This window comes from Myodes glareolus, chromosome 2 (genome assembly GCF_982192425.1).
Source record: "Myodes glareolus chromosome 2, mMyoGla1.1, whole genome shotgun sequence".
Taxonomy (NCBI): domain Eukaryota; kingdom Metazoa; phylum Chordata; class Mammalia; order Rodentia; family Cricetidae; genus Myodes; species Myodes glareolus.
The window spans coordinates 70,656,934-70,727,982 of NC_142027.1; the positions used below are offsets into that span (position 1 = coordinate 70,656,934).

A 71,049-nucleotide genomic window follows, 5' to 3' on the forward strand; every position below is an offset into this window, starting at 1 on the left:
CCACCACCACCACCACCACTCTAGTGCTTTGTGATTAGGTTTCAAAATACGGAACTGGAGGGGACACGGAGACCCTAGCGACATCTCATCTCGTCTTAACAGTGATCACCACTGTGGATATGTTGTAATTCCAGCATCCGGGGAGGCTGAAGCAGGAGGTCTTTGAGTTTGGAGGCCCACCTGGAGACTACACCGTGAGCTCCAGGCTAGTCTGGGTCACGAGGCAAAATCCTGCCTCAAAAGGAACTAAAAAGTGAGGTGACAATCGTGCTGTGCTTTAAACGAACTTACCGAAGCCAGAAAAGACATTTTGAAAATATTCTAATGGTTTGCTTTAGAGAAAAACATTTGTTTACCTAATTGTGTGGCACTGCGGCTGAATGGGAGCGGCACGCTCCCAAATTAACCCCTCCCTGGCTGGTCTAGAGGCTGGGTGGCACAAGGCTTGCCCTTGACAGTTTCAGCAGAGATAGGAGGAAGCAGAGGCGATCTGGGCTCCCTCGGTCCCCTCCCCACCTTTCGGTATTGCACCTTTTGAACCAGTGACCTCGCGCCTCGGAGTTCCCCCGCCCGTCCCCCACCACCACCACGAGCGCTTGGCAGCGCCGGAGTATTGTAGGGCTTGGCAACCGGGGTGACCGCGCCAAGGGACCGGGTACTGGCGGGGTTCTCCTTTGTGCGGCGGCTGTGCGCGGCTCCACCGCTAGGGGGCGGCCTGCGGCCCGCAGATCCCGACAATAGGCGAGGCTGGGGAGCCGCGCGGTCCCGGAACTTTCCCGGGGTCGGCGGGACGCTCGGCAGTGCCATGGAGGAGGGGGTTGGCGCCGCGTCCCCGCTCTGGAACTGGGACTATCTGGACCGCTGCTTCGCCCACCGCCGTGTCTGCATCTCCTTCGGCTTGTGGATCTGCGCCGCCTGCTGCTGGATCGCCGCCCACGCGCTGTAATGGGGCTGGGACCCGCGCGAGGGGTGGCGGGCCACCCGCGGGGGAGATTGGGCGCCGCTTGCCTCGGCTCCTCTAGGACACCTAGGGGAAGGGGCGCGAAGGGGGCTGTTCAGGAGGCAGCTCAAGTCCGGGGTCAGATCTGACATCGCTCTATGGACTGAAGTGCAGTGCTTTCTGAATTCCGAGCACGGGAAGCTGGGCTGTGAACCGGTGGCAGGAGCCTGGGTGGTGCAGTGGATGCGGCTTGGATTGGCTTCTGTTGTCAGCCTTTCCCTACTGGCTGGCGGGGAGCGAGGGCAAGGTGTGAGCCTTTAGGCCTCCTGTGAATAATGAGGATATGCCTCATAGACTGGATGCGAGTATTAAATGAGGTACGGCAGGCGAAAGACTTAGTAAGTGCTCATTAAACACCATTACCGCTCTGAATCTGCCACCCACCCTTAGAGACTCTAGTAAGCCTCCCTTTGTTTTCTAGTTTTAATGTATCCAAAGCTGGAAAGAGGTGTGGCGGTGGCGATCTGACTCCGGCCACAGTTTTTGCTTTTGTCTTCCTTGAAGTGGTTTGACCAGGTAGTCCCTGTCCCCTGGGTTCTGAGCGTGAAGCCAGCCTGCCCCTAACGCGGAAATCCAGAGGTAGTTTCCAGGGTGGTGCCACCCAAGTATACCCAGGCAGGAGGGAGAGGGTATGTTATCCTTCTGTCCCCACTTCTGTCACCAGCTCACCTTTGCTCTCAGGTGACTACCTCTCAGACTTTCCATGGTGGTTCACGGAGTCTGCAGCCCCACCGCCTAGTGGTTGGAGTCCAGGAAAGACACTCCGGGCCTGGGTGTATTTCTTCATCCTGCCCGCCCCAGTCCCTAAAGCAGGTTCTGTTATCACCCTTTCGGATGAGGAACCTACTTACTGAGAGGGCAATGGTCCTGCCTGTCACACAGGCAGGCTTCAGGGATTGAGTTCTCTGAGTCGAGGGTGCAAAGGAAGAGGATGCGGCATACACCATCTCCTTTGTCACGGCACTGTCTCCTTTGTTCCTCAGCCACCCTGTGCCGCCGACACGGTTGGGCACGCTTGCCCCTGGAAACAGGGCTTCCAGAGGTTAAGCAATGTGCCGAGAATGCCTGACTGTACCGTCTTGAGAACAAGCTTCTAACTTTCACCCTGCCTCGGCTAGACACGGCCCTCTGTTCTTAGGACTCCACCACTCCTGAACCCCTCTCCATGCGTCTGTCTACAGAGAAAGGGTCTTCCGTGATGTGGTGTGTGGGCTAAGTTAAGGTCAGTCCAGGCGTCCTGGCCCCTGAGAGCTTGGAGGACATGCCTGAGAGCAGGGCAAAGGCCCTAGTAAGAAGCCAGAGGCCTGCTGTCTGTTCACATCAGCGCTCTAGGCTGCGCCTTCTCCTCTGTCCAACACAAAGATTGAAATAAAGTATTGCTAATTTGAGTCCAAACCTCTTACTTGACTCTTCACTCCTAGGCCGTGGGTTGGTGTTACTAGCCCAGAGCTTGGATGTATAGCTAGTAATAACACTCTGAGCTTCAGGCTTGGTGCTGAAGACCCAGAAATGTTTAGGGTGTTGGGTAACAGCCTTCATTCTGTAACTATATTCCTTGGGGCCAATGCTCAGACCCTAATCAGTGGAATAAACACCAACCACTCTGTCTGAGTGAATGAAGCCAGAGCTGCTCCCAGCCCATTTCTCTATAAAATAAAATAAAGTAAAATAAAATAAAAACCAGCAGAGAGACATCTGAACCTCCGTGTGATGGAGATGGCATTGATGATCCTGCCAGAGAAGTTTTGGCCTCTGCCAGTCTGCCCTGTCCTCTATATGGCCCAGGTGTGAGGAAGGTGGGGGGAGGGCTAAAGGGAGAAAAGCCAGCCATTTGGAGAGCTAGGGCGAGGGGCCCAGAGCACCGCGTTGCCACCCTGTTTTGTTTTCCCAGCCTTATGAATATGCACAAATTGCTCAGCTGGCAGAGCCTGCCACCCACTGCACAGATGGACTGGATAGATTTCACTCTAACTTCAAAGAAGCAAATTGCCTTTTAAATTTAGGCAATTACTGCTATAGTTAGCTGTGGCGTGTGTGTGTGTGTGTGTGTGTGTATTAGGGGTGACTTTTAGAACCTGTTTCCCTTTCAGGAAATAAAACCCAACAGCTAGCTTGGGGTGGGGGGCGTCGGTCCGTTGACACAGCCTGATTTGGAGGAGTCCCATATCTTTTCTTAAAGATAAGACCTACTACGTAGTACAAGCTGGCCTCGAACTCGAAACCCCCTGCCTCTGTTTCCCAAGTGCCAGGACCACAGGTCCTGAGGCTTGGAAGAATCTGAGCTACATGCCCCTTGTCCAGCTGGTCCCCTGCTTCTGTAGAAGAGGACAGTAGCTCTACAATGGGAGTTCCAGTTTCCCGGCATGGCCTCGTGGTTCTCCTTCTGGTCTTTTCTTCCCCACCTGTAGACTGAATCCAGAAACATATGATACCCCGGAGCATGGCGGGGAGCTGGTGCTTCATAGGACAGAGGCCATAGCTGCCTTTTCTAAGGTGTCCTCTCTGTCCCTCTCGCCCCAGGATTCTCTACCTGAGATGCACAAAAAAATGTGGCCGGGACCAGTCAACACTGTGTGCTGCCTTCTGCCTCCTGACCAGTCTGTGTGATACGGTGGGGGCCATTCTGGCCAGACAGCTCACGATCCAGGTATGTCCAGCACAAGCGCGGCTTCTGCTTCTCTGTGGCAGCCACACAAACCTGTCTTTCCCCTCAACCTGCAGAGTAGTTTCCTCTGGGAACCTGTGTCTTGTCTTTTCTGTTTTCTCAAGCCCCCTCTCTCTCTCCCTTCGTGTTCACATGGCTCATCATCACCTCCCTCAAGCATTTGTTCAAAATCACCTTTTAAAGCAAAGCTTCCACTGGGCAGCGGTGGCACACACCTTTAATCCCAGCACTCTGGAGGCAGAGGCAGGTGGATCTCTGAGTTTGAGGCCAGCCTGGTCTACAAGAGCTAGTTCCAGGACAGGCTCCAAAGCTACAGAGAAACCCTGTCTCAAAAAAACAAAAATAAATAAATAAAATAGATGGATAGATAGATAGATAGATAGATAGATAGATAGATAGATAGATAGATAGAGCAAAGCTTCCTGGGGCTGCAGCGATGTTCCCGTGGGTAAGAGCACACAGTGCTCTTCCAGAGGACTAGAGTTTGGTCCCCAGTACCTGTGCCAGGTAACCTATACCCGTGTGAACTCCAGATCCAGGGCATCCCATGGCTCCTAGTGTGCCTGTACACATGGGGCATTCGCACACAAACACACATAAAACATAAAGTCAAAGAAGGCGTCCCCTGTTTAGAATTGCAGCACATCTCTCCCACAGGTGCTCCAGACTCCCTTCTCCTGCTGTGCTTTCTCAGCTTGCATGTCTTAGTTAGCTTCCAATTGCTGCGACAAAAGGCCATGACCCAGGCCGTATGTGAATGAAAGCATTTAATGGGGCTTATGGTTTTAGAAGATGTAGGGCTCATGATAGCAGTGTAGAGGCATGATGGAATGAACATCTGAGAGCTCACATCTTAATCTTCAAGTAGAAGACAGAGACCCTGGGAAGGGCATCAGTCTTTTGAGCCCCCGCCCAGTGACACACCTCCTCTAACAAGGCCACACCTCCCAATCCTTCCCAAACAGTTCCACCAACTGGGGACCAGGGATTTGAACATAGGAGTCTGTAGAGGTCGCTCTCATTCCAGCCAGCACAATGAGCTGCCGTCACCAGAACAGGGGCTTGCTCACTGCTGTATTGTCACTGTACACAGCTCATAGTGGATGTTCAACCAGTTCTCATTATCACTACTGTCAGCAGGGCAGCCGAGTCCTTCCCCAAGCGGCAATGTAGGACTTGGCACAGGGAAAAGCAGTTTCTACTTTCCCCAAAGTGTAGGACCGCAGATAAAGGGTTCTAGCCCTAAACACATATCCCAAGGAATATTTCTTTTGAGCCCCACTTCAAGGAACTCGGATTTGACCTTTGTGGCCACCCAGGCAGGGATAAAGAAGGGCAGCCTAGTGGTTAGGACACTGGCTTGGAGGTTTGAGCTGCTGAGGACAGTGCCTTGCTGGCTTTGGACCAGACTCCCTTTCCCATTGGCTTGTGGGATAGAATGAGGTTCTGCTTATATCCAAAAGGGATGGATGGCTGGGGTTTGTTAAATATATTTAAGAGCATCTTAGCGCTAAGGTTCCCTTGTGTGTTAATTCATATAGTCCCAAAATTGTTCAAAGTTATGGGTCCTGAAATCATTCACCTGCTACAGATGTGGAAACTGAGGCACAGAGAAGCTTCTGTAAGGCCACCCTTTAATGCATACCCGGGCCGGGATTCCAAAGCCACAACATACACTCTGTCCACTGGTGATGCTCTTGTCTCTGGTACTGTTAATTTTCTCTAAGTCCTGGTCCAAATACTTGCCATGAATTGTCTCCAGAAATCTACATGGCAGTCATTGAGGGAGGTCTGGTTGCACACCGATTTTACAGATGGGAAAACTGAGGCTCAGAGAGTTTCCATGTCTGGTATATAGCTCCACAGCAAAAGCTACCCATGCCACAGACATGCCCCAGTGTAACCCATGTGGTGGAGGAGATCCCAGGATGGCGGTGCTATGGTGTCTGCAGGATGACTCTGGATCACCCAGACTCCGTCTCCATTTGCTTCCAGGTGTTCACTGGAGCCTACCTAGCAGTTGTCGACTTTGGGAACTTTATATCCATCCTCTTCCCAGTCTGTGGATCCAAATCCAAGTCGAAGTCTGGTGAGTGTGCACAGGCACGCAGCCCTCCCTTCCGCCTTCATTCTCCTTCTGTTTGTCCATTCGCTCAATACCCGTTCCTTGCCACACCCTGAGCCAGACAGAGGAACGAGGTCCCTGACCTCGGCCAGGTAAGAAAGGTGGGACCCTAAACAGTCACTGTAGCTGGCGCCTAGGGGAGAGAATCATGGGAAAGCAGGTGACACCAGGACTAGTGGCAGGCACAGGCAAGCAGACCACAATAGATCAAGGCCAGGAGCAGTGATGGTGGTTTCAGGGGACGGTGTGCATGTCTGGCTGACCAAGACAAGCCACACAGTTTCTGGAAATGAATGACAAAAACAGGCAGGGATCACCTTGGCAAGAGAAAGGCTGGCAGAACCGAGATGGGGTGAACAGCCTTGAGTACCTAGGACTGGGGTTCCTGAGAAGAGAGCGGTGATCTTAGACTCTTGTCCAAAGGCAGGAGGGTCACATTGTGGGTCAACCCAGCCCATGTAGCTCAGAAGAAAAATATTCTTTAAAATGCCCAGAGGAGAGTGGGTCGCATGTTCCACAATGTCCTCTTTTGTTGTTTCTCCTGCTCAGAGGAGGTGGCTTGACACACAGCTTCTTACTCACCTGTGACAGAGTGGTTGGGACATGGCCACTGGGGTGCTGTTCTAGGAGGGGTGTGATTTTAGGGACATGGTCACTGGGATGCTGTGCTAGGAGAGGTGTGACCATAGTGACATGGTCACTGGGATGCTGTTCTAGGACGGGTGTGACTGTAGGGACATGGTCACTGGGATGCTGTTCTAGGACAGGTGTGATTGTAGAGATGTGGTTACTGGGATGCTGTGCTAGGAGAGGTGTGACCATAGGGACATGGTCACTGGGATGCTGTTCTAGGAGAGGTGTGACTGTAGGGACGTGGTCACTGGGATGCTGTTCTAGGAGGGGTGTGACTGTAGGGATGTGGTCACTGGGATGCTGTTCTAGGAGGGGTGTGACTGTAGGGACGTGGTCACTGGGATGCTGTTCTAGGAGGGGTGTGACTGTAGGGACGTGGTCACTGGGATGCTGTGCTAGGAGAGGTGTGACCATAGGGACATGGTCACTGGGATGCTGTTCTAGGAGGGGTGTGACTGTAGGGACGTGGTCACTGGGATGCTGTGCTAGGAGAGGTGTGACCATAGGGACATGGTCACTGGGATGCTGTTCTAGGAGAGGTGTGACCATAGGGACATGGTCACTGGGATGCTGTGCTAGGAGAGGTGCGACTGTCTGCATGGATACCAGCATTCAAAGATTCCTTCTGAGGAAGACAAGCAGTAGGCACTGTGGGTGAAGACAGTTTCTGGAAGAGAACCTGACCCCAGGCTTTGAAGGGGGTCACGATCTGCCATAGCAAGACACAGGACCGGCGGCAGAGTCTACCCCAGCTCCTCCCACACCAGGCATCTGGTGAATTCTATGGTCCAGGAGCATTGTGATGGGTGACAGGGTTCTGGTGTTTCCTACAGGTCGGAGCAGCAGAGAGAGGAAGAGAAGAAGGCATCTGAGAGCCAGTGTGTTTGCCCTGGCTCTGCCTCTGTGCCTGGGTCCAGGCTGGGCAATCTGGGCTGCTGTCCCCAAAGTTTCAGCCCCAGTCCGAGGACCACAGCGGAGGCTGCTGGGAAGCCTGCTTCAGGTAAGGCTGAGCATAGGAAGATGGGGTGGAACAGGTCACTTCCCTCCTTGTGCATCTACTTGGTGCCCCGGGAGAGGGTGAGGGCTCTTGTCATTAGAAGGATGGACCTTCTAAAAGCAGAAGATATCATATTGGGTTTGTTACCACTTGAGGCATAGATACAGTCTCTACACATCCATTCTTGCAGGAAAACCTGGAAGTCTTTGGCTACCTGCTGGGTGGCATTGCTGTCTTTGGCTCCTGGGCATCCCGGATCCCACCATTCTCCAATATCGTGAGACTGGGGTGGGGGCTGGGGTTCTGCTGCATGTGACCAGTCTCGGGGCATCGGGAGATCCTGGGGGTGTGATGTCGTCCCTGTGTGGGACACACTTGTGCTTACGTTTTTCTGAGGAGCTAGAGTGTGGCGGCAGTGGGGTGTGTATGTGTGTCCTTGTACGTAGGTGTGTGTGTGTGTGTGTGCATGTGCACATGGGTCCATGTGCATAGGTGGGTGTGTGCGCGCATGCACATGTGTCCATGTGTGTAGTGTGTGTGTGCACATGCATGTGTGTCCGTGTGCGTAGGTGTGTGTGCACATGTATGTGGGTCCATGTGCGTAGGGGCTGTGTGTGTGCATGCATGTGTGTCCGTGTGCGTAGGTGTGTGTGCACATGTATGTGGGTCCATGTGCGTAGGGGCTGTGTGTGTGCATGCATGTGTGTCCATGTGCGTAGGTGTGTGTGTACGTGCATGTGTGTCTGTGTGCGTATGTGTGTGTGTGTACATCATGTGTGTCCATGTGCGTAAGTGTGTGTGCACATGTGTCTGTGTGCATAGGGTGTGTGTGTGTGTGTGTACACACGCACGTGCGCACGCACGCACATGTGTCCGTGTGCTTTGGTGTGTGTCTGAAGGGCCCTGGCTGAACAGTGGAGTCCTGGGACCTACAGAAACCTTCTAGGAAGTCTGAGTTGCTTCTCCCTACTTCCTGTAGCCAAGGAAAGTTGAGCAGGAAAAGGTCACAGGGCTGGTACAGATTAGAGTCTCACAAGAACACAAGGAAGGCACGGAAGTGCAACACAGCATTGGCAGAATTTCCAAACGTCTGGGCTGTGGGAAGATTTACCGGCCAGGCCTGTTGAGGCCAAATGGGATTTGTCTTTGGGGAGCTTTCAGTCCTGTGGAGACTCAGATGGGACAGTGAGGGGTCTCCCTGCTCTCCAAGCAGTGGAAACAGTGTTTGGTTTGGGAAAGAGGCGAAGGCCCCTGTGCTGACTGAGTGCGGGTATTAACCATTACAGTTTAGTGGTTCGCAAAGACAAGAGGGGCCGGCGGAGGCAGACACTGAGTAGCGGCTGTCTGTCCATGCCTGAGTGAGCTTTGGGACTGCTTTAGAAACCACCCTCCAGGTTTTCTTTGTGGAAGATCCTGCTGTCGCGTTCCTGCCTCCGTGGCAGGACCAGTGTGGGCCCTGACACCCGGACATGAAATGGGCCTGTCGTTTGGCCTGAGAGAGTCATTTTGCCGGGAGTGCCATGCTTTAGTCCAGAAGAGCAGGGTGTGGGAGGCAGGCGGTTTGGAACTGTGTGCATTGAGTCCAGCTGTGCTTCGAGGCCTTGGAGTCCGGGAGTCCTGGCTCCAGAGCTTCCCAGACTGACCACAGCTGCCTGTGGGAGTCTCCAGGAAGGGAGTGGGCCATCACACGGTAGGGAGGCCTTCAAGGAAACAAGGGCAGTATCATGACTACCCTAGGACCTGCAGTGGGGAGGGTCAGGCTGGGACCTAACAGACCATTATTGGCTCTGAGAAACACCAGGGTGTTGTGGGAAGGAACCATGCAAAAAGGCGTCATTACACGTAGGCTGTGGGGCCAGAGACCAGAGCCACCCTCACACCCGGGAACTCCACAGACGCGTGCTTGACTGGGCCTCTCTATTCACTGGCCTTCCGCAGATGGCAGCCAGAAGAGAAGCTGGGAAGAGAACTGGCTGAGATATAGCCTTTGTGCCCTCCTGGCAATTTCTGTTTGTCTGTGCAGTGCTGAGCTTTTGACCCAGGACCCGACATGTTCTAGGCAATCGCTCTACCACCGAGCTACATCCCAGCTCATCTGAGCATTCTTTGGGGGATTTAAAACAAAAATGAGAGAAAAGTCAGCCAAAATCCACCTTTCTCCTGAAATTTGTTCCATCCCTTAGCCAACACGTAAATAGCTCTAAATACTGTCACCTAACAAGGAAATCAGCATAGATATAAACTTTAATATATTTGCAGTTTAGTATGTAGTCTTTTGTATGCGTGTATAAACGTATATGTAAAGTGACTTTTTTTAAAGATTTATTTATTTATTTATTTATTATACGTACAGTATTCTGTCTGCAAGTATGCCTGTAGACCAGAAGAGGGCACCAGATCTCATTGTAGATAGTTGTGAGCCTTCATGTGGTTGCTGGGAACTGGACTCAAGACCTTTGGATAAACAGCCAGTGCTCTTAACCTCTAAGCCACCTCTCCAGCCCTAAAGTGACTTTTTAAGTGTTTATTTATCTGGGGGTTGGAGGTTTGGCACATGTGTACCCTGGCTCAGGTGTTATGAGCCCAGAACAGCTTGCCGGAGTGGCTTCTTTCTTCCTACGATGTGGGTTCCAGGGATCCAACCTAAGCTGTCAGCAGTGGGTGTCTTTACCTGCTGAGTCACTGGCTCTAAAGCAACTGTATGCCTACCGAGACTCCTTAAATAAATGCTGCATATGTCCCTGTTTGGTGAGCCAATATCTCCACTGTTCGTTCTCCCAGAATGTCCCCTTGGCTTCACAACTTTCAGAATGTCATCTCTCATTCCCTTTGATCCCCGTTTGGTGTGGTTCCCCAGGGGACAAGCTGGGCCGTGGCTCTGTTATAACTCGGGTTCCCTCATTTTCCTCAGCCGGCATTCCCACGTTCCCTCCCACTGGCAGGAGCTGAGCGTTGAAATGGGAGTGTCGCTGGTCTGCCCCCAGGAGCACTCCGAATGCGTAAAGTCTTGCATTCCTCCACATCCGAGGGACTTGCCTGGTGTGACGCGGTCCAGAAGAGAACCAGTGCCCCATAGGGTGGAAACAGTAAGGAAGGTTTCCAGGGTTAAGATGAAGCCAGATTCTGAGGAATGAGTAGGAGTTGGTCAGGCGAAGGCAGCAGCTTGGAAAGTAGCTAGATGCTAACAGGTAGAGCGTCCTTTGTGAGCAGCCGCTTGTAGAGGGCTCGCCATCTGCTGTCGAGAACTGGGGTCTCAGGATCCAGTGTCCTCCTGCCCAGTCCCTCCTCTCTCTGCAGTGTCGGGGGAAGTCATTCTCCTACATTCACCTGTGGACTCGGTTCCTGTCAGCTCTGGCTGGCCTCCTCTACGCCTCGGCCATCGTGGCCCACGATCGGCACCCTGAGTACCTCCTCCAGGCCACACCCTGGTTCCTGATTTCCCTGGGCCGAGCTGCGCTGGACCTTGCTGTATCCACCCAGGACTCATGGCTGTGGAGGGTGGGTTGCCTGCAGCCAGCGGCCTTGTCCTACCTCCCACCTGCCATGCCCTCTTTCGGCCTTGCTGGGTAGCATGCTGGCCCAGCAGTCCAGTGATTTGTCGCCTGAAACAGGCAGACACCACTGCAGTGACCTTGACGTTCAAGGGCTCTCCCAGTTCAAAGACAATCAATCCTCTCTTGCCCAGAGCCCTCCAAAATAGCATGGGAAGCGGGAAAGCTCTGAGTCTTGGAGTCAAAGGCCACAGCTCCAGGCTCAGTTCTGCTTCATCCTAAACATCTCTCAGGGATCCTGCCCTCTCGGAGAAGGAGCCTGTTTCTCCTCTCCTGGTCTGCTCATTATGCTCTCTGCGCTGTTCTCTCCTGCGGCCGCAGAAATCAGAGGTGACAAATGCCGCCTTCAGCCGGTGACTGCTGAGCCCACTCGGCTCCTGGGGCCCCAGGGGTGCTGCGTGATGTGCTGTCACCCAGGTGACCTTGCGTGAGTGTTTTCAAGGGCAAGGGAAGCTGAGTTGGTGTTGGAGGTGCTGACAGCCTCTGAACAGGATCCTGCCGTGGTGACCGCGGGAGAGTGTAAATTACCCAGAAGTCCAAGATCAAAGCAGGCCACTCTTAAGCAGGCCCCGTCCCTTCTGACCTGTGACCTCCAGAATTCTTTAGCTGAAGCTTTATGTTGTTTTTCCTTTATGAGACAAGTTCTTGGTACGTAGCTAAGGCTAGCCTTGAACTCAGATCCTCCGGCTTCAGCCTTGGAAGTGCTGCAACCGGCAGGTGTCGCCACATCTGGCATTGCCTCCAGCGGCTGCCCGTCTACAGCGGCTGTCTGTCTACAGCCTGCCTTCTTTCCCATATTGTATCTCTACATGTCTTCCCTCTTCCCCCCCCCCCCCCCCCGAGACAGGGTTTCTCTGTAGCTTTGGTGCCTGTCCTGGAACTAGCTCTTGTAGACCAGGCTAGTCTTGAACTCACAGAGATCCACCCGTCTCTGCCTCCCAAGAGCTGGGATTAAAGGAGTGCTCCACCACCGCCCGGCATTTCTTCCCTTCTAAGGACTCCAGGCATCCTTGTAGGTCCACTTTGGCTGTCCTCTCAAATAAGCCTATGTTTTCATATAGACCACATGTGTCTTCCCCCACCATGTGTGCTATCACTGTAAGGCATGCCCTGAGGAAAGATGTTTTTCCAAATGTTTCTGTGTCGCAAGCCTTTAGCAGGGAACCAAAAGATAGAGAAAAACTGATCAGGCTCTGACTTCAAGATGTGCTCTGTCTGCCTGGGGCAGGATGGTTTCAGGGAGGGACCAGGGCAGGCTGCTGGGGGCAGCAGGGTGTGACATTCTCCACCTCCACTTCAGTCTACCTTGACTTCCGCATCTCAGATCATCTTTCTGTCCTGTGTGATCAAGAGCAAGATGAGGCGAGCCTTCGGGTTTGCTGCTGAAGCCAGAGAGGGCCCCGACACACAAGCCCTTTTGACGTGCGCAGAGAAAGAAGACAATCAGGAGGCCGGGCTTGAAGACAAGGTCTCTCTGGGTAGAAATGGTTGGCTGGCTGGGTACACAGAGGCGAGAAGTACTGGGAACCTGGGAGCAGGGACCATCCACCAGTCCTGGAACTAGCTCTTGTAGACCAGGCTGGCCTCGAACTCACAGAGATCTGCCTGCCTCTGCCTCCCGAGTCCTGAGATTTAAAGCATGTGCCGCCACCACCTGGCTCCATGCTAGGTCTTTAAGAAAAGCTACCTTTTATGTTCAAAGCTCACCCGATCCTGAACGCAATGGGATCCTCCATTTTCCCAGGTCTTTTGTGACACAAGACATTCATTCCTGCAGCTGTGTAGCTGGGTCATCAAAGAGCCCCTTTGTGTTATTCGGTAATCCACATACTGCCTGCGTCAGTGTCTTGATTTTAGAACAGGGTGGGCTTTCCCACTCTTTACCCATAAAAGCGCCTTCACGAATGTTCGTTCCCGCCCCTCTGTGCATCTGAAACAGTGGTGCTGTTTCTGGAAAGCGGGTCCAGGGCACAAGGACTCATTTGTCTCTGAGGCCACTGCAGTTTAAATGTCCCTGGTGGAGGCTGGCTTGGCTACATGCTCATCTGGGGAAGTGTTGCTTGTGATGATGCCCAACGTTTATGCTATAATTTACCACGAGTGAGAATCGATATATCTAAGGCAAGTGTTTGTCTCCTTAGTGTATGAAGTTTAAGATAAACAGCTCCCCTTTACTAATTTTGAGGGACTAAAGGGATGTCTTGTGAATGGAGGTTTCTCTCCCACCCGCCAATTCCTGAGGCTTAATATTAATTACAAACTGGCCTTTTTAAAGCTCCGGCTTATTACTAGGTAGCTCTTACATTTAAATTAAGCCGTTTCCATTAATCTGTGTATCACTACATGCCCCGTGGCTTACCGGTAATGCTCTGGCATGTTGTTCCTTGGGTGACTCCAGGGATTCTCCCCAACCCCACCTTCTTTTTCTCCCTGTATCTCTGCTTGGATTTCCTGCCTGGCTCTATTCTGCCTGGCTATTGGTCAAATCAGCTTCTTTATTAACCAGTGGTAATAAGACATATTCACAGCACACAGAAGGGCATCCCACATCAGTCTCACCTGCTGCATGGCTCCTCAGCACTTTGGGTCCCTTTTACAGAGCACGGACATGAAGGAGGCTGGGATCCCTTTACCGAAAGGACTAGGAAATGGGGAAAGAGGGGGTGAGTGAAAATTAAAAAAATACTCCCCAGGACATTCTAGACTCAACAATGTAGCGTGAGCTAACAAAATAGAAGGTGCTGGTATGTGTATAACAAAGAGCTAGGGGGGTGTTTGGGCTCTGAGTTTGCAGGAGGGCGCAGGGGGCACTTATTTCCTTCATTCTGGCAACTGTGGTAAGGTTGTTCCTCTCCAGGGAGCTCACAGTACAGAGGTCTGTGTGACTTCGAGCAGACAAGGAGAACCCTTGGGTATCTGCCATGGTCCTTGTAGGTGTGGCCAACATTTGGACATTATCACCCACTGTTGTCATCCACAGAGTTCACACCTGACAGCCAGGCAGTGGTGGCGCACGCCTTTAATCCCAGCACTTGTGAGGCAGAGGTAGGCAGTTCTCTGTGAGTTCGATGCCAGTCTGGTCTACAAGAGCTAGTTCCAGGACAGGCTCCAAAGCCACAGAGAAACCCTGTCTCGAAAGACAAAAACAAAAACTAAAACAAAACAAAAACAAAAAAATCATGCCTGAGAATCACACAATCAAGTTACAAAAAAACAAAAATAAATCTAACAGTGTTTAAAGTAAGGCTATGATCTTGGGTCATACTATGTTCATTCATAGTTTTGTGGCTGGCGAACTGCGGATTAGACATACCTGCTGACAGTCAAAGTTCTCAGAGTGTGGGCTCTGGGCCAGATGTCCCTACTCTAAACCCAAGGTGGCCTCTAGCAAGCTTTCCCAAGGTCGCATCAGGTCAGAACCACTGCTCTGAACCAGACTGTACTCAGTACCTGCTGTGGTGGCTCCCGGATTCTGAGCACACAAAGATCTCCAGGAAGCAGCTTTTTTCCTGAGACAGGTTTTCACTGTGCATGCCTCGCCGGCCTACAACCTGCTATGTGGATCAGGCTGGCCTCGAACTCACAGAGATTCACCTGCCCCTGCCTCCTGGGTTCAGAATCAAAGGCATGCACCACCACGTCTGGCCCTTTTGAATAAAATGAGGCCATCATTTTAGAAGGTACCTCCTGGCTTTACAATTTCTCTATGTTACCTCTCTGTTTCTGTTTCCAAGAACTCAGATTGGGTGCCTCTCACCAGCCTGGCACACTGCAAGCCCCTGCGGACAATGACAGCCATCAGTCGCTACATGGAGCTGACCATTGAGCCTGTGCAGCAGGTGAGTGGTGCTGAGTATCCAGGTGGAGCGAAGAGAGCAGCCCTGGAGGGCTTCCTGGGGGAGGGGGCGCTTCAGCTGCAGGGATCCATTTAGAGTTCTCCAGACTTGCAGAGGAGGGGAGCCCACGGGAGGAGAAGTCCTTTTCCCTCTGCTCCCTTGGGCACCACGGCTGAGGACTGGAAATCGCACAGATGAAAGAGAAAGAAACCTATTTGTCACCTCTACACAGGTGTTTACAAAGGAAAATGTGGCTCAAGGAAGTCTCAGATGGTTGAGGCTTCTAACCCGTCTCAAGCTCAGGAAAAAAGGCCTAGGGCCTAGGGTTGTGGGGTCAGCAGGAGAGTTAGGAAAGGAGAGGGAAGGGGAGTGTGAAACTCAGGGTTGTCTTCTTGTGTGGTGAGAGTCTCAGGTGGCAGACAGCAGCTGTGCCTGGAAGTAGCTAACCTGGGGCGGGGGCGGGGGGCGGGAATGGATGTTTCCTTTATGAACATGAATGGCTATACAGAAAGGAAAATGTCTAGTCGGCCTCTTTTTAAGACTGCAGTTTTTATTTACTTAAATGGTTTTTCATTGTATCTATCCATCACAGATGGCACCTTATTACCCAAAGATATTTTCACACCAGTGCACACTGTATGTATGTTGATGCATGTTATATGTATGCATGTTCCCCACTCGTGCATTAGTACTTGATACATTGCTGAGACAAAGACAAACAACTTCGGGCTGGAGAGATGGCTCAGAGGGTAAGAGCACTGACTGCTCTTCCAGTGGTTCTGAGTTCAATTCCCAGCAGCCACATGGTGGCTCACAACCATCTGTAATGAGATCTGGTGCCCTCTTCTGGCGTGCAGTCATATATGCAGGCAGAACACTATATACATAATAAATATATACTAAAAAATAAAAAAGAGATAAACAACCCCCAGGGAGATGGGGGGTGACTTGGGCTCACAGTTCCAGGTTACAATCCACTGTCGCAGTGCGATTGAGGCGACTGGTCACATGGCATCCACAGGCAGGAAACAAGAAGGAATGGGTGCTGTGTGCAGATTCAGGACCCAGTCCCGGGATTAGTGCTGTTGCTCCTAGGATGGATCTTCCCAATAACTGACTTGCTCTCCACATGCTCACCAAGGGGCTGGTATCCAGGCGGCTCTAGGTCCATGTCAAGCTGACACTCAATATTAGCCGTCACGCCAGCCCTGCTTCCAGACTCTTCTTTCGGCCTCCTCCGCCTCCCCATTCCCATTAGTTCACCTTGTCTTCCTGGGCAGTGTCTTAGTTAGGGTTTCTGTTGCTGTGGAGAGACACCATGACCACAGCAACTTTTACAAATGAAAAGATTTAACTGGGTAGCTTATAGTTTCTGAGGTTCATTCCATTATCACCGTGGTGGGATGTGGCTGTGTGCAGGCAGACATAGTGGTGGAGAAGGAGCTGAGAGTTCTACATCTTGGTCCAAAGGCAACAAGAGTCTCTGTCTTGACTGTTTAAGATCTCAAAGCCCTCTTCTACAGTGACACACTGCTTCCAACAATGCTACCCCTATTCCACAAGGCCACACCTCCTGATAGTGCCACCCCCTGTGGACCAAGCATTTAAACACGAGTCTCTAAGGGCCATGCCCATCAAACCACCACAGTCAGTTTTACTTCTATGCCCGTGTCGTAGACACTTACATAACCGTGTCTGATATAAAATAAGGAACCACACATGAGAGAGCATGTAATAATTTACCTTCCTAAGACTGATTTAATTATCTTAGTGTGACTCTCTGGAGTCGAATCTATTGTCCTGCAAATAACCTGGCAGTATTTTTTCTTTACACCCATTCCATTACGTATGTAAGCTACACTGTCTTTATTCTTCCGTTGGATACCTGGGTTGGTTCCAACTGCTCATAGTGTCGCAGTAAGCACCGGTATGTGGGTGTCTCTGCGACGCCTTGACTAGGAGAGGTCCCTCAGGCTCATACCGGAGTGCTAGCAGGGCCCTGTGCTACATCTGTGTTTAGTCTTGTGAGACTTCGCCACACTCAGTTCCCAATGGCTCGTCTCGTTTATATTGCCACCAGTAAATGTGGAAGGATCCCTCTGTCTGTGTCTCTCTGTCCTTCTCTCTCTCTCTCTCTCTCTCTCTCTCTCTCTCTCTCTCTGTGTGTGTGTGTGTCTGTGTGTGTCTGTGTGTATCTGTGTGTGTGTGTCTGTGTGTGTGTCTGTGTGTGTGTGTCTGTGTGTGTCTGTGTGTGTGTGTGTGTCTGTGTGTGTCTGTGTGTGTGTGTGTCTGTGTGTGTGTGTTTCTGTGTGTGTCTGTGTGTGTGTGTCTGTGTGTGTGTGTCTGTGTGTGTGTGTATGTGTCTGTGTGTGTCTGTGTGTGTGTGTCTGTGTGTGTGTGTGTGTCTGTGTGTGTGTGTCTGTGTCTGTGTGTGTGTGTGTCTGTGTGTGTGTCTGTGTGTGTGTCTGTGTGTGTGTCTGTGTAGGCCAGAAGAGGACTTTGGAACTGGAGTTCCGGGCAGTTGTGAGCCATGTGATGTGAGGAGGGGCTGGGATCTGAACTCGGGTCCTCCAGAAGGCAGCATGTGCTCTCAGCCCCTGAATCACCTCCCCAGACCTGTTGCTTGTTTTCTTAGTGACTGCCATTCTGACTGGGGTGAGATACAATTTCAATGTGTTTTTAAATTAAGAATTCTCTTATGGATAGTGAGGTTGAATACTTTTTTGTATGTTTATTGATCACTTATATTTCATCTTTTGTGGACTGTACATTTCATTAGAATATTTATTGATGGAGTTGATTGGTTCCTTTTTGTTTAGTTTTTTTTAGTTCTTTGTATATGCTTTGTATAATGCTGGATGTATAGATTGTCAGCATTATTATTATATAGTCCAGAAAGTAATGTCCATTGGCAAAGATTTTTCTCCCCTCCAGTAGGCTGTCTCTTTATTTGATGAACTATTTCCAATGCAGTTCAAAAGCTTTTTAATTTCATAAGGTTCCATTTATCAACAAACACCTCAGCGACTGAAATCCTAGTCAGAATATCCGTGCCTATGCATGTATCCTAAAGTCTCTACCCACTTTTCCTCTAATGATTTCAGAGTTTTAGGTCTTATATTAAGCCCCAGCACCAGGGCGTTTTACCCAGCCTCTTCCACCTCTGTCCACCAGAGGGCGAGAAGGGCCGAGGCCATGCGGACCAACAGCTCCACCACCTTAGGGAGGTTTGAACCCCTCGTTCATCTGTTGATTTGGGTGTACATCTGTCCCCCCCACCCCCGGAGATTATAGGAATTATTCTGTTGCCTAGGACCCAGCCGCTTCCCCGCTCTACCCACAGGTTATTATTTCAGCTCCCTTCTTCCGAGGGCAGCAGGGTGAGCCCTACCTGTGTTGCAGGGCCGCGTAGAGAGCAGGGCCGTCGGTCCCGTGCGGACTCTCTCCACCTGGCGCACTGAGTCCTCCTAGGACTGAGGCCTCATTATCGGGGCCAGAGCATTTCCATCGGGTCCCATTGTCATGGCTGAGATCACCACCCTCGTCTACTGGCTGGGAAATGAGACCCAAAGAGGACAGATTTCCTTTGGGAGGTGACACAGCCTTTCAGAAAGCTCTGGTGGAGGCTGCGGGTGCGGCCGTGTGGTTGTGTCGCGGTCACGCACACAGTATAATACAGGAGTCAGTTCTGCCCTTTCCACCATGTGGGTTCTGGGGGGTGGGGATCAAGCTCCGGTCACCAGGCTTGTTGGTAAGCACCTTTGCCAGCTGAGTCACGTTCCCAGACCAATGTACAGTCCAAGCTAGCCTTGAACTCATAATCCTCCTGCCGCTTCCTCTTCAGTAGATCCTACCAGCCAGGCCTCTCCTTTTCGTTACTTTTGTTCCAAGAGTCCATCCTAAACCCGTCTGTCCTGGAACTCGCCATGCAACTGAGTATTGCCTGAAACTCCTGGGCTTCTTGCCTCCCTCCTACGTGCTGGGATTAAGGACACGTACCCTACCCTGGCCAAAACCAGGAATGTTGCATGGCTCTGAACGTCCTGCAGGTGAAGCTTTTCTGCTCGCTAAGGAGACTGTCTTCCCCAGGCCCTGTGCTCTGCGGAGAACAGAGAGGGGTTAGGGAGGCTGAAGATAGGTGACAGATAGATAGATCCCAATTCTCCCACCAGTCCCTCACATACTGCTCTGGTGTGAGCTGAGAAAGCCTCAGTGGAATGTGTTTTATCTGTCCGGGTTACAAACGGACACCCCCTTTCATCTGGAAATTCCTAGCGATTCTCTGAGTCCCCGGAAATCTTAAAGGTCTGCCTGTGATCGTTATTTTTCTATTGCTTCGAGGAAACGCCGTGACCAAGGCAACTTACAGAATAAAGGGTGTTATCTGAGCTTCCGGTTCTAGAGAGAAGGCGTCCAGAATGGTGAGGGGGGCAGCCACGGCAGCTGTAACTGGCCACCGGAAACGGGAGCTCAGCTCATCCCTGGAACTGCAGACACGAAGCAGAGAGAACTATCAGTGGCACGAATCTAAAGTATCAAACGTATCCCCACTGGTGTACTTCCTCCAACAACTCCCCACCTCCTAAACTGCCCAGACTGTCACCAACTAGGGACCTGGTATTCAAAAGCCTGAGGCTACAGGGGCCACTGCCCTGGTGTGACTTACTGTATGTAGTCAGCACGGACTGGAAAAGCAAGAAAATTCAAAGCCCTGAGGGCTCATCAGTAAGGGACTGGTTCAGAGGACTCCAAAAATCTAAACTACTGCTGTCTGCGGGATGAGGGTCCGGGGACCCTGCGGCACACATATTCCTACCTTGGGAACCCCGAAGTGTATGCTCGCTTTGAACGCTGAGAGGTGGAGTAAATCAGGTGTCCCCACCCACCCTTTCCTTGGCTCCTTGCAGGCTGGCTGTGGTGCCACCAGACTACCGGGTGACGGACAGACGAGCACTGGAGATGCCGCCTTGCAGGAGCCGCCCTCATACCCTCCCATTCAGGTCATCCAGGCCAGAGTGTCTTCCAGCAGCTCCTCCGAGGTCTCCTCCATCAATTCCGACCTGGAGGTACAGGGCCTGCCGGGTGGGCGGGTCCGCGGGTGTGCCATCTACCAACCTTTGCTGGGGCCTCCTTCAGATTGACATGCTTTCTAACCCTGCCTTCTTAACCTTGAAGCTGCTAATCATGAATGGAGATCTGCATGGCTCCCACGGGCTAAGGAGAAGCCTCTCAAACTGGGACGGGCTACTCCATGATTGGGCTGGTCAAGGGAATACTGAATGTCGGGGTCCATTTCTCCTAGATGCATATCCAGGTCCTTCCAACAGAAAAAAAAGCAAGGGTAATCTCTTAAAAGCCTCCATGGTTTAGGATGGATGGCTTAGGCTGTAACCCCAGAGCTCAGGCAGTTGAGGCATGAGGATCATGAGTTCGAATCTAGCCTGAGCTACATATGAACCTGTTAGAAGGAAAGGAAAGAGGGAAAGAGAAAGGAAGGCAAGAAGGTTAGTACCAGTGTTTCCCCAGCCATCTGACCAGAGGAATGGGAACCCATGATGCTGGTGCTGACCCCACGGGCAGGACCTATGGGAAGCGGCGTGCCTAGCCTCTATTTCACTTTGTGTCTAAACGGGATTCATGTCACACCAGGGATGCAGAGAGGTGCGGCTCCCACATGTCCTGTCACCGTGAATTCTGGTTCTGCAGTTTCCAACCACATTCAACAAGGGGGTTCCATTCGTCTAAGGCCAGAGGAGAGCAAGGACGGCACAGGGGTCACGTGTATGTTGAAGAGGGTTGCTGTCTAGCATTTTTGGTGGAGGAATGACTGAATTTTGCGTCCTAGCCTTTTAGGTGTTAGATGCCCCTTTGTGGGGGTGATGGCAGTCAGCAGGAAGCATGCTGAGTCGTGGGTTGGGTTGGGTTTGATTTTTAATGCCCTTGTTTGGCAAAATAATCATAATTTGCTCAGAATCTGAAAATTAGTCAGACTTATGCTGTACCCTGAAATCCAAAACTCAAGACCTTCTGGCTGTGGGGTAAACCAGCTTCCTTAGTGTGATATTCCAGCCCTTTCTAGCCTGTGCATGACGCTGTCTCTGGTCGTAACTAGCGTTCTGTCCCGGCCGCTCTGTTCCCTGTCCCAGACCTCTGGACCGTTCTTCCTGGGTTCCCCTAGCCCCATTTCCATGGGTCAGAATTCTATCCAGCGGCCTGCTTCTGTAAACTGTTACCCCAGGACCAGTGGCTCCCTCCACCAGCTGCCCAGAGCCCATTTTCCTGCTCACCTCCATAGGTGGCCACGGCCTGATGAGTGTGGGTGTCACTCGGTCCCTCACTTCTAGAACAGCTGGTGGCTGAGAGCTGAGTTGTGTCCCATTGGGGCCATATTCCTAAACTGAGTCTGGTAATGATTGTGACACCGAGAAGCCTGGAGCTGGCAGTCTTCACAGAGGCCTGTGGCAGAAGGGACTACAGAGTGAGCCCAGGGCAGAACAGGGACAGGAGGGCCCACGGGGGAGTAGGAAAATACTCTGGGGAAATGAGGGCACCTCTCCCGGTCCCACAAAAGCACTTGTCATCCGTCTTGGACATTGCTGGAGCCTGCCCTTGTCACTGGTCCGGGCCATTCCTCTGCCCCTTCTTTCCCTCCTTTACAGTCTCACAGTCTTTAGAAGTCCATTGTTTAAAAGCAGGCACATCCTTGCTGTGTTGGCGTCTCATGCCCGTAATCCCAACACTCAGGCAACTAAAGCTGGAGGACCACTGAAGGTTCGAGACCAGCCTGGACTACACAGGGAGACTCTGACTCAGCACAAGCCAGGAAGTGAAATATATGTTAATTCTTCGAGTCCACACTAAGCAAGTGGCTCTGGCTGTGTCTGCCCACGTTAAATGATTAATTTGTAAATCGGGTGGTAGTGGCAAACATCTTCAATCCCAGCACTCGGGGGGCAGAAGCAGGTGGATTTCTGTGAGTTCCAGGCCAGCCTGGTCTACAGAGTGAGTTTCGGGACAGCCAGGACTTACACAGAGAAACTCTGTCTCTCGAAAAACAAAGAAACAAACAAAATTCCCATCCTTTCTATTTCCCCATTGCTTTGTTTATTGCTGGGGAATGAACCCACGGTCTTGAGCAGCCTACAGGAGCGCTCTGCTGTTGAGCCATTTTCAGACCTGTGTCTTCTAAAAGCTCATTCCGTACTCGTGACTACGCTGCTCTAAATGAGTATGGCCCCCATAGGTTCATAGATTTAAATGCTTGCTTCCCCGTTGGTAGCACTATTTGGGAAGGGCTAAGAGTGTGACCTTGTTGGGGGAAGTGTGTCACTGGTGTGGGCTTGTGTCTCTCTCTGCCTCATGCTTGTGTCTCAAGATGTGGGCTCTCAGCTACTGTTCCAGCACCGTGCCAGCCTGTCTGTGTGATGAGATGCCGCGTAATACACATTTGGGGGGGGGGGCAGAAAATTTGGAGAGCATAAAGAGAGTAAAGAAGAAAATTAAAATCAAGCGCCTGGCTCACTAACCAACGGTCACCTCCTCCATGCCGTTGGTTTGGGGAGCCGCGTTCCTTAAAGAGCCTGGTTTGTTGGCCAATAAGTGAGATCAGAAAGGCATCTGTTAGCAGATGATGTAACCGTGTACTTCACCTCGGCTGCTGGTCAGTCACTCAGTAAATATTTTCTGAGCGTGGGCATTTGAAGGAAAAATACACGAGGTCAGAGGAACTGGCCTGAACCTGCCCACAGGCAGGCCACTACAGTGCCTCTTGGCCACAGTGACTCAGATCTTCTACACATGCCCTCAGATGGAAGCAGGGGTCAGAGTCAGGCCTCACCTCTCTCTTCCCTAAGCTGGCATCATTCACATACTCGATGGCATGCACGTCGGACATTCAGGGCAGCTCTCCTCCCTCTTGGGATGCCTCTGCCCCTGCCCTGCCCCTCGTTTCTGAATGCTACTGTGTGTCCTTCCCCCATCTCCCTGGCTTGAATCTGTCAATGATCACTCAGGCTTCGGTTCGATCCCATTTAATGCAATCTAAGAGAATCATACCTATTTGTCTCTCTCTGGCCAATGTGAAAACGTGAACCCTGCCAAGTCTGGTACCATCTTACATCCCTGGCCTTGGGGACAGTCACTTCTCCCCAAATATAGGAGGAAGAAGTTAGACAGATGGTCTCCAAGAGTGTACCACAGTTCCCACAGTCTGTACCTTAGACCTAGAAGGTGACCTTATTTCCTCAACGCTTTTAGCACCCACTTCATCCTCAGGAATAGAAGAAATAATACCACCTGCTCTGTAGATAAGCTAGCACATGCTTCTTGGTTTCAGAAACACGAGAAAGCATGCTTTAGGAAGCTTGTGAATTGAAACACTGTGTGCTGTGGTCACAGGATCATGGCCCTGAAAATCAGTCGAGAATACATGGAGCCAGGTGTGGCACCTGGAGGTCTAGTCCTTGGGAGCCGGGCGCTGGTTGAGTGACGCGTCGAGATCCTGTCCCAAAGGATAAAGACTGTGACATGTTTATTGTGTATAAAAGGGAAAAGATTTCGCACAGTTTGATCTTACTACAGTGTACATAGAATACACATATGGCAACATCATACGTACAGCATGACTGTGATAATTGTTCTCAGAAGGTTATTCAATAACTGTTCAGAGAGAAAATCTCCCAAGGGTAGGATATAGACCACGCTTGCATGCACATGTGGCTCTGTGTGTGTGTGTACTTTTAAACATTATTTCTGTTTTTATGTGTATGAACATTTTCCTTCACGTGTCTTTGTACCACATGCATGCAGCGCCTGAAGAGGCCAGTAGAGGGCACGGTATCCCCTGGAGTTAACACCATGTTGGTGTTGGGAATCAAACCTGGGTCTTCTAGAAGAGGTGTTGTTATGTTACTCTTAACTGCTGAGCCATCTTTCCAGTCCCTGGTGTGTATATATTTTGAGGAGTCTTGAAGACTTCAGATCCTCCTACTTCACCTCCCAGTGCCAGCTGAGATGTTTTGTTTTGTTTTATTTTTTTCTGTGAGAAAAAAAGCATCTTTTTATTTTCTTTTGCTGTTATTCTTGAAATAGGGGAAAGTTCTAAAACATTTTATTTATTGTTAGTCTTTATTTATTGTTAGTTATTGTTAGGAGAGACTTCTGTTACAAAGATTTGAGTTAACTGGGCTTAGGATGTTGTCATCATTGACTTAGAATGATAATTTATAAGTCAGGTGTGGTGTTGCATGCTTGTAATCCCAGTACTACAGGCAGAGGCGTGGGGGGTGCCTGTTTGAGGTTAGTTTGATCTACATTATTACCCTGTCTTAAAAACAAACAAACAAAAAAAACCCCACTAACCACTCCTTCCAGCAGAGGGCGCTCTTCTTAAATCTTGTGCTGTCCCTGGCGTTGGCTGCTCTGAATGACTTTCAAGGTTTCCCTGCCACCCAGCTGGAAGATCCAAGCCTACTTATTGGTTTGCTTGGCTTTAAATAAACTTTTTATTCTGAAATAATTTTGGATGTACAGATTTTTTTCAAAATTAGTACAAATTTCTCGTTCGCCCTTTTTCACCCAGCTGTCTCTGTTAGCGTCTTACACAACACGCTACATTTAGCAAAGCTAAGAAATGAACTCAGTGCGTTTCTACCAGCTGGAGCCCAGGCTCTGCTTGAATCTCGGCAGTTTCCCACCGGCTGGATTTTGTCCAGGACAACAACAGCACTCTGAGATGTTTCTTAAAGAACCGAGCACACGTTAACTGTAACACCGCAAACGACCGTTTACATTTTGTGGGGATGTCTGTATTTTTCTAAGGAAGAGTAAAACGCTTTTGAATTTGACTTCTCTTCTCATTCCCATCATACTTTAAAGTCAAGGAGCTTTCTCGGCGCCTGCTTTATGTCAGTTTAGTAGTCTGTACCTCTTCAAATGCATGTTTTCCACTTGCTTCCCTGAGAAGGATGTCATTTAAAGATGGGTGGAGCTGAGGTCCTCATCCCAGAAGCCCTGCCTCGCTGGGCAGCGTCTGTGCTATTGATTTGTCTCTGAATGTTTCCTCTCCACTTAGGGATAAAAAAAGGTGATCGTTGGCCGGGAGGAGGCAGGGAGGATAGGAAGGGACAAGGAAGAGCAACAATGATATATATATATACTCCGGCTTAGAAAGGAAGGTGCCTGCTAGCCAGTCATAGTGATACATGCCTGTAATCCCAGCACTGGGGAGGCTGAGGCAGGAGGATGACATGTTTCATGCCAGCCTCTACTACACGCTGAGAGCCAGTTACACAAAACTGACTAATTGATTGGAAATAAAAAGACGAATGGCAGCGAGAGGTGCAGATCTGGGAGCGTTCATGCACAGGCCGGGTTTGGTGTGTCACCTAACATCCCAGCTCTTGAGGCTGCCGCATGTTCAAGCCGGCCCGAGCTATACTATGAGACCTAATCTCATTGAGAAAAAGAAAAGAAAAGAAAACAAAACAAAACAAAACTCAGTTTTAGCATGCGTGATGCCCTGTGTTTCAGGATAGGTACCCCCTCTCTGCAAAACAAGATGATTGCTGAGGATTCTTCACAGAGGTTAGCTGGGACTACATGGAGATTGTATTAGGTTTAGGCATGACATTGGAATAAGGATTTTTCTATGGAAGCATTTTAAGTTATTTGTAAATAAAAAAATGATGTATTTTAAGATACCAAATTAGAAGACAGGGGAGCAGGCTGTCTCACTGGCATTCATTATTCTTTCGCTTTTGGGTATGGCTAAAAGCCCTATCATTAAAGCATTTAACATGTAAAGAGTTGGACAAGCCAGGTCTGTCATTGCATACTGGTGATTCAGCATTTGGGAGGTGAAGGGAGGCTAGCCTCAGCTATGCAGTGAGTTTGAGGCCAGCCTCACCTACAAGAGACCCTGTCTTAAAAAACAAAAACGAAGCAAAAGACTTGAACAGTAGAAGTTTTGTTTCTTACGTCTATCGCCTGCGGGGTTGTCGACTCAACACCCACAGATAGCCTGCAAGCATAGATTCCTAGCACTGGGGTCAGAAATACAGGCCTTTGGGAACCGAATGGCTGCGGGACGAGGCAGACAGTCTGCACTTGCTCCTCCAGGATCCTGAGTCAGGCATATTTGAGGTTTGCAGTAGAACCGGTCATGCAACAAATGCCAAGTAAAGGAATGTGTAAGCTGCTTGGCAAACCCCATAGGTGGAGATTCTATTTATGCCTCTTTCTTAAGAGGTTTATGAGTTTGCATTGGATCATCTCTGCTATGTGGTTAATAAATAGAAGATTTACTGTTATTATTACTATTATTAGAACCGCCACCACTACCACCCATAATTTCTAATTATAGTCATTGTGAAGTGTCTGGGAGTTGTTTCTTCCAGAACCCCAGCCCTGCATAACCATGGTGGGCTTGTTTTATTTGATCATTTAACTAACTTACTAAATTAATTACCCTGCTAATAGCGACTGCCTTCCTGCTTGCTGGAACCTTGTCTTTCCCCCATCCCAACCCTGCAGTCATCCAACGCTCTGACTCCCAGCTCTGAGCACAGGGGCTGACTCTGGGCTCTGCTCTGTGGCCCAGGCTGGGATCTGTTCAACACTCTGTCTCTCTTTTTATTCTACAGCAGAAGTATTGGGAAGCACTAAACTTGGAGCAGGTATGGACAAGTACTTGGTCTCCTTCGGGAGGGACTCCCTCTTGGAGGGAGGACATGATAGTTTTTAATTTTTTTTTTAAATGGGGGGGGGGGGCTGTGGGCTGGAGATGCAGTTCAAAAGAGGGCCTGCCAGGTACAGCCTACTCCCAGCACTGCAAAGTGAATGCGTAAGAAATAAAAAGCTCACGAGGAAAGTCTGGCGACCCGTAGGGTTCGGGGACTCTCTTTATAAGGTCTTTTCTGCACTGGAAGTATTCAGAACCAATTGCCTCAACTTGGGAAGAACTCAGTATAACCCAGTGAGGAAACCCAGTCTGTCGGGGTCTGTGAACTGTGGAGTAGCTGCAGGAGGTCACGTGTGGTCTTTGGGGTGTGGCTGCAGCAGTTATGAGAAACAGCCTCACGCCACACGTTGGCCGTTGTCTTTCTGAGACTGCATGCAGCTGGCTGTCTCTTCGCTTGCAATAACAGATAAGCATGTTTGGTGACAGCTACCTGTGCCTGTCATCGCCCAGAACTGTTTGTGACACAAATTCATGGGCTGCTTTTTTTTAATTTTCCTTTTCCTTTTTTTTTTTGTCTTTTGTTTCATTTTTTTGAGACATTTTTGAGACATTTCTGTAGTCCTGGCTACCCTGGAACTCACCAGGCTGGCCTCGATCTCACAGAGCTCCACCTCTCTCTGACTCCCGAGTGCTAGGATTAAAGAAGTGTGCCACCACTGTCCCAGCTTTAAACCTTCTTCCTAATTTTTTTTTTTTTATTGCTCAAAGCAGCTCAACACATTGTCCTACAGAAGGCAGACTCTAAATGCCTTCTAAGATGTAATCACATTAAAGGGCTTACCTGTTCAGAGCACCAGACTTTCTATTCACGGGCAGGTGAGTCCATCAAGGTTCGCAAGAACAACTTAAGCAGTATTCAGAGTTGGAACGACGGCATTCAAACATCTAGGAAGCAATGCAGTAACTTGTTAAGATGTTAACTCGTAAGTCTCAGCCCACCAACCGTGACTACAGAGCCCGTGGCATCCGTTCAATGAATCCTGGGGCATTGCCAGTCCAGAGCGTGTTCTGAGATGTCGGATCTAGGACCGAGGTCTGTGCTTGCCCACTGTGTTCATCGAAAGTTCCCTGGCCATCCTTAGAGGACAGAACAGGCCCCTGCTCCTACTGTTGAGCATATGGCTCTGAGGCTAAGAGTCACTGAGTTATTTTATGTAGAATCTTTGGTGTCTGGAAAGGGTTTGGTTAGAGGTGCCACGTCTGCAGTCACAACTACACAAGAAGTTTACACAAGCCCAGATGGGTACAGAGCACTGAGCTGCAGGAACCGAGTTATCTCAGTGCCAGATCTGTGGGGTCGCTGGGCAGCGGGAGTCTTTTTAACATGGTGTGTGTGTGTGTGTGTGTGTGTGTGTGTGTGCGCGCGCATTTGTGTGTGTATGCCTGTGTGTGCGTGCATGCGCGCGTTTGTGTGTGTATGCCTGTGTGTGCGTGCATGCGCGCGTTTGTGTGTGTATGCCTGTGTGTGCGTGCATGCATGTGTTTGTGTGTGTGTGTGTGTGTGTGTGTGTGTGTGTGTGTGAGAGAGAGAGAGAGAGAGAGAGAGAGAGAGAGAGAGAGAGAGAGAAGGGTGGTACAGAACATCATGCACTCACGGAGGTTAACAGAGAGCCTCCCTATTTATTCCTCTCCACCTTACTCTTTAAATGAGCTGGAGAGAATCTGAATAAGGAGGCTAAACCTTGTCATTCTCAGTTAGGCTGAAAATGAGTCTGGGTCCATGACCCTGCCCAAAAGAGGTCTTTCAGCCCAAGCTGGCACGGCTCCCATGACCATCGCTTGTTTCTGGGTTCTGTTGTTTTGTTTTGTTTTTTTATTTCTTTGGTTTGGTTTGCTCTTTTTGGTTTTTGTCTTGTTTTGTTTTTTGTTTTTGTTTGTTTTTCGAGACAGGGTTTCTCTGTGTGGCCCTGGCTGTCCAGGAACTCACTATATACACCAGGCTGGCCTCAAACTAGAGGTCCACCTGCCTCTGCCTTCCAAGTGCTGGGATTAAAGGTCTGTGCCACCAACCACTGTCTGGCTTTGTTTTGTATTTTCGTGATAGGTTTCACTGTCTAGTCCCGATTGACCTGGAATTCTCCGTGTAGACATCAATGTAGGTTGGTCTCAAACTCACAGAAATTTGCCTGCCTCTGTCTCTTCCTCTGCCATGCTGGAGTAAAGGGGTGCACCACCATGTCCAGCGATGGAGTTCTTAATCTTAAATCACGTGCAAGTCTCACTCTCTGCTTTGTCGTCTTCGGAGAGTATTTTGCAGGCAATGCCATCTATGCTTACAGGTCATTTTTAATCCCTCCTCTCAAGCCTTTGCAGATTTCAAATTGCCATTTTGATTGGAATTGGTGATGGCAATATCCAGGATAGCTAGGACCATAACACACTGAAACTCTGTCTCAAAAAAACAAACAAACAAAAATTATGTGTATGGAAAAATTTTGCCTGCATGTTTATCTGTGTACTACATGCATGCAGTGCCAAAAGAGCCAGAAAGGGGGATGGGATCCTCTGGAATTAGAGTTACAGACGGTTGTAAGTAGCCATGTAGGTGCTAGGAATGGAAACTGAGTCCTCTGGAAGCGCAGCAAGAGCTCTTAATGCCCAGAGCTGGCCTTTAAGAGGTGACTATAGCCTTTCATCCCAGCACTCGGGAGGCAGAGGCAGTTCGAGGCCAGCCAGGTCTACAAAACGAGTACCAGGACAGGCTCCAAAGCTACACAGAGAAACCCTGTCTTGAAAGAAAAAAAGTTTACTTTAGACGTGTCCGCTCAGCCTCAATCCAAGAGGAAAGACTTCATGGGGCAAAGGCGCAGCTCTGTTCGGCTCCTCAGGAACTCAGCATCTCCAGCAGGGCCAGGCAGATGTTCAAGGGGAGACTAGAGCTGTGTGTGTGCAGATACGAATGAGAGGTGGAGCGGTACCCAGTAGGGCTGAGAGCTCCCCATAAAGCTTCAGAGAATAACACTTGCTCCGGAGGAGCTGCTTCCTTGGGCTGGAAAGGGAGTTGAGAGTCTCTCTGCTCTTTTCCAGAGTGTTCCAAGGGCACTTGGTGGGGCAAGGCTTGGTGAGGGAAGTAAATGGGGGAGATGGCAAGGGACGTGGGGCTAGTCTGCCCAGGGTGGCTGTTCTTTCAGTCATTGATTTAAAGCTACACTGTGTAGGGGGCTGTAATGCCAGTGTGAGGACAGGAGACCTAACAGTGGTAGAGCACTTGCCTGGCATGCTCAAGGCCCTGAGTTCCATCCCTAAGACCACCAAAATTAGTAAAGCTGTACTCTCTCTAATTGTAGAACACAGGCTGGGCTAGCTTGTGCTTACTGACTTCCCCTTGTCTTTGCTTGGGTCATGAGACCTGGGGTTGGGCTGTCATCTGGGGATGGCCGGGCTGGAATAGTTGGAAAGGATCTGTCACACCGAGATACCTTTTCTGTCTCTTCTCTACAGTGGGACCCTGAAGATGTCAACCTTGAAAGGAGCAAGGACAACGTGGAGTTCGTTAGCTCACAGATGCACGGGGGCTCTTTGACTCCGGTGGACTTGACCTCTGACGACTGACCTCTCCACGAGCCAGTTCGCCAGCTCAGAACTCAAGGTCAGGCATCTGCCAGTGGGACAACCTACAGAGCCACCCCTGGCAGAAGTGGAAGCTGCTGCAGAAGCTTTCTGAGGAGTGAGGACCCCCAAGCTGTCACTTGGCTTGGCTACTCTACCCCATGGCTCAGAATGGATCTAAGGCTGTGGGGCCACTAGACAGAGCTGCACAGGCCACAATTACTCTGATGGTGTGAAGTTCGCAGATGAATCCTGTTTGTAAAGATAAGCTTCCTCCCAAAGGACATGGGGTCGATTGCCATGAGAGTCAAGCGTAAATACTGTTTGCTTAATAACAGGTTCGGACTTGCCAAAGTGCTACTGTTTGGACCTCAAAAGAATGCATTCGAGATTCAACTAAGCTCTGATGAGAGACTGGGCCCACAAGCTAGAGGACCTGGGCACATGCACAGGGACTGGCTTCTGCTGTCCAGTCCCTTACCTAGCTGCCACCACATGTTATATACGGCTGCCTGGTCAACCAAATATTTAAAAGACATTGGTAGGGCAAGGGCAACTGCTACGTGATCTTGGGAACAGGACCCCCTCCAGCTTGGCAAAGTATGGGCTGGGTTCGCTCAGTATGGGGTCTTATGTGCATGAAGAGGATATGGACACAAAGCAAAGAGCTGTTTCGAGTATGGCGAGGCCATCTAAGGGAGGTTTGGATACCGTGACCATGAGTGAGGGGAAGAATGAAGGGAATGGGGCCAGGCGGGGAGCGAACACTGGGTTGAGTGGATTAAAATATCTCAAGGTGGAACATAGGAATAAGTCTGAATCCCAGCATAGAAGTCTGCCACGAGGGGAACTGGGAGAAATGCCAGGAAACACAGCTCTGCTCGCAGCTGGCCCATGACCGCCTGCGACTCAGCTGCAGCTGCCCAGTGTCTCCTAAGGGGCGGCGCAAATCCCCACGGTGTGAAGAACAGGGTGCTGGTGGAAGCTGGTTGAGTGTGCAGGTTTCTGCATAGTGCCTAATGCCCTGTGATCTCTAAGCCAGAATTCAAAGTTGCTTTGTCTGCTTTGAGTCCCTGGTTCTCTTGTGAGGGAACTTGCTGAAGTCAGGGTTGCTGTGAAGTCTTCAGTACTGAAGCTACTTTGAGGAAAGAGGACCACTGGGGCACGGGGTGAAATGGAACATTCCAGCCCAGATCATAGCAAACTAGAGGCAGTGAAGGGTGCGATCTAGTCAAGGAAGAAGCCTAGCATGGCCAGGATGGCTGCAGCCATATTATTTTGAAAAGAGAGAACTGGGAAAGAAGCAGGCTATGGAGACTAGGGTGTTAGCACCGAACGCTGTAACCATGCAAGAAACCAAAAGAGGAAGGTGACTGACTTGCTCAAGTAGGCTACCATTAGTGAGTTTCTCATCCTTGAATTTTCATAAAGCAGAAATGTAGTCATGGGTACAGAGTAAACGTGAGACACATGATTAATGTATATTTCCTTAAAAGGGGGAGGGGCTGTAAGAGGCCAAGGTACCTTCAGATCACGACCCTCCTCCTGCCCCTGCTTTCCGAGTGCTGGGATTCCAGGCCTGAGTCACCATGCCGCCTTGCACTTTATAGATGAGGAGGCGTGTTCAGAAACTAACCAGAGCATCCGCCCACAGAAGTGGCCAGAATAATGACAGTGCAGGCCTTGCTTGAACTCCTGGAGTCTGGGGCACGCTATCTGTCCTGACGTCTGTATGATTGAGGGAGTGCTCTGATTACTACATTCTCTTAAAAGCTTGCCTGGGGGCCTGGGGCTCAGTTGGGTGAAGGCTTTCCTAACATGCACGAGGCCCTGGCTTCTGTCTTCGGTACAGCATGAAGGGGCTATAATGATGCACACCTGGAAGTGGGAGGTGGAAGCAGCAGGATTAGAAGTTCAAGGTCATCTATCGTTAGCTGCACAGGTCAGCGCCGGGCGTCTGAGACCCTGTCTCAAGGGAGGAAGAGAAAATGCAATAGTATAGATCTTGAAGAACTAATCACTTTCAACCCATCCAATAGTCACTGCAGAGAGAAGTTTAATGAGGACGAGGACCATCTGATGATGTATGCATCTGTTTCCATGAGAATGAGTTACAAGTTTAAGGAGGCTCTGGGCCCAAGAGCATGACCAGTCTCCCATTCCCAGGGCTGAGACAGTATGCTGTCATCCCTCTTTCTGGGTCACAGTTTCCCCATCTAGAACAAGAAAGGCCAAGCATGGTGGCTCACACTTGGGATGCTGGGACAGAAGGACTTCCACAAGTTTAAGGTCAGTCTGGCTATCAAGACCAGGTCTCAAAAGACCAACAAACCAGACCAAATATGGTGGCACATGCCTTTAATCCCAGTACCCAGGGGACAGAGGCAGGAGAATCTCTGTGAGTCCGAGGCCAGCTTGGTCTAGACATCCAGTTCCTGGACAGCCAGGGCAATATAGTGAGACCCTACCTGAAACAAAACAACCAACCACCACTGACCCGGAGATACGACTACAGCTCAATGGTAGAGTACTTGCCTAGCATGCATGGGCCCTTGGGTTTCATCCCCTTCCATTTTCCTTTCATGAATATGCCAGTTAGCATTTCATACGTAAGACTGACTCTTTATAAACACTCAGAAAGAGATGTTATGTGAAGGGAGATTTCAGATACACTTTGAATAGGTATCACTATATATTATATACTTGTGTTTCAATTTATTTTTTGTGTGTGTGTATTTGCAGCTGCACCAAGAAGCATGTATGGAGGTCAGAGTGACAACCTGCAGGTGCCAGTCCTCTCTCCACCATGTGGCTTCTGGGAATCGAATTAGGTTTCAGTTTTAGCAGCAAGCAGCTTTACCAGCTATACCCCCCTCACACCCCCGCTTATATTTCACTACCCATTTAAGATAAATACTAAAGCTAAGATATAGCTGAGTGGCATAGTAAATGCTGGCACGCTGGGCGGTGGGGGCGCTCGCCTTTAATCCCAGCACTGAGGAGCCAAAGGCAGGCAGATATCAGTGAGTTTGAGGCCAGCATGCGAGTTCCAGGACAGGCAGGGCTACACAGAGAAACTCTTGTCTCGAAAAACCAAAAGGGGGGCGGGGAGGATGCGTGGCATGCGCAAGACCGAGTTCAGTTTCTAACATCAAAACCTTCTCAATACTTTCAAAGTTCTCTGCGATTCCTTCCTGCTCCTTCACGTTCTGCAACTTGAGCAGACATTAATCTATGTTCTTTCACGCTCTCATCCTTTCTGAAGTTAAAAGGCCCATGCATGGGAACTGCTGCTTCCGAGCAGGGTAGGTCGTTAAACTCCTGGGTTCCTGCTCCAATGGCACCGGAACCCAGCCGGTCGCGGCCCACGGGGGCCCGCCCGTTTCTTCGTATTCCCCAGGGTCTGCGAGGCTCACTCTCGAGACCATTGCAGCAGTGTCCTCTGGCAGCAGGGCCACAGTGAGCGGAATTGAACCGAAACAACTCCAATTGGAGCCATTTGCTCCACCGTGGGGCACTTCCGGGAAGAAAGGAAACCCGCAAGGCTGGCGCATGCGCATATTCTACAGCGACCGCCTCTGCGAGCCACGCAGGCTCAAGTACTCTGCATGGGTGTCTCCGTCGTCTCCCACTAGGTTTTTAAAAAGATAGTTACAAGGCTATTTTGTCGTGTATTTGCGACTGGCCAATAGCCTAAAGCTGTCCTGCGAACCATTCTACCTGAGTACATTCAACTTTTAAAAAGAAAAAAGCGCAGGTGCATGATTAACAAAAAATCAGATCGTGCCAAAGTTTTTTAGGAAAACAACAGTGCCCTGCCCACACCCAACAGCCCCACTTTCATCTGCCATTTGGGTGTTTTGTTTTGCCGCCAGAAACAGACACTCGTGTCTTTGCACAGTGTTAAAATGTATTCAGTAAAAGTAAATTCAAAACCTACTTGGAAGTCTAGATTTCCCTTGGTAGCAGACACCTGGCAAACACAAGTTTGTTTGTTTTATTTTGACCTTAATTGATAATACTAACTCTCAGATCACACACTGCCTATCACCATGTGATTGTATATCTGCTGTGTGTGTGAGATACAGAGTAGCTACAGGGACAGCAGAGTCAGGGGCTTCACTGGAGGCAGAGGTGAACAGCTGGTACCAATGCAGCATTATGGCAGGCAGGCAGGCAGACAGACAGACAGACAGAACAGCAAGAGCGAGAGATACCAACAAACACAGTCTGAACGTTATGCTAAAGGCAGAGAACCAAGTCACAGAGTCATGAGGGTCGAGCCCTACTGCAGAGGCTCAGAACTATGGAGGCAAGGTGCAGGACCTGACTTGGACAGATGGATAGACAAGGGCAACTCCAATAGTGGAGACTCAGCTAAGCTGAAACCCTGGGGACAGTAGAAAAGTGGGTGGGATCATGGACACGGAACTTTTAGGTGTCCTTTTCATATGGTCGAGGCAACAGTTTTGCTGGTCTAGTGAGTCTGATAAGTTATTGGGCCTGGTTTTACTGATAAGGATTTATTTACACCCATGTGCTCTTATATTCCTAACTTACTTTGAAAAACATAGAAGTGATGCATTTTTACTTTTAGGCATAAGTTCTCGACAAGTCCGTGGCTCATGGGTGTTCCTGGTGTCCTCATGTACAACAAGGTACAGGGCCTCCCTCCTCTGCACACGCACTTACATAACGGAGCCAAAGGTCGCTTGAAAAAATGGAATTACACAAGGCAAGGCACAGCCTGAAAGCTGCTGTTTCTCACACCATGGGGTGACCTGAAGCAAGGCACAGTATGATCTCCACTCTTGTGCCTTATAAGCATGCACACTGCCGCTTAGCTCCGTCCCCAGACTCCAACCCGCTTTCCAGCTGCCAGTGCCAAGACTTTAACTTTCTTACCTAGATCACCTCCAGCTCCCAGTGAGCACCAGTTAGACACGGACACCGGCAGATTGAGAACTGGAAACACCTGACTACACATCCAAGTCGCTGTGGAAACTTCCTACCGGGACCTGCTGGTTATTCCCTAGCTAGAAGCTGGCTTTTGAGTTCTCAAGTCGTGTGGATTGGAGCCCTCTCCAACTACAGGCAAACAAAACACTCATACACATAAAATAAAAGTAAGTAAATCTTATTTTTTAAAAAAATAAGAAAACTAAAGCAAAAACTGTTCAGTATGATGCCAAGTGACAGAAGTCGGATACAAGAGAGCATGCAGCATCACTAGCAATTACAAGCATGGATTCTTGTAGTTGTGGTTTCTAGGCTGTGGGAGCACCTAAATACATCGTAATTACAAATATAGCTTCCCAGGCTGTGGGTGTAGCTCAGGGATTGCCTTAGCCTGTGTGCTGCCCTGGATTCCACCCACCCTTGCCACAAAATATCTCCCAGGGAAATTCCTTGTTCTTCAAAGCTTGTAGCACAAATATCTTCCATTACATTGCAAGAGAAGCCCCTAGGCTCAAGCAGATGCAGTAGTTCAGCTTCTTGCCCATTAAGTCTCCTGAGACTCAAGAAAGATAATAGAAGATCAGATAAAAACTATTCCCAAACTGGAGAAAATCCGCTGAGAGAACCCCTGGGAAATCACAGTCAAGTTGCTAGTTAAAAGCACAGCTGGAGGGAGAGGAACAATAGAGGGGAAAAAAGAGAAACATCCTATTGTCTTTTTTTGTGTTTGTTTTGCCTTTTCAGACAGGGTCTCTCTACATAACCCTTGCTGTCCTAATCTCGCTGCAGTGACCAGGCTTGGCCTCAAATTCACAAAAGGACCCAGCTTCTTCTGCCTCCCTAGTGCTGGGATTGAAGGCACACACCACCAACACCTGGCTCTTCCTAGAGGATGACTTTTTTTCTAAGGAAGCTGTAGGAGAAAGTAAAGATTTGAAGAAAGGCCCTCGGTGTTGGTCCCATCTGAGAAGACTGTCTGGGACATCAATCACACTTGCCAGCAAGTCCCTAAAGTCCTCAGGCTCCATGAAAGGAATAGTTGACAGAGACCACTTTTTAGTGACTTCCCACGTGTGGCTGGGTGCCAAGCAAAGCAATACTGTCAGGCCAGGATGGGTAGACGGATTCCAGTTGGTCTGGCCCCCAGAAAAATAACAGGACCTACGACTTAGATGAGGTGCCTGATGCGAGGCTGATAAGGTGTCTCTGGTGCTGGGGTAATGGGGATGCACTGGCGTTGGAAAGCAGGACAAGCGGAAAGCCTGGAGCGTCCAGACAAGGAAATTCTCTGGCTGAATTGCCTTTTCCTATTGAGATAAGATAATATACAATAAAACACTGAGCTACAAAGGGCTGCCTCCAAGCCTGGCAGAGCAGCCAGCACTCAGGCAGGCCTGGCTGAGGCGTGTGACAGTCGTGGGGGTCTCCTGCTGGCTCTGACCGGCTACACATAAAACAGAGTCATTGATGTTATACCCAGAAAGCATGTCCTGACTCCTACCGCTCATCATTGTGGGATTCCAATTTCCTTTTTGTATTTTATTTATTTATTTATTTATTATTTATTATTTATTTTGAGGCAGAGTCTTATTGTGTAGTCCAGACTGACTTCAAACTTACTATGTCTTTCACGCTGGTCTTGAACCCTTGATCCTCCCGTCTCAGTCTTCCCATTACTGGGATTATAGGTGTGAGCCACTGGGCTGTCATTATTAGTTATCTCACATGTATGTCCACCTCTTCTGCCTGCTAGGAAATGCAAAGGTTCCTAGGGAGCCATTAGAGAGCTCTCTAAACCCCACCATGTCAAGAAGAGAGGTCAGTTGTCATCGTCTGGTGGCACAAGGGTTTCGTTTGTATAGGTTTTCCATTTTCAGGAGCAGATCCACTTCTTAAAACTGCCTGGGCACATTTTTATTCTCCGGCTGTGCATGTGGTGAATGTCGTGATCAGGAGACTGAAATACGTGAGTGCAGTGGCAGAGTGTGCCACCCTGTCTGTAGAGCCTTACGCAGGAAAGAGATCCCCGGAAGCAATCTAGTGAGTCACCTATTGTCCCCAGTGAGTCAGTGTCCTTGGAGAGCCAGGGCTGGCAGCTGCCAGAGAAGATGGAAGGCGGGATCTAGGTCTGGACTGGGCCAGTGACTTCTCTTGTCACTATGGCCAAATAACCAGCAAGAAGCAACCTGAAGGAAGAAGAAGGGAAGGCTCAGGAGCAGGAGTCTGTGGCCGCTGTTCCCATTACAGCCACAGTCAGGGAGCCCAGAGACATAACTGCTGGGCTCAGCTCAGCTCAGCTCGTTTCTCCTTTTTGTTTAGTCCAAGATTCCGGCCCACAGGGATTGGAGCCAACCACATTCTGGACAGGTCTTCCCTGCTCAGCTAGGCTCTTCTAGAAAACACCCTCCCAGCCTCTCCCTGAGGTGTGTTGCCACAGTGATTCTAAATCCAATCAAGCTGCCAATGAAGCCTGGTCCCTGGTCTGAGAGGTTGGTCTTAATGGCTGGATCAGAGCGGCGCGCAGATCCCACTGAACAGAAAGAGACCTGCCGCCTTGTGAAGGCCCTGAGCGGCACCCCAGCTCTGTGTATGACCTTCCTTAGTTTCCTCGGCTGTAAAATGAGATAATTAATATCTTCCTCTCACACGGAGTTGTGAGACTACGAGCGTTTCTTGGTACAACGGTAATTTCACCTCTCTCTGTACTCACAGGTCCTGGGAGATAGGCCAGTGCTCCGACTCTCATGGTACCGAACAAGGGTCACATGCTCGCAAGGGGCCAGCATTAAATCAGGCTCCACTAGCTGTCCTATGAATGGGGCCACATTGCTGCAGCCCTCCCCTGCCTTCCCTGTCCTTCCATCTTCTTTGGTCTCCCCTTCCTTTATATTCATTCAGCTAATGCCTTCAGAGGGCTTAGTGTTTGCAGGTCACGCTGATGGGCCTGGGAAGAGTAGGAAAAAAAAACAAAGCACCCAGTCTTGGCCTGTGTTGACTGGAGAGGAGAACAGAGTGCCCCCAGGGATGGCAGAGGTTGGGATTCATTTATCAAGGATGTGACCTTTGGGTCTGGCTTGGAAGAGTAGATCATGACCTTGCAGGTGGAGGAAGGTCAAGAGCCCAGAGCACATGGGTGCATGCCTGTCTTGCCCATGTATGAGTACGGTTACCTGTCTCTTTAGGACAGAAAGGCAGTTTCGGCCTTGCAACTCTTCTCTAAGCAAGAGGATTTCAAAGCTAGACAGTTCCTGGAAACAGGACTGCCTGTTCTTTTCTGGGTTGTGACCATGACTAAATGCAAGGTAGAAATCCCCCGCCCTGCCTGTGCTCCAGAATTACCTGTGGTTTGTTTGAGGTTCAGATTTCATTCACATTTCCTGGCCCCACCTTTCATGTACCCTGATTTAGTGACTGGGTTTGGGGCCCCATAGCTGCATTCAACATTTGCAAATTGTGAGGGCAGAAGCACCATGTCGCACTTGCTTTTCTGGTTCCACACTAGAGGCTGAACACGGGCCAGGGTGGCGGTGCTTGCCTATAATCCCAGCACTCAGGAGATGGGAACAGGAGGGTCGGCGGCTTAAGGCCAGACGGCCACAGAGCAAGCCCCCGCACAGCTAGTTCTAGTAAATGAATATATGCCATATAAAATATATCTATTGACGAGTACGTGTAGTCCTCCAAATAAAATGCAACAATAAATAAATCCAACAACCAAAAGGCACATAGTAAGCGTTAGTAAGGATATAGTAAGAACTTCGTAGTAAGTAAATGATAAGAAGAGACCAGTGTTGTGTAATACCAAGAACCACTGGCCAGTACCTCTGCTGTGACAGCTTCCTGCCTTCTGGTGTCACTGTCGGACACTGGTCCTACTGTCTTCAGCTGGCTCCACCAACGGCTTTTCATAGCAGGCAGGCTGTGAGGGCAGCTTTCACCTTTGCTGACCTTGGCTCACTTCCAGAGGTACAACGGTTTACCTGCAGAGGCTCCTCCCCGGTCCTCAAATCACGCCAGACCTGGTCTGAGCCCTATCCTGCTCCCCGAGCTGCACCTCCCCTCTCCCCCCCTCTCCTCCACAGAGGTCCATCTGAAGGGCTGCAGCTTTCCTGTGATTACCTTGGAGCCTTAGGATGGGGATACATCTATTTTCTCAGATAGTGAGGTTGTCCTTTTAAGGAAAATGACCAGTCCTTTCTGCCCGCTATTCAGAAGGCTGTACTTAGTGGCTCCTATTGTCTTCTAGAGCGGTTCTCAACCTTCCTAATGCTGTGGCCCTTTAATACAGCTCCTCACGGGTTGTGACCCCCAACCATTACATTATGTTCATTGCTACTTCATAACTGTCATTTCGCCACTATTGTGAAACGTAACATAAATATCTGTGTTTTCCAATGGCCTTAGGTGACCCCTGTGAAGTGGTTCCCCCTACACACAAAGGGGTTGCAACCACTGCTCTAAAGGGCACGCTGTTCAAGACTACCGACACCTGTATTCCTAGTGAAGCCGACACCTGGGATTCCAAGGCAGGTGCTTGCTTTTTTCAGGAAGGAGAAAAGTATCTCACAAGCCTAATCTCAGCTTGGAAACCATATGGTGTGTGAATTGTTCAAAACCCAGCAAACACCTCTATGCAGTCAAGAGAAAGGACCGGTGGGTCAGGAAGCTTTAGCCATATTGGCTATTGAAGGTCCCCGGAGAGGGGGGAGGTCATGAGCTTGTTTGTCGGAGGCTGCAGATGTCTGCAGTGTACTCCACGGTGGAACTAAAAAGATGGTGCTAAGTTAGTCCTCAGACCTCCTGCTACACCCCCAAGCTGCAGAGTCTCTGTAGATTCTCGGGTCTAGACTTCTCACCAGTAACACTGATTCAGTGACATGTGGGGCGAGGTGTAGAGGCATGAGGAGGAACCCTACATCCTAGTAAGAAGTCATGGAGAGAGGCAGAGAGGGCTAGGGCAAGGCCGAGGGCTGCCCACGGGGTCGCGCCTAGTTAGGGGCTTCTGCGGCAGGAAGAGCAAGCATCGCACACAGATAAGAGTCCAATGCATCAGGGCTATCAGCAAGGCTGGGAACAAGTTGCAGCTTCCAGATAAATCTCAAATCTCTTGACAAATAATATATTGCCTATCTGACTGTCAGGTCAGCGTTTGAGATGGAAGAAAATGTGTGTATTCAAAGCATCCGTGGGAGCCGAGGTAAAGCCCCTGGGAACCCAAGCAGGAAGACAATTGTGACCAGTGGTCAGCGAGGAAAGCCCGGTGCTCCGATGACCTCATTGCTCTTTTCTAGACACTCCCTTCCCTCCTGCCCACCTCCACCCACGGGCATAGCAGACAGATGACCGCATGAGCAAAGGGGAAAACGGTCCCCATCGATAACGCCGGTTCTCACGTGTGGCTGCCCACCCCCAGCCTTGTCCCCCGAATGTCCCCTGACCGCATGCTGAGCAAGGCTCAGTGAGGTCAGTGGGAACTCATGCTCCCTCTCAGCAGACCCAGGAGCGTTTGAAGATTGCGTAAGGGCAAATGCCTGGTCATGCCTTGAATCCTTTGTGTGGACTTCCAGCTCTGACAACGCAGGTCACATTTTGTTCCCTGGCTCAATACACATGATTTTGTCTTCAGAGTCGTTTTGGCCAGGAGGATAGTTTCATTTCTCTTCAGAGGGGTCAGCAAGGGACCCAAACTGATGCTGAGAAAGAGACAAGCTGAAGCACACTTTGGCTCCAGCGCTCCAGTCTCCGGGGTTCACACCTCAGACGAAAAGGTGGTGAGGGCCCCTAATAGTCTACTTCCAGTCCTTTAAGGTTAGTGGTGGATCAGTGACCAACAGAAGTCCTGGAGCCAGAGCCTCCCTGGTGTCGCCACAGACAGAGAGAGAAAATGCAAAGGGGTCATCAAACCTTGGTACTGCCCCGCACTCTCCGGCCTCCTGCTTGGCTAAATATTTGGGAATTGGCACAATAGCTTTACTGAGGCTGGGGTGAGCAATTATGTGGTGGGAAGTCACGTGATTGTCCGAGTTGAACCAATTTGTCAAAGACCATTTTCCTTCACCCCCCCCACCGCCACACCCCATGATAAGATACGGTCCCCAGAGCACAATAATCTTTTCCTGAGATACAATTTAGAGGCTCCCGAGAGAAGAAACAACAGTGAGGCTAATTTTGGCTTTTCTGAGACTAAAGAAAAACACACAGGCAGGCCCTGTCCTGCCCCAGGAAGCCAGGGTGGGCCCCGTTTTGTCTCTCCAGGGTCTCTGCTCAAATCACCAGAGGTTTGGGGTAACAATACTGGTCGGGAGTAGGGGGGAGGGTAAGATGGGAACTGAGTCTGGCCCTTGCAGCAGTGACCGTGAGCGTCGTCAGGGTCTCTGTGCAGACACCTGTATTTCAGGGTTAACGCTTTCCGGAAGTCCTGCTGACGCCTACCATCTTCCACTCCCCAACTAAACTGCTAATAAGCTAAGAGCTAGGATTCCTTGAGACCCAGCTGTGGCCCCATGCCCTTCTGTGGATCCCCTCCAATTGTTACTGTGCTGGTACACAGATACACTCTTTGTTCCCCATACCACTTTTGACTTCCTTCTGATTCTTAGAGGGATCTGTGGTTAAAAACAAATGAAAATTCCAATGAACTCTGTCAACGCTGGTCAGATTTTAGGGTAGCTTAGAGTCTGGAGAGTCTCCCGTTTCTTTTACAGTAGTCTGGCCAAGGCTCCCATCTGCCTGAGCTCAGGGTGACACCCAGGCTGCTGTTCTGCAGGCCACACTTGTGTAGCAGAGCTCAGAGGTAAGAGGTAATTTGCTCCCCTGAGCCTATGCCGTAGCCACGGCCTCCTAACTGACCTACAGTCCTTCAGGTCAACTCCAGCCCACTCCGGTTGCCACCCGAGGGGTCTCAGGGCACAATGCCATAGCCATTTTCCTCCTTACTCAAAAGTCTCTGTGATAGGGCTGGAGAGAGGGCTCAGCCACTGACCGCATATATTGTTCTTCCAGAGGACCCGAGTTCAATTCCCAGCACCCACATCTAGTCGCTTCTAACTATCTGTAACTCCAGCTTCACGGAATCTGATTCCTCCAGTCTCTGAGGCCACCTGCACAATATCTATACTCTCTCTCTCTCTCTCTCTCTCTCTCTCTCTCTCTCTCTCCCTCTCTCTCTCTCTCTCTCTCACACACACACACACACTCACAAACACACACGATTAAAAGTAAAGTAAGTTGGGCAGTGGTGGCTCACTTCTTTAGTCCCAGTGCTTGGGAGGCAGAGGCAGACAGATCAGAGTAATTTCCAGTATAGCCAAGGCTACACAGAGATACCGTGTCTCGAAAAACCAAAATAATAATAATAATAATAATAATAATAATAAATATTTTTAGAAGTCTGTACTACATTAGCAAAATATTTTATAGCTGGTCTCTATTCCATTTTCCCTGCTCTATAGGAATGGGAAGAACAACACGGACAATAAGGAGGAACCGAGACAAGGGTGCGTCTGCGGGCTTTCGGCAGCAGGCTTCCTGCACTCGGGAAGCAGGGACAAGTGTGACTCATTCTGACATGTTCACCGTGTCTGCTTAGACCATGCTCTCCCAGGACGCTTTGTTCTTTCTGTGGGGAGCAGAGTTTCTTGGTAGAGGTGACTTTTGTTGGCCATTTCCTGTCAGTTGTCCCTGGGTTTTCAGCAAAGTTGTATTTAGTTGAAAGTTAAGAACTCTCTGGCCTGGTGATGGTGGTGCACGCCTTTAATACCAGCACTTGGGAAGCAGAGGCAGGGGGATCAATGTGAGTTTGAGGCCTACAAAAGTGAGCCCAGGACAGCCAGAACTACATAATAAGATCCTGTCTCGAAAAAAAAAAAAAAAACAGCAACCACAAGACCCCAACTCTCTGTCTTCCTTGACATTTGCTTCCCTGATTATTGAGACCACCCAAGAGAGGGTGAATCTCGATGGGCATAAGTGTCACACACCTTTAATCCGCACTCAGGAGGCAGAGGCGAGTTAGCCTGGCCTACATAGTGAGTTCCAGCACAGCTAGAGTTACAAAGTAAAATGCCATCTCAAAAAAAAATTTTTTTTAATGGTAATTCTCAGGAAATAAGAATGTGTAGTCCTGATGCCCTGCTCCTTTGAGGGACTGATAGTTATTTTTTTGAAATTCTTAGCAATCTTGTATGTTTTATTTATTTATTTATTTATTTATTTATTTATTTATTTATCTCTCAATAGTATCCCTCACTGCATAGACCAGGCTGACTTTGAACTCACAGAGCACTATCAGCCTCTGCCCCCTGATTCCTGGGATTATAGACATATGCCCACCATGCTCAGTGCAAATTCTTTTTTTTTCTCCTCTTTTTTGGGGGTTGGGGGACAGGGTCTCACCATGTAGCCTTGACTGGCAAGGCGCTCAGTATATATAAACCTGGCTGGCTTTGAACTTCAGAGATTCTCCTTCTCCGCCCCTCAAGTGCTAGGATTTAAAGGTGTGCTCCACCATGTCTGGTCCAAATTTCTTTTTAAGTTATGTCTATGTGCATAAGGCTGAGTGAACTGATGCTTACCACATGCACGCTGGTGCCCATGGAGGTCAGAGGGCGTCGGATACCCTGGAATGGAGTTACAGTGGGTTGTGAGCTGCCTGGTGCAGGGCCTGGGAATCAGATCCTCTGTGAGAGCAGCAAATGCTGCTGAGCCATCTCTCCAGCCCCTAGCAAACTTTAAAGGCGCGATTTTGGGAGCCACCAAATTTGTATATGTGACTATTGTAAAGAAACTGAGTTGTGATGATCCTGGGAAGTCCATAGTCACACTCTTGGGGATATCGCCCTCTTTCTCTGAGTACCTGTCTATTAACCTTACTTAAGAAAAGCTTTGTAAATTCTCTTTCTGGCCAGGTGTGGTCGTGTATCTTTAATCCTAGCACTGGAGAGACAGAGGCAGGCAAGTCTTTGAGTTCTAGCAAGTTCCAGGACAGCCAGGGCTTTACAGATAAAATCTGCCTCAAAAAAAAAAAAAAAAAAAAACCAAAAAACAAAAAACTCAAAAACAAACAAAATAAAACAAAACCAAAAACCAAAAAATCCTCTCCAGGGTTGGGGAGCTAACTCAATCAATCAGTGCTTGCCACAAAGTGCATGAAGGACCTGAATTCCGATCCTCAGACCAGGGCAAAGCCGGACACAGAGACACACACCTATAACTCCAGCATGGGCAGGATGCACAGACAAGTCGGTTTGTAAAGGGTTTGTTGGTTACAACAAGGCTAACTAACCTCGTTGAAGTGATGAGCTCCAGGTTCAGGGAGAGACCTTGTTCCCAAAAAGAGATGGAGAACAATGAAGGAAACACCTAGCACTGACTTTTGGCATTCACCTGCATGGACGGACACACATACACACACACACACACACACACACACACACGTTGTCAATCCAAAAGGAACTCAGGGCAGATGGCCAGCTATTGTCCCTATTACCATACCAAGGCTCACTCTGTACCTGAGGCGCCTCTTAACTCTTCTCACCCTCCCCTACGCTAAACCTTCTTCCAGCTCCTGGGCTTCCCTGTCCTCAGGTTCTCACTCCTGCATAACCCTGCCATTTCAGCCACACACCCTCTTGGCTCTCTCTCTCTCTCTCTCTCTCTCTCTCTCTCTCTCTCTCTCTCTCTCTCTCTTCTTTCCCTGCTTTCTCTTCCTTCCTCACTCCCCTCACCCCGTCTCATGGCCCCATTTAGTCTTCTGGCCATGTGTAGTCTACTACTTTCTCTCCCTGCTGTGGACCCTTCCAGATGCCTCTGGCTCTCCTCTCCCTCATACCTGCAATAAAAACCTTCTTTTTGACCATACCTTAGCACAGCCAGGTCCTCAGTTTATACAACCCCCACTTTATATACATACACACTCGCGAGCATGTACATACCACACACACAGTATATACATACCACACGCACAGGCATATGCTTACCACAAACACGAGCATGTAAATACAACACACATACACACAATGCTTAGCATGCACACACAATTTTTTAAAAATATTTATTCTTAATATTCTATTCTGCTTCATCCTAAAGCTATTATCTGTGGTAAAGTCAAAAGTCCTGGCTCCCCCAGCACAGAGATCTCTGACAGTAACTCTGCTGTCTACTGCGGGCGGCCTCCGGGAGCTCTCTACCCAGCTCATGCTGCTACTGCCGACTGACACGCCAGCTATGGGTAAGAAGGTTGAGGCTTGTCCAGGCTGTGCTGCTCAAAAAAAGCAGAAGCTGCGCCCTGGAAACCAAGGCCCCTGTTCTCCCGAACTAAAAGTCCCTTCGTTTCTGCAGTGACTTAAATGTCCTGAAGTGGCCTGTCTCAGCTGCAGGGTTCCATTTAGCACAGGGTCACAGCTGCCTAAGGTGGCTCCTGCCCTCTCGCTACCCACGGAAGAAGAGCGGATGCTTTAGGCAACATTTCCTGCCTCGCGGGGCAGGTCTGGATTTGTGTGTCCACCCCAGGCTCCCACATGTGTTTACCAAGCTCTTTCACATTTTGCTCATTGGCTTGCCCAGCTTTTACGTCCTGGCTTCAGCTATCACCAGTGTCCCGGCTGCACCATTCCATCCGGAACGGAGGAACAGCAGGAAAGCTCACTGCAGGGAGTGGAGGAGGTGATGAGAAGGAAAAAATGTTTGGCTTCCAGTTGTCCGTGGGTGAGAGGAATAGCTGCAGAGGTGTTCCAATTGGGAGCCGGCATGTCACAGTGGAAAGTCCTGCTGCTCCCAGGACTGGCTGGGTCACCACACAGGTTCGCTTCGGCCTTTCTGTTTACAAAGGGGACAGAAGACCATTAACAGGCTGGCGAGAGAGCTCAGAGGGCAAAAGCCCTTGCTGTGTACCAGCGATCAGAATTCAGTTCCCGGAACCCACGGCAGTAGGAAAGAACCGACTCTCAAAAGTTAACCTCTGACTGCCGCCCATGCCCTATGGAGTCACATTGGAGCCCTGTGCGAGAAGTCACAGACGAAAAAAATCACACATTAAAAAAGCAACTCATAATTTTAAAGTAAGCTTATAATTTATACTTGAGCAACATTTATGTCTTTCCTTGACTGTATATGGCCCATGGGGTCAAAGTTTGGACATGTTTCCTTTAGGGGGAAAATGTGCAGGTATAATTAAAGATAGCTTATTATTTTATTTATTTATCTATTTGAGACAGGGTCTCATTATATGGTCCTGATGTGACGATTTGAATGAAAATGGCCTCCATAGGGATTATATATTTGAACGTTTGGTCCCCAGTTGATGTAGTTGTTTGGGAAAGATTAGGTGTGGCCTTGTTAGAGGAAGTGTGTTATTGGGAATGGATTTTGACATTTCAAAAACCCACTCCATTCCCAGTCTCTCTCTGTGTGTGTTTCTCTGTTTCTCTCTCTCTCTCTCTCTCTCTCTCTCTCTCTCTCTCTCTCTCTCTGTCTCTCTCTCTCTGCTTCATGCTTGTGGATCAGATGAAAGCTCTCAGTTACTGCCCAGTGACCTGCCTGCCTGCCTGCCTGCCTGATGCCTGCCTGCCTGCCTGCCTGCCTGCCTGCCTGCCGCCTGCCTGCCTGCCTGCCTGCCTGATGCCTGCCTGCCTGCCTGCCTGCCTGCCTGCCTGCCTGTTGCCTGCCTGCCTGCCTGCCTGCCTGCTGCCTGCCTGCCTGCCTGCCTGCTGCCTGCCTGCCTGCCTGCCTGCCTGCTGCCTGCCTGCCTGCTGCCTGCCTGCCTGCCTGCTGCCTGCTGCCTGCCTGCCTGCCTGCCTGCCGGTCTGCTGCCTGCCTGCCTGCCTGCCTGCCTGCCTGCCTGCCTGCCTGCTGCCTGCCTGCCTGCCTGCCTGCTGCCATGCTTCCTGCCGTAATAATAATGGTCATAGACTTTAAAGCCCTGGAATCATGAACCCCAAATTAAATGCATTTTTATAAGTTGCCTTGGTCCTGGTATTTTGCCATGACAACAGAAAAGTAATCAATACACCTGCCTATTCTGGAACCCGAAATAGACCAGGCTGGCCCCAGACTTACAGCAGCCCCCCTCCCTCTGCCTTCCAAGTACTGTCATCACAGGTGTGAGCCGCCACTCCTCGCATGCGTATAGTCTATCCTGCATTGTGCAAGGAGGCCTTAAATACAATCACACCCATCCCTAGAAGAGAGACAAAAACTGATTCGGTATACGGAGAGAAGGCAACACAGGGTAAATAGTGCTGGCCTTAATATTGGATCTGGTGGGGCTGGAGAAGTGCCTCCGAAGTTAAGAGCATTGACTGCTCTTCCAGAGATCTAGAGTTCAATCCCCAGCCACCACATGGTGGCTCACAATCATCTATAATGAGATCTGATGCCTTCTTCTGGCATGCAGGCATACGTGCTGTCTACATAACAAATCAATAAATCATTAAAAAAAAAAACTATGGATATGGTGAGGTCACAAGCCAAGGAAAGCTGGCAGTCACCAGAGCGGGAAGAGGCAAGGAATGGTCTATCCTCCCGAGCCTGGACTCTACATACCCTGTTGCCACTTTGATCTAGGCCCAGGGAGACTGACTGAACTTGTGGGTTGAGAGCTACATAAGGTAGTAGGAATGACTTGTTTCTGCCGCTGGGTTTGGAGGAATTCATGACAGCAGCATGATGAAGTTGACTCAACCTCTACAGACGTCTTCGTTTCAGTCTGGCTATGGCCAGCAGCTCCAGCTTCTAGCGCTCAGATGGGACGGTAAGCAGCTTCCTAGGGGAAAGGACTCTCCACCAGGGGTTGCTGGTTCACTGGGAGCATGGTGGCCACACCTTTAATCCCAGCAGTCAGAAGGCAGAGGCTGATGGATCTCTGTGAGTTCTAAACCAGCCAGACTTAGTGAGTTCCAAGGCCGCCCAGGGCTATACAGAGAGATCTTGTCTGGCCTCGCCCCTGTCTTTTGGCAGCTTTCTATGTCCTAGCAACCTGTGTTGTGGTTTAGCCCTAAGTCTCTGCCTTAACTTCCCACTCAGCTCCCCATGGCCTTTTACCTCTATTATTTATTTATATCTGACTTTTAAAAAGATTATTATTACAGATGATTCAGTGGTTAAGAGTACTTGGTACAGCTGGGCGGTGGTGGCGCACACCTTTAATCCCAACACTCAGGAGACAGAGGCAGGCGGATCTCTGTGAGTTCAAGGCCAGCCTGGTCTACAAGAACTAGTTCCAGGACAGGCAGGACAGGCACCAAAGCTACAGAGAAACCCTGGCTCGAAACACCACCCCCCACCCCCACCCCCCGTGCAAAAAAAGTACTTGGTACACTTGCAGAGGACCTGGGCTCAGTTCCCAGCCCCAAATCAGGTGACTCACAACCATATGTAAGTCCAGGTTCAGGGACCCAATGTCCTCTTCTGGCCTCATGGGCAGCGCTTATAATGTACACATACGCAGCAGAGAGATGCACAGAAATATAAAGTAATTTTTGTTGATTTTTGAAACTGGGTTTCACTGTGCAGATTTGCCTGACCTGAAGCTTGCACCAGCCTTTCCTGAGGTTACAAAGTGAACCGCCGTTCCCAACCCCACCCCTTTTTTTTCTTCTCCTTCTTCCTCCTCCTCTTCCTTCTTTTTCATTTTTGAGTCAGGATCTCATTCCTAGAATTCACAGTTATGCTTCTGCCTCAGATTCCCAAGTGCTGAGGTGACAGGCCTGAGCCATTAAACCCAGCTGGAGGTTAGGGGTTCAACACACAAAGTGTGACCAGCACGTGCAGGACCTAGCACTGCAGGGACCTGTCCATGGTGTTACAGCGTCCCAGTCTGTCAGTCAGGCCGTGCGCTTCCTCACACCTCCACTTCCTCATCTCTGCTATGCACACTGTCTTCTGAGTGAGCATAACCTTCCTCCTTCCCTTCCCTTCCCTTCCCTTCCCTTCCCTTCCCTTCCCTTCCCTTCCCTTCCCTTCCCTTCCCTTCCCTTCCCTTCCCTTCCCTTCCCTTTCCTTTCCCTTTCCTTCCCTTTCCTTCCCTTCCCTTCCCTTCCCTTTCCCTTTCCTTCCCTTTCCTTCCCTTCCCTTCCCTTCCCTTCCCTTCCCTTCCCTTCCTTTCCTTTCCCTTTCCTTCCCTTTCCTTTCCTTCCCTTCCCTTCCCTTTTCTTTCCCTTTCCTTCCCTTCCCTTCCCTTCCCTTCCCTTCCCTTCCCTTCCCTTTCCTTCCCTTCCCTTCCCTTCCCTTCCCTCTGTTTGTATTACTTAACCACCAGAAAGCTATTTCCTTACAGTTTTAGAAGCAGGCATGCACAAGAGCAAAGTGGCAGCGAGGCTGTTCTCTCCTGAGACTTCTGTCTGTTTTATGGATGGGCTGTGTCTCCAGTGGCCTTCTCTGTCTCCAGATAGTGGAGGTTCTGTTCTGGATGCAGAATGTGGACATTTCTGAAGACACTTGGTATAGAACAGCACACTTCCCACCAGCCTTTAGAAGAAATAGAAAACAAGATCATATATATCAGGACGAATGATCACACATTTCCAAGGCGTCTGAGGGGAAATGACATTCTCTGCGCTTGGCTGAGCTACGTTCCCCAGCTATTTAGTCCAACAGGAATCAAAGTTTCTCTGAAGATACTTTATCTGTTGGAATAAAGTTCCTCTCTGGCAGATCATTCAGTCAGTTAAGAGGGGTCTTATGAACAGAGGAGAGATTTCCCTAAAGAAGAAAGTCCCCACCAGAGGGTCTGACTCAGTAAATTCCCTAACAGTTATAGAGAAATTAAATCTTATGAACACACACACACATGCACATAAACATTCACACACAAACATGCACACACACACACCTGCTCAAAGTAACACAGCTAACGTGCAAGAGCCAGCCTCGAACATGCAGCTTGCAGATATGCTCCATGTTCTTGGCTTGACTCATTAACAAACCTGCTGGTGCTATCTGGAAAGTTCCCCGGGTGGGATGGGGGGTAGATAATGGAAACAATTAAACTTTGACGAATGGCTGCTTCTTCAGATATGATTTAAACACAAAGCGCCATAAGGAACTCAAGTACTGAAAGCCCTGATAAGATCAAGGGAAGGAGTCATTTCACATAAATCTCGGGGATGATGTCATCTAAACACGCGAGTGCTTAGTAGAGGCTCCAGCTCATCATGGGGGAAGTGATTCTTATAAATAGTTTTGATACGGAGATAGCGTTTGGCGTCTTAAGAATCGACTCTCGAAATAGGAAGAGCCACCATGGAAGTCATCTGACCCAGGGTACACTGACCCTGCTAATCTCAGGCAGGGCGGTCTCGCTCCCAGCTGTGTTTCCCCGGGACCCTAGACTGGCCATTGCTCCAGCGTTTGTTCAATGGGAGTTTATTACTGCAAGATGAAGGCAGCTTTTTCAAGTGACTGAAAACACACGTGCTCACCACGGTAACACTTGGGGCAAGGCTATGGGACACGAAAGGGCTCCTCAGAGATCCTCCACCCAGGGATAACTGTTGTTAGCGTGTGGGTGAATCTCACTCAAGCATTTCTCCACACTTACAGTCTATAGTCTCACGTCTATGATTTGACAAAACTGGGGCAATATTAAAAATGGGGTTTCCTCATCTCCTTTTAACTAAACTCTTTGTAGAACTTAGACTTTCCAGTCTAACGGCTCCATATTGTCCCATTGTCTGACTGACTCTTAATTTCAGTTGGGCTGTGCCAAATGGACCGGGTTGTTCCAGTTTTCTCCTTCATGACCAAGAATGTCACCTTGATGATCCTTGGCAGGAGGAGTTCTCCTTGCCTCCTCTAGGGTAGTTCAGGAGGTGATTGTGTTGTTGGGGTACCCTGGAGAATGAACGGGTAGTGGGAAGGTCCATCTTCCCTCTAGGAGAGGGGAACAAACGGAGTATCGTGTAGCTGCCATACCAGGGTAAGGCTGCAAGCATGTGCCCATGTGGCTCCTCTCCTGACCGCGTGTGATTTCCAAGTCTGTTTGCAAGCTTGCCTTTACGGTTCTACCCCCAACAAAAGCAAGGCAGAACAGGACCAGCCCCAGATCCAGGGCTGAGACACCCAGGCAGCCTGCTATTCTGCAGCCAGGCCCCCACTTGTGCCCCCAGCATGGCTGTCTAATCATTTGGTCGCTGCCTAAAGCCACTGTGTCAGTCACGTCTGTGCTTGGCAGATTACCGAAGCGACTGGGATCCCATCACCAACCCTCCCCCTTACAGTTCTAGTAAGAGATTCGGTTTCCATCGGTGCTGCTTGAGCTGGAGCTAGAGAGGCTCTGGAATTCACCCAAATTCCGGGGACAGCCTGTGAGGTAAAATTACCACTGCCACGGCCTCTGGGTGAAAAGAGGGAGAAGATACAAACGACTGGGGTGAATGTCTGTGTACACATGAATTTACGCATTTGTTCAGCGATCTCCTGTGAGTGACATCGTTGTGTCTTGAGGAATGTCAACTCTTGGAGAGACAGACACTGAGGTGCCTGGAAAGGACCTTCTCAGCTCCAAGAGCGGTCGCTTGCACAGAGGCTTGATGTCAAAGCACCCAGGTCCAGAGCCCAACGTCAAAGGCTCAGAAATTTGATCCTGTGCGTGCCTCAAGGTTAACAGGGCTCTGAAAGCTGACACAGGCAGAGAGACTGAAATAGGAGGCCATGGAAGGAAGCCACATGACCATCAGGAGGCAATGGTGGCCCTAGACTCAAGCAAGGGGCGTTAACTTGGTGATCGGAAAGATGATGAGGAGCTGGTCTCCCTTATCGGGGGAGCTAAACCTCTCAAGTGATGGTGGCGACAAAGAAGAGACAAGTGAGCTGGAAGTATAGAACCTGCCTCATGGCTGAGGTGAGCATCTAGCCCACAGTGTCCATGGCTCTGGTTCTGAGAACACAAGCAACGCACTTCGCATCGCATTGCCACCAAAGGCACCCGTGCCACTATACACCAACAGACACTGCCTGAGCTCTCAGCTCAGGTCCGAGACACGTGTGTGTTTTCAATTGCAGTGTTTTAACTGGGCACAATTTTCTGTCCATTGTGAAATATCATGGTTTAATTATGAAGATCTGCACTGGTTAGTCGGTCAACTTGACACAAGCGAGGGTTATTTGGGAAGAGGAAACCTCAACCAAGGAATTGCTCCCATTAGACTGACCCGCAGGCAAGTCTCTGTGGTTATTCTCTTGATTAACAATTGATGTGGGAGGACCTAGCTCACTGCGGGATGTGCCACCCCTGGTCAGTTGGTCCTGCATTGTATAAGAAAGGCTGAGAAGACCCAAGAAGCCAGCCAGTAAGCAGAGCTGCTCTGTGGCTTCTGCCTGAATTTCTGCCACTGGATGCTTGTCTTAAGTGTCTGCCCAGTCTTCCCTTCATGATGGATTGTCAGCTATAAATTGAAACAAACTCTTCCAGAGTCGCTTTGGTCATGGTATTTATTACAGTAGTCGAGACCTAGATAGGACAACAAACTCAGTATCTAAGTATGAAGTCAGGGCATCTCGGGGGGGGGGTTGTTGTGTTAAAATGTCTGATTTTAAAACTTGGTAGTTTAAAGAGAGTGCTGGGTATGGAACTCTCTTGTTTAACCCTGGTGCTCCAAAAGCAGAGGCAGGTGAATCTCTGTGAGTTGGAGCTTGGGTTGATTTACATAGCAAACTCCAGTACAGCCTGGGCTACATAGAGAAACAGTCTTTAAACAAACAAGTCCTAAATATTTGACTCACTGACTTGAGGTCCTAAACAAAGATGATTAAAAAAAATTTGGCTAGGGAACAGGGCAGAGTTTCTAGAACTTTCTACAGTGACCTAAACATACTTTTGCTAATGCACACTACCTATTTATGCAAAATGGATATCTCAATATTGACAACTACAAAAATAAATCACCATGCACAGAAAAAGTTGAAGGTGCTGAATGTCTTGCATTGTTTTAGGGAGTCTGCTGTCGAGTGGCAAATAAGCAGCTTATTCCATAATGTTTAGAATTATTGGTCATTAGGTCAGGGGCATTAGAGATCACGTGATCCCCACTATTCAAAGTATGGTCATGGACCAGAGACTTGTCATTTTTGGAGCTTGTTAGACACAAAGAATCTTGGTCCCCTGCCTTAGATTGCCTGAGTCAGAATTTTTTTAAATATAAAATTCATTTTTATTTCATGTGCATTGGTGTTTTGTCTGCATGCATGTCTATGTGAGGGTGTCAGATTCCCTGGAACTGGAGTTATAGATAGATGTGAGCTGCCATATGGGTGCTGGGAATTGAAGTCAGGTCCTCTGGAAGAGCAGCCAGTACTCTTAACTGCTGAGCCATCTCTCCAGCCCTGAGTCAGAATTTTCACTGAACAAGCCCAAACCTAGTCCTCAACAATCTCCGTCCCCTTTGCTTTGAATATGTCCCCCAAAGGTTCACACATTAGATTTGATCGAGTGCCTATTAATGGTGTTGGAAGGAGACTATAACTAAGAAGTCATGAGTGTGGCAATCCATGATTGCGATACTAACTTCCTAAGCACAGGCAAAGAGAGCTTCTTGAGTTGGCACATTCACCCTGAACTGGCATTTGATGTCCTCCACCATGTTATGGTACAGCCAGGGCCTCGCCAGATGCCAGTACAATTCTCACAGACTTTGCAGTCTTCAGAGGCATGAGTTAAATGTACCCAAGCTCAGGGATTTAGTTACATACACAGCAGAAACTACGCTAAACCGCCCCTCATTCTATAAGTAATGGAACCAAAGGTCAGTCTTCAGAAGCAGCTCGTTTATACAAATGTGTTGAGTCCACACCAGTGCCTTACAGTGACTGCTCTCATTGGTGTGACAAGAAGAAACTCATGAGAAAAAGGACTAACTTTGGCTCACAATTTAAGTTCATCGTGGTGGGGAGGGCATGGCAGAATCGTGGAGGCAGGAGAATGCTTGAGGCTAGCATTCCTTACATCTTGATGGATCAGGAAGTACGGATTGAGGAACACTGGTACTCAACTAGTTTTCTTCTCGTTCCCTTTATATTCAGTCTGAGATCCTAGCTCATGGGAAGGATGGTGTCACCTACATTCAAGGTAGGTCTTCCCTTCTCACTTAAGCCTCTCTGCAAACACCATCAAAGACATACCCAGAAGTCTCCTAGGTAGTTCAAATTTACAGTGACGATCAAGCATCACAAAGGCTCCCCCTGTGCTCGATCTGTAGAGCTGATTTTCCACTGCACGACATTATCTCCCACGAAATGAGGTCCATAGACTGTAATAGCCATGGCTTCCATCCATCACACAAGTACTCAGCTAGTTGCTCCTCACTAGTGCACCATCCACAGCAGCATCCGTCTCATTAGAGACTTCATACTCCAGGAGAGCGAGACTAAGTCCACATAGGCTACTCTCATTTCAAACCCTGCCTTGAGGAACCCAAGGCTCGGCTGCAGTGATCTCCTCCTCTGTCTCTCGTCAATGCTGAGGTTTCTCTGCACACACCCAGGATGTTTAGGTGTGGTGGCCCCTGACATGTTTCTTCCTCCTGGAGGGTGGGAAAGAACGTGAATGTCATTGTCTTGGCAGAAAAATCTCCCATAACCTGAAATAATTAGGGGAAAATAAGTCTGGGTGATGAACCACCCCAGGAGCTTGGGTATTAGACACAGAAACCCAGGTCATGTCCCAGGAGGGAAGAGTTGAGAGAGCAAAGACTATTTTCAGGGTCGGGAGGGTGAATGACTGGAAGTTTCTACAATGGAAAGAAGGCTGGGTTATCATGGCCGACCCTGCTATTATTGTTGTTATCAAAAACATGTAAATAGTGCTCTTAAATTATTGTCCCTCCAGAACAATAAAGGTGATAACAGACTTCTTTGGACATTGCAAATCCAAAGAAAATGTCATTGCTCAGCAGGAGCTTGGCTCTGAGAAAGCACTGAGCACTGACGTTAGGATCCCAGCCATTGCAGGGCTAGGGCAGGCGCCAGGCTTAGAGTCTGTCTTCTGAGAGATGAAGATGGTCAGAGTGTGCTTTAAAGAAATGGTCTAGCACAATGGATGGGCACTTGCGAGGGAAGAATCCTGCTATTTCAGGAGTCAGATGACATGTAGGAAGAAAAGGAAGGGGTGGGAGGGAGGATGGGGGACCCTGTAGAACAAAAATTGGGGTGACCAAGGTAGGAGAAGGGGAGAGAAAGGAGGGCTGGACGCTGTCTGTGTACTAAATTAAACCCAAATGGCAATATTTGGGAAATGTGAGCTTTGTGAAAAGTTACAAAATTTCTTCATTAACCAGGACTTTTTAGTTCTAGTGGATACTCATTCGCCTTCATCTCACAAGAGCTCCCAGCAATAGAAGCTCTTAGTTAGGCTTCCGTTGCTGGGATAAAACAACGTGACCAAAAGCAGCTGAGGAAGAAAAGGAATTATTTGATTTATACATATAGTTGGACATTGGGGAAACCAAGGCAGTGGTCTAGAGGCAGGTACTGAGAGCAGAAACCATGGACAATGCTGCTTGTTCCCCTGACTTGCACAGCCTGCTCTTATACCACCCAGGACCACCTACCCATGGTGGCATCACCCAGTGTTCTGGGTTCTTCAACATCAATCATTAATCAAGAAAATGCCTGGCGGGGGTAGCCGGGAAAGAAACTGCTACAGACAATCGGATGGAGACATTTTCTCAAGTGAGGTTCCTCTTCCCTGATGGTTCTAGCGATTGCCAAGTCAAGAAAACACCAACCAGAACAACTGGCCCCTTGTCCACCTGCCACACAAGCTAGGATCACTAGAGAAGAGGGGACCCCACCTGAGAAAATGTCCCCATCAGAGACCTGTAGGCAAGCCTGTGGGGTATGTTCTTGATTAAAGACTCATATGGAAGGGCCCAGCCAACTGTGGCCAGAGCCACCCCTGGGTTGGTGGTCCTGAGATGTAAAAGAAAGCAGGCTCAGCAAGCCGTGGAGAAAGCAAGCCAGTAAGCCGCATCCCTTCAAGGCTTCTGCTTCAGTACCTGCCTCCAGGTTCCTGTCTTGAGTTCCTGTCCTGACTTCCCATAGTGATAGAGAGTGACCTGAGAGTTGTAACATGAAATAAACCTTTTTCCCCAAGTGGTGTTGGTTGTGGTGTTTATCACAGCAATGGAAATCTTCTCTCAGACACTTATTTATTCGAACTCTTTAAAGGGAGGATGTGGACAGAGGTGGCGTTTCTGTGCGGATATCCTTCGAGCTTCGTCATTGCAGAATTCTTTGTTCCCAGCCTGAGGGGGAAGAGAGGAAGCACAACTCTTACTTTACCCTCCTGATGGAGTGGCCCATAACGTTTGCTCGCTTCTTATAGATGCAGATGAGTTCCACGGCCCTTGCAGAGAGGTATGCCTCTGCTACAGGGTTCAAATGGATACGGCTGAGACCTTGAGGACATGCTCAGGGGTGGTTCTCGGCAGGGTGAGCGGAAGGTAGCTTCCCTTGGTGCTGTCTCATTCCTGCTTACATCACGCTACGCTGTCTGCACAGTCCTTGGTTATAGTACGAAGGGCACCAGTGCCCATGGTGGCTTGTCACCCAAAGTTGAATCCTCCATTTTCCTTTGATGCTCGGGGTGGTCCTATTGTGTAGCTCCTAAAGGTCTAATGCTCCTCCAGCATGGACCTTTGATGAGGAACTTTCAGCTTTAGATTTCCACGGCTATACCCTGACTTGACCTGCTGACTTCCACCCCCTCCTCCGGTGCAAAGCAGTGGACTGGTCTGCATGACCTTTAGTGTCCCCCTTAAGGCCGGAGAATCATTTCGCCTTCGAGATAAACTCAAACCTTCCCAATTCTGCCCCCCAACCCCTGAGAAAACAGCAAGGCCTGGCAAATCTGGTTGGGCTGACTTGGTGACTCATGCCTCTAAGTTATCCTAGCGTTTGGGAGTGTGGTGGGAGGATTGTTGAAAGTCTGAAGTCAGTCTGGACTACACAGTGAGTTTTAGGCCAGCCTGGGTTACAGAGTGTCTTTAAACAGCCTGTCTCAAAACAGCAGCAGCAGCAGTAGCAACAGCAATAACAAAATCCTTTTGAAGTTACTCGTGTGAGCTTCCATAACTAATCTGATCTAAAATTGCAGCCACAAACCCAAAGACTCCTTCCCAGCAGCTATAGGCTTTCCACAGCTAGCTAATACCTTGACAAAGCAGACCCTGAATGGAAGACTGATGAAGACTTAAGACTTAGCACTGTATGGTAGTTTAAGTATAATTGGCCCCCATAATCTCAGGGAGTGACACAATTAGGAGGTGTGGCCTTGTTAGAGTAGGTGTGGCCTTGTTGGAGCAAGTGTGTCACTGTAGAGGCGGGCTTTGAGGTCTCTTCTCAAGTTTCACTCGGTATGACAGTCAGTTGACTTCCTGCTAACTGCAAGAGGTAGGGCTCTCAGCTATTCTAGCACCACATCTACCTGCATGCCGCTAAGCTCTCCTGTAGTGATATTTCATTTGCATTTTAATAAACAAAGCTTGCCTGAAGATCAGAGAGTAACGCAGCTGCACTGATCAGCCCTACAGACCTGATCAGGCGGTGGTGACGCACACCTCTAATCCCAGTAGCCACACGAGTTTGCCATAGAAACCAGGCAGAAGTGGTGCACGCCTTTAATCCCAGCACTGGAGAGGAATGTAAGACAGAAGAAGACAGCTCTCACACACAGTCTCATTCTGAGATTCCTGGAGGCAGGATCGCCATTTCAGACTGAGGTGGAGGGAAGAGCCAGTGGCTGACTTCTTTGTTTTTCTGACCTTCAGGTTGAACCCCAGTTTCTGTCTCTGGGTTTTTATTCATCGTGCTCTACTCCCTGTCATGATGCTGATGGACTGAACCTCTGAAACTGAAGGGAGCCCCCTCAGTAAAATATTTTCCTTATAAAATTTGTTGTGGTCATGGTGTCTCTTCACAGCATTAGAGATCCTAACTAAGATACCCTGCAGGACTAGATTTCATAGCAGATCACTGAGAGATCCAGGTGCGAGTAAAGTCTGCATGCTCTAGAAACAAGACCAAGTTTCACCAGTCAGGACCCCAGCGGGCATCAGGTACTAGGTTAATTGCTTTTGTATCACTCTGCCCAAGTGTCTGACAGAAACAATGGACTGGAGTTTGGCTCAGCTTGAGAGGATGAGGTCTTTCCTCCATCCTTCCTTGCCGTCACCATGGCGCACATGAATGTCCTTGGCAAGTGGTCTCGAGAGCATCGACAATGCAGAGAAAAGAGGCAAATGCAACGTCCTCATCAACGGTGCTCCAAAGTCTCCGTTCAGTTCCCAACTGGTGATGAAACCTGGTTCCACTGGAGTATCTGGAACCATCGATGACCACAGACCTGGGGAAATCATTCTGAACCTCACAGGCAGATTGTATAAGTGTGGAGGGATTAACTCTTGATTTCATATGAGACTCAAAGACCTAGAAAAATGGCAGAATAATTGGCTCCCATTCTGTCATTTTGTCGTAAAACTGAGATGTAAAACACATTTTAAAAAACCACCTGAGTGTTGTTGGGGGAGCATTACTGGCTTCCTCACACTCATGTAGAGCATTACGGTCAGGGGGTGTGGTAGAGGACAGTTACTTATATCACGGCAGAAGGAAACACTGTGACAGGATACTGATATGGATAATATATTCCCAACAACCTACCTCACTGACCTACTTCCTCAGGGTACTCCGTCAATTTCCACCACCTCCCCAAATAGAGTCAGCAGTTAATAACTGAAGTCTCACTTCATATCCAAACCATACTGTGTTGTACCAGTGGCCTCTAAAAGACCCATGACTCTCTTCAAAATTCAAAAATGCATTTAGTTCATATCCAAGAATCTCAAAGTCTTAATAGTTATGACTGTTCAAACCTTTAAGTTCTTAGTCTCCTGGCTGTTGAACGCCTATAAAAATAAGAATATAAGTTACATACCTCCCAAATACATGGCACAAACTAAACATTCCTAGCTTTAAAGGGAGGAATGGGGAATAATAAGGAAGGATGGGACCAAAGTAAGATCGAAACTTAGCAGGGCAAACATTAAACCTATAGCCTGAGGTCTAGTGTTCAAGTCTTGTGGTGTCCTGGTGCACTCCATGTCCTGGACCAGCTGTCTATATGGTCTTGCCATTGGCAGTCCTCATGGCTTCTTGGGATGGCTCCATTTATGCCCTTTAATGTTCCCACAACAAACATCCTACATTCCTGGCATCTCTAGCACCTAGGATGCCACTGAAGACTAAGCTTTACCCTCAGAGTTTAATACATCGTCCTCTGAGGGGCTTGTCCCAGGGACTTGGACCTTGTACAGTATAGTCTTAACTTCTAGGCCTTCCTCAAAAATCTTGGTGGAAACCTCCCTCTTTGACCCCATAACTCTGCATATCGTATACCTGCAAAAGCCAGGAACATAAAAACAATATCAAGGTTTGCCATCAGCTTGAGCAGAACCCAGACCCACTAGGACCACAGCTGCAGCAGCATAAAGAGTGTCTGGGTAGTTGAATCTGAAAAATAGTTCCCCAGATGGATATACGCAAGCAAAAGACCCTGGTAGTTATTTCTTCTCAGGGGGAAAATTTCAAATGAGTTTACAGTTTTAGACCCTGGAGCCTGGCCAGTTCCTGAAGTGACCTCTGGGTGCTGTCCCTCTTGTCCCAGTCAAAGGTGTCCAGCTTCTCTTTAAATTATTTATCTTGTTGATTTTCAAATAAATGGACAAACTTTAAGACTTGTTTATTTTAACAATTGTTTTGGCCTGCATGTATACATGTGCACCACATGCATGCCTGCGCCTTCGAAATTTAAAAGGGGACTTGGGGAACCCGAAACTGGAGTTCCAGAAGGTTGAGTCACTGTGGGGTGCTGGAAACCAAATGCTGGTCCTCTTCAAGAACAAGTGCTCTTAACCCTTGAGCCATCTCATTTATTTAGTGTGTGTGTGTGTGTGTGTGTGTGTGTGTGTGTGTGTGAGATAGAGAGAGAAAGACAGAGACAGAGACAGAGAGAACACATGTGGAAGTCAGAGAGCCACTTTCAGGAATCAGTTCCCTCCCACCATGGGTTCTGGACCCAGGTCACCGGGGTTGCACATCGAGGGTTTTTACATGCTGAAGCATCCTGCTGGCCCTTGGTTTCTCTACAACATTATTAATCCATCAGTCATACCCTCTCTATCTACCACTTTCAGCTCACGTTTTTCTGCTCCGCTCTTTGCTGCTGATTCTCACCACGAAGCTGGCTAGAAGCGCCGACAATAGCCATAGCAGAGCCTCAATCCTGTGCTGTCTTGACATTTCCTCCACCATATTAATTCATCCATCACCTTAGCTTCCCACAGCTTTTGAACATGGACCAAGTGTAGACCAGCTCCTGGACAGAATGTGACACAAACGGCCTCTAGTCCGATTTCCAGCACAGCTCTCATCCCCACCTGCAACCCTAACGAGCAAAGGCTTCATCCATTATCCACATGTCTATAATGATTCTCAACTTTCGAGTTCCCACCAGAATATCCCCGAGTTTTGTTGATAGAATTCTAGAACATTCTCACCCAAATTCCAAACTCTTCTGGCCTAAGAACAACACGGTCGGGTTTAATCACAATTTAGACACTTCCAAGAGTATCAACTTCTTATAGTGCATTTCATTTGTATTTTAATAAATAAAGCTTGTCTGAGGATCAGAAAAGTAAAACAGTCACACTGGCCAGCCTTATAGACCAGGCAGCAATGACACACACCTTTAATCCCAGTAGCCACACTAGCTTGCCATAGAAACCAGGCGGTGCACACCTTTAATCCGGGGGGTGCATGCCTTTAATCTCAGCCCTAGAGAGGATTATAAAATAGGAGGAGACAGCTCTAAGACACAGTCTCATTCTCAGATTCCTGGAGGCACGATCACCATTTCAGACTGAGGCAGAGGTAAGAGCCAGTGACTGGCTATTTTGCTTTTCTGATCTCCAGGTTGAACCTCAATATCTGGCTCTGAGTTTTCATTAATCATGCTTCAGTTTCTAGTGCCAGTTTTTTTGTGTGTTGGTTACCTTTGTCATTGTGTGACGGCTGAGAAAAACAACTGAAACTCAGAATAGTATTGCGTATGTGTAACCCAGTATGCGGAAGGTGGACCTAGGGAGGTCAGAGGTTTTAGGAAACTGTTGTGGAACATTAATTTACATTTATTTATGCTATGAAACATTTGTTTGATGAGACAAAGATGTGTTGCATTCTTTTATCTTGCATTTGTTTAACTCTGTGAAGCTGTGTTACTGTAACTGTCTAAAACTTCTAATTGGTCTAATAAAGAGCTGAATGGTCAATAGCAAGGCAGGAGAAAGGAATGGGGGGGGGCTGGCAGGCAGAGAGAATAAATAGGAGGAAAAATCTGGGAGGGAGGATGAAGGATCGAAAAAAGAAGGGGCCAACCACCTAGCCACACAGCCAGACACAGATAAGAAGGAAAGAAAAGATATACAGAAATAGAGAATGGTAAAAGCCCAGAGGCAAAAGGCAGACGGTATAATTTTTAAAAAACTGGCTAGAAATAAACCAAACCAAGGCCAGGCATTTTTAAGCCTCTGTGTGGTTTATTTGGGAGCTGGGTGGTGGCCCCCAAAAGAAGAGTAAAGAATAAAACACAAGCAACTGCAGATCACCCTTGGCTACAGTGTGAATTCAAGGCTAGGCTAATCTACATGAGACCCAGTTCAAACAATAGCTACAACTAGATGAAGGAATCCATTTTGCCTTACAGTTTTAGAGGATTCAATTCTTTCCTGGAAGGGAAGGTGAGGTCAAATAGAGTAGCTCATGTTATAGTGAGCCAAGAAGCAGAAAATAGGATGCTGTGACTCAGCTGAATTTTTCCGTTTTCCTTTTTTAAATAGGTCACCAGCCTATAAGATGATCTGCGCACAGCCAAGGAGGGCCTTTCGCTGTCAGTTAGTCCTTCCTAGATACACCCTCACTAGTACTTCAATCTCCTAATTCTACTTCCGATCTCCTTGACAACGAAGACTAACCATCCCGGATGCAGACTCACAAGTATCTGGGAGCTAGCAGGCCAAAGCCAGAGGAAGAGACTGTTTGCAAAGATGTGGGTCCTGACCCAGGAATCGACTGGGGGAGAGCGAGGGAGAGGTGTGATGGGAGCCTCAGAGAACAGAAGCCACGGGAGAAGGGTCTCCCGACAGAAGTCAGCGCTGCAGAGAATGCAAAGTCAGTAAACAGGGATGTGTGGAGAGGAAAGCCAGGAAAGGGGGAGAAGAAACATGTCAACCCTCAGTCTCTTTCCAAAGCCTCCCATTAGCTGAACCCCACAAGAAGTCAGGGGAGCAGGGAGCCTGTGGTGCCATGATGGGAAGCACAGAAGACCCAGGAGAGGAAATGGATGGGGAGGCCCTGTAGAAAGCAGCACATGAGCCTGCGTCTCGTGCATCTCTTTCCCCAACTGTGTGACGGAGTGTGAATGGCTTGGACCTAATTGTGTGAGTCCTCAGTGAAAGTCCCAATCAGGCTGATTTCCGCCGTGATAAAGATGGTGGTGTCATCTTAGATTTCCGCAACTATGACAATATTTGGTACCTTGGTAGCATCTGAAAGGAAAAGGACAACTTCTCTGCATCTTGCACGCGCAGATTTGGAGCCTGGCCTGCTTCCTGCCCTGAGTGGTAACTCTAGCTTCTCTCTGTCCTGGAAGGGTTGAAAGAATGGGATAAAATTAGACCACAGAGTTGTTGTACCTCGGCCAATATTTTAAATACTTGATTTTTAGCATGACCTTCAAACTCCATCCTTACATAACCACATATTCTCTGTCCTTGGTTTGACCAGCTCCTCAGCCCTTCGACTCACGTTCATGTGTGTCCCTCTCCCCCGCGCAGCTATGAATAGTTGGTGTGCACAATGGCACTGTAATCAGTTCCCACTCTGCCAGATACCATCACTGTCAAAACAAAGTCAGTTATGTGAAAACCCTCGCCATTCCTCCTGCCTGCTTCTGGAATGCCCTGCTCTGACTGTAGGCACAAAGCAGCGATTGATAAGCATGAACTGGTGCAGAAAACAAGACACAAATCCCAGAAAATGAATATGACACGGCAGAGCATGAAATTCAGAACTGCAAACAGCGGAGAGACTGGATCAGAAATGAAATGACATTTCAAGATTAATAAACATGAGTGTCGAGGGCCCGGAAATCAGACCTTAGCTATTCTTTTATTTAGCTGCATGCTTGAGCTCGATATAAAATTGTTCTCAATAGATTGCTTTACTCTGGCGTTTTGAAAGGTGCTTAAACACGTGTGCATTGGCTGTTCTTTTTAGTACTTTTTTTTAAGGGGGTGAGAGAAAGCTGAACACGGCAAAGCCTGTAATAACTTAAGAGCTAGAAATAGGATAATCTAGGAGTTCAAGGCCAGCTCTGGCTACATAGCAAGTTCAAGGCCAGCTAGGCCACATGAAATTTATAAACAAACAAACAAAAAAAACAATAAATATACAGAGAGCTTTATTTTTCATTCTATGGTATAATGTATTATTTCCAAACTATGGGTTTCAGTTCATTAATTCATGATACTAATTTAATAACATTGTCAGAATTTTTTAAAAAATGACAGCATAGAATCAAATACAAGCACCAGGGTTTGGTGTTGAATCACACATGCATGAATACAAGTTAAGGACTAGATTCAAGACATACTCATCACCCTGGATCTCAGCGTTCTAGAGCTGGCTGGAACTCACGGTGCTTGGCACTCATCCCACCATGGCTATTAATCTTTGAGGTGGCCTCCTTTAGACAGTTGTCCTCTCCAGACTTGATATACTCATGTGTGAAGGACACATCTGCACTGGATGATCCCTAAGAGCCTTCCATTCCATTTTGTACAATTGTATCGAGTGCCCGTGCATTGTCAAACACTAGGGGCTTCTCAGACAATAAAATAAAGACCTTGGCCAGCAAAATGGCTCAGCAGGCAAAGGCTCTTGCCAGCAAGCCTGATGACCTGAGATCAAACACCAATATGACCTGAGATCAAACCTGAGATGACCTGATGACCTGAGATCAAACACCCATATGATGGAGAGAGGATCAAGCCTTGCAAATGTCCTCTGAGCTCCACACATGGAGAGACCAGCCAGGGCTATCTATTGAGACATGTGACCCTGTCTTAAAAATGAACCAAAAAGAAAAGACAAAGAAAACAACTGGGTTGGATCATGCTAAGAGGAGAAAACACCACTCTGTCACAAAGCGTTTCAGCAAGAAAAGGTCAAGGAGGTGAGAAATTGAGAAGACAATATAGATTGTGCTTTTAAAGACTGTCTTATTCTGGGAGTATCATTCTGAAACATGTTTTCATAATCTTTTGTTGACCCTTATATACATTATAGGTGATAATAAATGCTATGAGACTATTTTTTAAAATACACACACATATGTGTAGCACAGTGGGTCAAGGCACACCTTCTTCGGGGCTGGAGGAATGGCTTGCAGCACAGGCATGAGGATCAGTGTTCAGATCCCCAGTACCCACATAAAATCAGATGCAGCAGCCACACTCAACCACACAATGGGCAGCAGAGGACTGGTCAGCAGCTTGTGGGTCAGCTAGCCTCTCATATGCAGTGTGAACAAGAGATCACGACTCAGAAAAGATGGACACTGAGGGCTGACACTTAAGGCTGTCCTGTGATCTCTTTATGTGAGAGCTGTAGCCCATGCACCTGCTTGTGCTTGCACACATGCACACACACACAGACACACTCACCCCCATACACATACATACACACATGCACACGCACGTGCACACACACACACACACACTCACCCCCATACTCATACATACAGACATGCATGCACGTTCACACACACACACTCAAATACTACTACTGTAAATGGGGTTTTCTGATTTCTATAAAATTGTAGATTCACATCAGAGGAAGAAAAAAAGCCATACACACTTAGGCCTTAAACATTAGGTATTGATATTTTAACATTTTTTTAATATCTCTTTATATAAAAAAAATATTGCCACTATGTCAGCATCCCTAACTCTTAGCAAATGCTAACTGGGCTGGAATATGTGGTGGTTAGTCACTCGGATTCCAAGCTAAAGGGCTCCCTTTACCTTCCCATGTACCCGCCATGTTTCTCATTTTCCCGTTTATGTTTCAGAGAATGAAAGATTCGAAGAAGCCCTAAGTCTTTCCTCCAGGGATCCCCAATGAATAGAGGTCCAGCGAATGAGAGAGACTCTACAAATATTATTTAACTATTACCCTTTTCAGGTGTTGCTGGACAAGCAAAGGAAAATCAAAACAATAGATGGGGCTTGTTTTGAAATGATGAGAATGGCTTATCTGCTCATCAATGCTAAGTGTATCTTGATTGGCAGCATCTTTTTTGATGCTACATCTAGAGGTGCTGTTAGGTTAAATGGAAATAGATACTGATTGACTTGGGGTTATTTCTTGGTGTGAAAAACATGAGGAAATTAAAGCACTGTTGCTTTGCCTAACATGTTCAGGCTGGAAGAAATTGATCCCCTGGGCTCCCAGGCAGCTCCGTGCTCCCTGGGGAGCACTCACGCTGGATTTCATCGACTGTGCTCTGATCCGTGGCATCTGTTTGCTGAAGCCCAAGTGCTGTGCCAAGTCCTCGGCTCCCCCAGGGACCTCTTTCTTTCTGTGAAGGTAACAGAGAGTAGCCTTGGTTTGATGCCTTTCCAGGACTTCCTCTGGCTTCAAACTCCAAAACCATGTTCTCGGAATCATAAACAAACACACCTGTGTCTTTCCACAATGTCAGTGTTTATTGAATCATAATAAATCCGCAAGGTGCTGTGGTTTCATTGGCAGCCAATTGCCAAGTGGTCTTGCTTTCCTTGGGAGCCCTTTGCCAAGGAAAGCACAAGTTCTTTTCTCTCAATCTTAGTTACTAACGTTAATTCTCAGATTGCACATTAAATGCACGCGCGCGCGCGTGCGTGTGTGTGTGTGTGTGTGTGTGTGTGTGTGTTTGTGTGTGTATGTGTGTACCACAGCGGAATTCAAGAGCAGGGAAGCTGTTAAAGGTGCCAATAGCTAATCTCTGGAGAAAGATACAGGTCAACTGAAGGCTGCGGTCGCTGCCCTCATTGTAGGGTTAAAACTGTAGGTAAGAGTCAAACAGCTGGAATGAGGGAGATGCCATGGGGGCCACAGGGCAGGGCTGTGCCCCGGCAGGTGGACGGATGTCGGTTCAGATGTACACACAGGAAAATGGGCAAATGGCAATGTAAGTAAGTCAGCTCAACAGTAGACACTGCACAGAGCTAGTTCTCTGTCTACCAGCTCCTTCATATATGTGTGTGCACGCACGCGCACACACACACACACACACACACACACACACATGTCAGAGGACAGTTATCAGGTCTGTTCTTCCTGATATGATTTAGTGTGCCCATGTGATCTTACACTACTAATTTACCACAATAAATTTATAGATGGCACCCTTTCTGCTCCCAGGAATAAGTCATTTGTCAGTCTGTGCCACATGGGTGGTACCCGACAGATGGTACCATTCACATGTACACCAACCAATGTGTAGTCATTTTTCCTTTTTTTTTTTTTTTTTGAGACAAGATTTCTCTGTGTAGCCCTAGCTGTCCTGGAACTCACTACGTAGACAAACTCACAGAGATCTGCCTGCCTCTGCCTCCTGAGTGCTGGGATTAAAGGTATGCACCAGCACCACCTGACTGGCTTTTATCATTTTGACCTTGCTAACGAGGTAGCCCCCTCCCTGCATGAGGATCATCCTTACCTGAATTGTCTTTGGAGGGTGTCTTTTCCCTCCTACGCAGAATGCCCGCCTTCTTTTGAGCTCTAAGTGTGCTCCTTTTTCTTCTCTAGATGCTTTTCTAAGTCTGAAAGGTACTCAGAGGTTAGCGCTAAAATACCCAGGTAAGGAAGCTTTGTTGTGGAGGAGAGTCAGGATCTCTGAAAGCCCACCATCATCCACTCCAAGCAAATAGCAGTCGACCTAGGGGAATCAGCCGCCGAAGGACTACTAAAGAAAAGCAAAAAACAAAACAAATCAAACAAAACATTAACTAGGTCTGGTAAAGAATGAAAAAAAATCCCACTGCTGTGTCAAACGTTTTCTCAAAAGAGCTATGTTGAAGACAATAGTAACCAATGAAGGCGTTCTTTTATCTAGTTTTCTATAACTTAAAATCGTGTGCCATAATTTCTCCTGGTTTCTCATCCTGGAACACTGCCATGGAGCTGTAATATACCTTCCCACCCACAGTAGGCTCAGTGGAGCCTTTTCAAGTGCTCTGCCTGGCCCAGGGCCAAGGGAGACTGAGACCGCTCCCTGTTTTGCTCACTGTTCAAGGTGGCTCCCTAGCGACTGAGTCAGGACTGGTCCTGAGGCTATAGCTGCTGATGCTGATCTTCCTTCAGCTATGCCGGCTTACCTGGCTGCTGAGAGAGTCCTGACCTAGTTTAGCAGTTTCTGCTCCCAGTGTACTTTTTAAAAGAACTTGTTTTGTTTTTCAAGATGGGGTTTCTCTGTGCAGCCTTAGCTATCCTGGAACTCACTCTGTAGACCAGGCTGGCCTCGAACTCAGAGATCTGCCCGTCTCGGCCTCAAGTGCTGGAATTAAAGGTGTGCGCCACTACTGTCTGGCTTAAAATAGCTATTTTTTATTACTTTGTGCATATGGATGTTTTTTATATCTGCAGGACTGTGCACCATATGTCTACAGATGCCAGAAGAGGGCATTGGCTCCCCTGGGACTGTAGTTTCAGATGCTGGTAAACTGCCCTATAGGTAATGAGAATCTAATCCAGGTCCTCCAGAAGAACAGCCAGTGCTCTTAACCCCTGAGCCATCTCTCCAGCTCCCAGTATACAAAAATGAAAGGTACATAGCTTCTCTATGAGGGGTACCTGTCAACCCTTTGGTCATGCTTACTCTTTCTCATCTAACCTATTTTATTATCTATATCTTCTAACAACTGGGCTTCAGGCTTTGGATCCTTCCAGGACCTCACTAGCACAGAATTTGACTTTCCGTCAATCTCCTCATTAAGAACTCCAGCTCAACATAAATTTCAGCACATTTGTTCTTGAATGGCCCAGACGAGACCCCTTTCCTCTGCTTTGCCCTTCCCTCCTCCATCCTGCTTTACCACTTCGTAGGCTTGATTTGCAGACTGGCCTAAATGGATCAGGTCTTCCCGAGCCTCTCCTACCTCATAAACATCGTTTCCACCAAGGAGCTCAGCAAAGCCATTAGAACCCCTTAGAGACCCCAAGTCTCAAGGTCCCTGATGAATTCACTTCTAGAGAACACTGTTCTATCTGGCCCAGCAAATTAGGCATCAAAGATAGCTTGTCTTGCTGGATGGTAGTGTATACCTTTAATCCCAGCACTCAGGAGGTAAATGATGGAGGATCTCTGAGTTCAAGGACAACCTGGTCTACAGAGTGAGTTCCAGGACAGCCAAAGCTACAGAGAAAGCCTGTCTTGAAAAATAGAGAAAAAAAGGATAATCTGTCTCACACTGTGGTGGTTTGAATAAAAATGGCCGCCATAGGCTCATTTGAATGCTTGTTCATTAAGGAGTGGCACCACTTGAGAAGGATTAGGAGGTGTGGTCTTCTTGGAGAAGTATGTTAATGGGAATGAGCTTTGGTGTTTCAAATGCTCAACCAGGCCCAGTCTCTCTCCCTCTTCCTGCTGCTGCTGATCCATATGTAGAATTCTCAGCTACCTCTCCAGCACCATGTCTTCCTACATTCAGCCATGTTTTGATAATGGACTGAACCTCTGAATTGCAAGCTAGTTAAATGCTTTCCTTTATGAGAGTTGCTGTAGTCATGGTGTCTCTTCGCTGCAATAGAACGTTAGCTAAGACAGTAATATCTGTTCTTCTTCTAATGTCTTTCAGCTCCTGATATTCATGGGGCTCTCAGCTGTCTGCCTAATTATGCATAGCCATGGCCACACAATCTTGACTCATGTCCAACTGCCGGGGACTTCAGTACATGCTCTCAACTCTTTACAGGTGTCCCTGTACCATCACATGGGTAGCGATGGCTGTGCCAGGAATGGCCCTGTAGATCCTCTACTCTCAGATGGTTCCGCCTTAGTTATATGTCTTGCTATTCAAAGCAAGGGTCATGAAATTACTCTACCCAAACTCCTCTTTTGTATGTTGTGTCCCAAGATTAGGTGCCAAATGGTTGCATTAACTATTCTTAAAGGGAAGAGAACAAACATCTATTGAGGTGAGGTTTAAATCAAAGCAAGAAAAAATATGCCCAAGAATTCTGACTTAGCTGTATTCCTGTCTTAGTGTTTCATTGGTGTAGAGGCACCGTGACCAAGGCAACTTATAAGAGGAAGTATTAAATGTGGGGCTTGCTTACCATTTCAGAGGGTTAGTCCATGGTCATCATGGCTGGGAACATGGCAGCAGGCAGGTAGGCATGGTATGGGACCAGCAGTTGAGGGCTCACATTACAATCCATCGGCAGAAAGCAGAGAGGGAGACTGAGTCTGGTGTGGGCTTTTTTGTTTTGTTTTGTTTTGTTTTTGACAGGGTGTTTGTACATAGCCCTAGCTGTCCTGGAACTTACTATATAGACCAGACTGGCCTCAAACTCACAGAGATCCATATGCCCCTGCCCCATGAGTGCTAGGATTAAAGGTGTGTCCCATCATGATCAGCTGGCATGGGCTTTTGGAACCTCAAAGCCCACCCTTCAGGGACATACCTCCTCCAACAAGACCAGCCCTCTTTATCCTCTGCCAGCTGGAATCTCATTCTCATTCAGAACACCACAGGTCTCCCAGCATTGCTGATGCTCTGGTCTCTGCAAGGTCAGCCTCTTTCAGAGCTGTCTGAAAATGTACAAAGCTTTCTCCAGGACACAAGCTCCTCCTATGGCGGCTCGCAAGACTTCAGTCTTTTCTCCTCCCAGGACATTCCTGGGGAAATTCTAATTTCTTTCCTCTCTCTCTCTCTCTCTCTCTCTCTCTCTCTCTCTCTCTCTCTCTCGATTTCTGATTTTACATTTATGAGTGTCTACCCAAGTGAGTTTATGCACACAGTGTGCACGCAGGTCCCGTGGAGGCGTCACATCCCTTGGAACTGGAGAAGTAAGCCACCTGCTGAGGATGCTGGGAACTAAACCCAAGTCCTCTATAAGAACTGGGATACTCTTTACTACTGAGCCATCCCTCCTGAAATTTCTGACTTCTTAGGGTCCATTGTTTCAATGGTTTGATAGCCAAAGAGAGGGTCATAAGTGTCTCTTCAGGGGGACCTAATTCCTTCTGGTCATGCCAGCTGTGCTTCATACATACTCTAGCGATTCCTAAGATGCCCGACTGCTGGGGATGGCAGAGGGGGAGCCCTGCCACCGGGGATAGCAGCAGGGGAGCCCTGCAGCTGGAGAGGGCAGCAGGGGATGACGGCTAGCTGGACTCCTTTGTAGGGAGTGCAGAGTTATGCAGGTGACGGACACAAAGTGAAGGGCGTGAGTACAAGATGAAGACACAGAAGTCAGGCTTTTATTATGCTTTTAGTTACCATGTGGGCTCCAGTGAGTGTTAGAAGGAACTGTAAATTAGGGAGGCAGGTTCAAGAAAGGATCCTTTGGAACAAGCTTTCTTAGGAAAGAGTCCCACGGCCACGGATGGGAGGCATGTAGGGCCTTGAAGTGGGGGAGCATTTAGAGAGATATAGTAACATGCTAGAGCAGCATCAGGGGGCCATGAAGGGAGAGGAAGCCTTCCTTTCAAACCCGAGAGGAGCTGCCCTAGGAGAGAAGACTACATGGATAGGAAGACATGGTCCTAAAGGAACCTTTTCAAAATCCCCTCAGAAACCCTGAGAGGAAAGAGGATTTCTGACTTTTAGAGCTGTCCGAGGTGCGAGCAGTGCCACAGCATGGGACATGGTCTGACCTAGGTTATTGGTCAGGGACATA

The 71,049-nt window shown here is 48.7% G+C and overlaps 1 protein-coding gene across 8 annotated transcripts; it reads left to right on the forward strand.

Moving 5' to 3' along the window:
- Positions 1–720: 720 nt before the first annotated feature.
- Positions 721–32,814, forward strand: Tmem44 (transmembrane protein 44). 8 transcript variants are annotated; one of them, XM_085685393.2, is made up of 12 exons: positions 721–942; positions 3,521–3,647; positions 5,661–5,754; positions 7,257–7,423; positions 7,611–7,697; positions 10,363–10,506; positions 10,718–10,888; positions 12,296–12,439; positions 14,706–14,810; positions 19,715–19,873; positions 26,450–26,482; positions 29,989–32,814. In XM_085685393.2, exons 1-12 carry the CDS (start codon positions 806–808, stop codon positions 30,097–30,099), a joined length of 1,479 nt encoding a protein of 492 aa, XP_085541519.2. In that variant the 5' UTR covers positions 721–805; the 3' UTR covers positions 30,100–32,814. The 8 variants fall into 8 exon arrangements, 7 of the variants coding, with proteins under 7 accessions (XP_085541519.2, XP_085541520.2, XP_048309921.3 ...); XM_085685394.2 differs by having other exon boundaries at positions 723–942; positions 26,453–26,482; XM_085685396.2 differs by lacking the exon at positions 721–942 and adding an exon at positions 972–1,317.
- The last annotated feature ends 38,235 nt before the right edge of the window (positions 32,815–71,049 follow it).

Coding starts and splice junctions, on each gene's coding strand:
- Tmem44 (XM_085685393.2), top strand. CDS start 806: ATGGAGGAGGGGGTTGGCGCCGCGTCCCCGCTCTGGAACTGGGACTAT. Junction 7,698..10,362: donor TCCCACCATTCTCCAATATC/GTGAGACTGGGG, acceptor TCCCACTGGCAG/GAGCTGAGCGTTGAAATGGG. Junction 26,483..29,988: donor AAGCACTAAACTTGGAGCAG/GTATGGACAAGT, acceptor TCTTCTCTACAG/TGGGACCCTGAAGATGTCAA.